This window comes from Leiobunum rupestre, chromosome 3 (assembly GCF_980474605.1).
Source record: "Leiobunum rupestre chromosome 3, qqLeiRupe1.1.hap1, whole genome shotgun sequence".
Classification (NCBI taxonomy): Eukaryota; Metazoa; Arthropoda; class Arachnida; order Opiliones; family Sclerosomatidae; genus Leiobunum; species Leiobunum rupestre.
In genome coordinates this window covers 37,471,145-37,543,233 of record NC_143386.1, presented here as the reverse complement: position 1 = coordinate 37,543,233, position 72,089 = coordinate 37,471,145, and the positions used below count along the sequence as shown (strand labels likewise).

General features: G+C 35.3%; 1 protein-coding gene across 1 annotated transcript; it reads left to right on the top strand.

The window, feature by feature from the left end:
* The first annotated feature begins 16,439 nt into the window (after positions 1-16,439).
* Positions 16,440-20,318, top strand: LOC149951643 (uncharacterized). The gene is made up of 3 exons (XM_090169632.1): positions 16,440-16,830; positions 17,696-17,958; positions 19,055-20,318. Exons 1-3 carry the CDS (start codon positions 16,440-16,442, stop codon positions 19,958-19,960), a joined length of 1,560 nt encoding a protein of 519 aa, XP_090025758.1. The 3' UTR covers positions 19,961-20,318.
* The last annotated feature ends 51,771 nt before the right edge of the window (positions 20,319-72,089 follow it).

The window sequence follows — 72,089 nt, the reverse complement described above, 5'->3', positions numbered from 1 at the left end:
GTTATGATAAACGCCTTTGCACGCCTCCTTACATGTGAGTATATTTTAAGGACGCGACGACCTGTTTCTTTTCTTCGGATTCAAAAAAATAGCTTCATTTTTTCCACTGAGACGAAACAACAATTTATATTAAAGGGGAACAGTCAAGCTTAAACCAGTTAGATAGCCCTATAGCCCATTAAAAACTAAAATTTATGGCGAAAACCGCGTCAAAAAATATTGACTGGTTAATTTTTAATAAAATAAAGAAATTTCGGGAAATCGAAAAGCGCATGTCTGCAGCGACACCTGGTGAGAAGTCGGAGAGAATAGAAAAAAACGTAAAAGCGCGTGCTGCTGAAGACGCAAAAAATTTGTTTTGTACGCGCGGCGCGTTCCAGTCATAGAGATAGAAAAGAAATAGATGCACTATTGTATCTGGCGAAGTTGACCGCGAGTGCCGACCCAATGTAGGAAGCCATGAGATGGGCAGATTACGTGGCGCCATCGACGCGCGGTGAAATGAAATACATTATGCCTTTTGGAAAATCAACTGTCATTTGATGTAAACAAAGGAAGGATAGATGGCGTTGCAAATTCTGCCCATATCCGCTTTCATACATGCGTGGGGGGGGGGGTTGAATTTTGCCGGTCAAAAACAGGGGTGCCTTAACGCGGTAATCTTCCCTCTATTTCTTTTCTATCTCTATGGTTCCAGTTATAAGAGACTTAAGCCTAAATTGCGCGATTTTAAAAGTTAGGATAGTTCGCAAATCGCTCATACGGGGTTAAGGGCGCTGGCGGCAATATTCAAACCCAAACATCTGGCGTTATTTTTCGTTTCAACCTTTTGGGCCAAGAGCTATTTTTTCAAGACAATAAAAGGTACATGTTAGTATATTAAACGTCTTGTTAATCTTTTGATACGGAGATAAGGCCATATTTGGAAAAGCTTGGCCCCTTTAAAGCCATTTATATTGATGAAATGTGTGTCCTCAATGTTCTTTTCCATACATTCCAGGCATTAAACTGCTTTAATGAAGTTAAAACGAAAAGTAAATAAAACCCAAATTTGTTATAATGCAACAGTTAGCACTTTGCGACGCCATATATCTTTGTGGGTCCTGACTCTTGAAAGTGGAAACTTTGCTGTTGCCTGGGCAACGAGGTCCAGGTTATGGAGCCTTTCCTAAAACAGCAAAGTAAAACTAAAACTAAAACTGTACACGTCATATTATTTGGAAATCACAATAATATTTTGTATTTCATCAGTTAACTACCACTTTTTGTTCATTTAAAAATATTCAACCAAACTATTTCTGTATTTAACGTGGCTATAAAACAAATATTTGATATTCTAATTATTCAATCAAAATTTTTTTGCAGTCTATATTACAATTTCAGTTATTTAATTACATTAATTATTAGATTGTAAAATACATCTCTTACGACAAAAGTATTCAGCTTTATATCCTGCTAATTTTTTCCGCTTGAAACATATAACTTCGCGATATTTTTCCAAATACTTTATGACATAATAATAGCATTATCAAATTATTGCATCGGAAAATACGGTTTTTATAAAGAAATTAACAGCCTAATTTTTACATTCTGTGCCGTTATACACGGCAAATTTTGAGTTGTTTAGCGGCGTAAAAATTATCTTACAGCTTGCGAAAGGTACACGTTTAAATCTAATGACCTAGAAAAACTCTTATCGCGTAAGATAATTTTTTATAAATTTTAATAATAATAAATTTTTATTGAAAAAAATGCCAAATAGCCGAACGTTTTTAGGTTGAACGCTGTTAAAAAAGTTACCGAAGATAATTTACTGATACCTTTCAAAAAAGTGTTTGAATATCGAAGTTATTTATAAAGGCCCTTTTATTATTAAATTGAGCGAAGTAAAAGAGGAATAATATTGCTCGTTTATGGTAATGTGTGGCTTTTATCTATAAACGGGTATTCTACGAGAACGTTACAATTTAGTTTTCGTAGCCTCGTTCGATGGAAGTGATCTGGAAAAGGTTAACGCTTTAGTGCTTATACTAAAGCACCAAATATAGTTCCGAGAGCCGTAGACATTAAATAATAATAGATCGCCGTGGACCGTTATCTAACGATCCTCCTAAAATGGTACTTTAACAAGTTTAAGCATTAATTAAAACGGTAACGATCAATAGTTTCACGAAACCTAAACTGTAGGATCTGCTTGAAGAAGTGTCGATTCAGGTGTTGAAGGTGAACATGGTCCTACCTAGGCATATGAATGACCTACGAATGTAGCGCCATCTTACGGCATGCAGTATTACTAGATTAACATATAAGCGTGTACATATAATTTCGTCTGTTAGATGTTCGAAGTAGTAAGTAGTAACGGGTTTTTGTTTGGTTTAGTCGTGGAAACTGATTTTAATTAGGGGAGGAAGCTAGATGTTTGGTTTTAGTTGCAAAATATCGTAATATCTAATTAAACAATATACATTTACCATTATTTGTCTCTTTTTTAAACTTTTGGAAAAAACCATGTAGTTGTGTTCTTATAAAATGAAATCGAACCCTTTTCCATGTTTCATTGTAAAAATTATAAAAAAACGTTACGTGCCATTAACTAGCCGACGAAAATATTTTCTTAAGTTCAAACTATTTCCGCTAGATGTCTATATTGTATTTAGTTCATGGTCTAACGTTGTCAAGCCTACTTAAACCGTTCTACTACAAAATTTCCTCTCCATATAGTGGTGGTAAGTCTTCTGTCACTGATTCCACAGTTGATATGATGGTTTATTTTATTTAACTGGTGACGTTTTATCTCCAGAAATAGTCATTCTCCAACATGTTGTCAGAATTTATAGCCCGGTGTACCGGTAAGAAAGGAACCACACCAATACTATTTTATTTTTAAATCTCATAAAATAGTAAAAGGTCAAATGAGGGCATTTTAATAATTTTGTTAAATAATTATATCATTGATAAGTAAAGGGTCCATTCAAATTGCGCTGCCGCATGATAACACTGCTAAAGGTAGCCTCATGTTAATTTCTAGTGTGGGTGCTATCAAACTGAAGTATACACTCTAGATTTCCCGGGGCCTGAATTTATTATAACGTTATATCGTTACTTATTATAATAATTTACTTTTAATTTTTGAGATAGTATGCTTATGTTAAAATAATTCACAGTTTAATAGAAGGAGAGGGGGGGGGGGGATAGACAGTCAATTTTTCATCATATCCAAATTATATTCTGAAGCTTTCTTACCTTAGTTATTCTATTATCATGAATTGAAGCCTCCCCCATCGAGGAACCTTACCTCAATTTAGGGCAAGTTTTTACAATCAAATACTTCGCCTACTTCTTATTAAGACCTCTAGCTATAAGGATTCAAGATAATAGACTAAACTAATCATTTAGCTAAATAAAAGCAATTTGTTTTGAATGCAAAATATAGGTAACCTAATGATTTATTTAATTCAAATCTAGATCTTAGAACGCCCATAAGCAAAAGAGATAAAGGGAGAATTAACATTCTTATTAATACTATTACCTGACCTAAGCCCTATTTAAATTCTAAATTTAACTCAATCTATCTGACAAAGTAATTAAAAAAACTTATACTAACAGTCCGTATAAAAACCCAAAATACCCTAAAACCAAAGGCAAAATACCCCTCCAAGCTAACATCATTAGTTTATCATAACGGTAACGGGGGAAAGAACCCCGCACTCACAAAAAGAAAAATATAACCACAAATAAAACTAAAAAAAGTCTATATTAAAAAACAAATAACAACTAAGCAAACTTATGAAAATAATATTACCATACTCTGCAATAAAAATTAAAGGAAAGCCCCCAGAGCCATACTCCACATTAAACCCCGATCAGAATGCCCTACGCCAGCGTCCACAAGCCCGGACAGGTGACAAAACCAGCATGGGTAGCAGAACCCCACTACTGATAGTCGCACCCTTGACGCAAGCCGCTCAACCCAGCAGAAGGTGCAACAATGGGACGACCAAGTCATTCTCCAACAGTAAAAATTATTTTTATCATATTTGTAAAGTAGTTTTCCCGACGACGATGTGCTAATGTCCAAACACCCAAACACGCATTTCATCGCCGTTTTCCTTTCTTTACGGAAACCAATATTAGACTGCTTTTTTTAATGAATAAATTATCTGCTGTTTCAATTTTAAACGACTAGATCGCGGTGTTGAGGGGACAGAAAAATCTGTGTGGGCGTGGATCCATTTTTATGGGTTGCTAAAAGCGGTCTATTTTACGGAGAGCTCGCCGAGAGAAATAATATCGCCATCTAGTGAGTCGCTGTAAAAGCTAAGTGAGACGGGACGTGTAACGGTGATGAAGTTCGTTTTTTTCCATATTTAAATATGAGGAGATTTTCAAGGAAATTTCCAGATTTTTAATAATAAAACAAACAATTTTTATTAACTTTCCCAGTATGAATCCTTTTCTGCTTTCCATGATATGACGATTAACTCATCCGATTTAATTATTTTTAAGTTGATTTCAAAAGGCCTTTCCATGAAATATTTCTACGTGCTATCACTGTTTTTTTTCTACGTCACCCACCACCAATTTCGCTAAGACTAAACAAAAAGTTGGCTGTACTTTTGCATTTCCCGGTAAGATTTCCTCAAACATTTTACTCGGAGCTCGGGTTAGGCTTAGTGACTTTGGAGTTCAAACTGATTTTAATTTATTTTCGATACTAATTAAATGAATTATTATGGCAATACGCATATCAAGTCTGTGAAAGTATTTTTATTTGTTAATTCTTAGATATTTATTATCTAGTATTTTATGATAAACAACAATCTTTACCGGATACACATCATACACTTCTGTGACTGTCAATGAAATGTTAAGCCTTAGCTATAAACTGTTAAACATCATCGAAACCGTACTATATTTTTCGGTATTTTAAATATTTAAATCATCTCCTTTTATGACTAGTTAAGTAAACGAAATACGTTTATACTTTAAACATTTGATGTAACAAATTTAACAATATCACTTGGATTAATTCTAATCCGCCGTGTTGTACGACCTCATGTTTTGTAAATACTTACACTCGGTAGCAGACGACATACAGAGCTCAAGAGTCAAGCGAGGGTAAAAACAAGGAGTAATATATTTAACGTTGATCTAAATCATCGTTGCAAAAACAGCTTTCTTTACCCCTCTTACCGTAACGAACATTTTATGGAAAGGTCTATTTTCAATATATCTTAGGTCATTTTTATGCACAGGATAGTTCAGCCATTGTCCGACAATTAGCACTGATTATAGTTGGTCATTTTGGAAAATCTCTCCCATGTTCCTACAGGGAATCCTTTTAAAAAAATACCAAACAAAGAATTTATATATTTATACTCAGGTAGAAAAACCTTGGGCGACTAATTACTGGACCCGAAACCAAATGGCTCTAGATCTTGGTGCTTTTACCAAAGAGTATAAAAACTACGTAACCTAGAGATATAATGACGGTCGAAAGCAGTAAAGGAAGTTGTACCAACCGGGGGGGAAGGCACTCAGTGAATTTGCTCTTCAAATTTCGGTACCGCAGCGCCACTACGGCAGTTTTTAGTACAATAAATAATAATACCGGAGAAAAATGGCAGTTACGGTGTTGCGGAGGTGCTAAAATTGGCATTTTGGATATTTAATTGTCTAATATCTGTCAATTCAAAAAAGTGACAGTATTTGATTACTGTTTCGTGATTTTTTTAGTTAGAATTTGTGGATTCGTTGTTTCGGTGTTTATTTTCAAAAAGTGAAGAATAAGGCGTTTGTTCTTTAACGTTGCCAAGCCCTAAAGCTAGCCAAGTCCTTAAGGAATTTTCAAGTATGTTGAACTAAATCAAAATGATTGCCACTTAAAACTGTCGTAGTGGCGCTGCGGTACCGAAATTTGAAGTGCAAATTCACTGAGTGCCTCCCCCCCCCCCCCCCCCGGTTGCTACAACTTCCTTTACTGCTTTCGACCGTCATTATATCTCTAGGTTACGTAGTTTTTATACTCTTTGCTTTTACGGTAGGGCTGCTTGTAGCGCCGTAGTCTCAAGTATTGGAAAGATTTCAATCCAAATACTAAACACGTGCCCAATTATCCCCAATATTAGCGGACGACGTTAGACCTGGCGTTCTTTGCTCGTCACTGTCGTCAAAGCTTATACTTTTACTTCCATTTTGACTATTCCTTTTTAAATTTATAATCTATTTACACCTTCACACAAACTATAGATGTAAAAACCTTAAAGCGAACCTTCTATTTAAATTAATTAAAATCAACACCCTTTCATTTTTATTCCAATACAATCATTACTGAATAATCTAAACCCCATTTTAATCCCAAAAGCCTAACTTCGATTAAAAACAGAAGAGCAGACGACGGAATGCAATTTATCTGACATTTTTACGCACGTTTTTTGTATTTGGATATAAATATTTCGCAATTATCTCGGTAGGAGCGCTGACGGGCGTCACAAATTGCGGAACGGAGATTTTGCTTATGTTGATAAAATTGGTTTGGTTCTGGCTCTAACTAATCGCCAAGAATATTTTCTATTATTAACAAACAAAGGTGATGGAAGTGTTGTCTTGGTTTATCGAAAATATCGTCTCCCACATATTGACTGGAAACCAAGTCAATGTTACAAACTTAGGATAATCGATTAAAATATATTTCAACGCGAAAGCTCACCATCGCGAATATTTGAAATCGGTAACTCCTGATAACGTTATACTAGTCCATTTTGGATTTATCCTTTCTGATTTATAAGCGTAACTGATTATAACGATAATTTTGGCTCAATCCGGGTAAAAACGCCTAACCCAAATGGCCAGAAAATCAATTCGTCGGTTGCAAAGAATCTGATAATGACGCGGATGAAGCAATCTATAAATCGAGGATACGGGGGAGGCTTTTAGCGTAATGCCTCCTCATTAAGCATCGTAGAGCTATTAGCCGAAATAGCGGCTAAATAAGCGGCCTAAGACACAATACAGGAGCCATATTAGGCCCAGGCAGCTATAGGGTAAGTCTCAACGGGACAAAAAACGTTGCGAAAAAGAGGCTCGGGGATTTAGAGCTCCTTCTTTTTTCGAACCTCTCTGCCTTCGCGTGTCTCGTGACCCGTTCTTTATGGGTTAGTGAAAAAGAGAAGTTAAGGACAGCGACAACTGGAAAGCCCCTTCTTTTTCCTTCCTCGGACACACAGCGCCAAACCAAGACCTCAAATCCTGGCCAAGTAATTGAAGGAGTTGCGGAGAGCAAACTACCCCGAACTTCCTAAATGGATCGCCCTGATCGGCAGCTTTCGCGGCGATCCTTTCGGGGAAAAGAAAAGCGACCGGGAAGAAGAGGAGAGTCAGCCAGAGACGCGTAGACACCTCCCTCCCTACAGTCCCTACAGGCTATACGCGAGCTAGCGGCTGTTATACGTAAGAGAGCTCCGACGGGGGAGAACTCAGTCGGAGTCGAGCAGTCGAAGAGAGCGGACCCCGACCCGGTACATCTCGACGACTTTGGCAGGATGTCATCTATTAGATCCGCGCGCCGTTATTGGACAGCTACGCTCGGAGTCTCGCGCTTATGGGAAAAATGATTTCTTTTATGGTGCGAAATGTGGAATACGGGTTTTGACAGAATAATCTCTTTAAAGGTATCCATGTGAAGATATAATATATATTGGTAAGTTTATATCTCTCTTCTCCCAACGTTTTCATTTTTTATTCCCGCAGATCGAAAGCAATTTCCCTTATGGTTTTTATACCCTTCGTCTTTTTTTTCTGTTTCGCGCTACTCGTCCAGAAGTTTCTTTATATTTTTATAGCTCTCCACTCTAACGTAAAATAAATATCAGATTGAGACGATCACGAAAACGATATAAAAGAGAAAATAGGAACGCGCGCACGAAAAAAAGGACGTCTTTCTCGAGAAATAATATCGAGTTTCTTCGAAAAGTTTTCGTTTACTTTTATTTTTGAATATTTGAATTCTTGTCTCAGATGGCTACTTTCGGATAAGTACGCTCGGTAATAAAAAATGTATGTTCTAGAGTCAGCTACAATTACATCCGCAATCCTTATTTTACCAGGGTTATATAAATATTTCGTTGATTGAAGATGATAAGAAAATAGTTTGACTTCGAAATGTAACTCGATCCAATTTTCTAAAAATTGGACATCGGATGTCTATTTATTCCGGGCCTCGGTAGTTAAAAAACTGCGTGGAAACGGTTTTTTTTGGCAATTTATCACAGTTAACGCGGGAATCAGATTAATGTTTTATTTTCGGTTATGGAATGAATGGAAAAGGGCTTTTGAGTTCGCGAATGGAATGGAATGGTCGTAATACTTCGAATTGGGAACGGATATTGCAAAATGAATGGGAATAGTTGGTAGACAATAATTTAAAAATTAATATTATGGGACTGGGTATTGTTTCAACGGGAATGGGCGGGAATGGTAGCGTTTCGGCTTCAAAAGCGGTATTCCAATGGTAGAGGCATAAGCATGAATTCCGAAAGACTGTAGGCTCAATTCCTACCAAAAATTTTATTAATTTTTTAACGTCTGGTATACAACAAATGTAATTTTATTGTTATTGTATTACTTATTTATATATTTCTTTGTTGTAATAATGTTGAAATCTGTTTTAATACTACCGTTATGATTAGAACAGCCTTGAATAATTTCTAAAAGCTACACCAGTTATCTGTTTTAAACTGATATACAATCATTGATTAATGCGACGTGTTATTTTCCATGGATAAAATAAGTTCGGCGATATTTAAATAATATTTATTTAAACAACCAATATTTGAATAATAATTGTAAAATGTTTAAAAAATCGGAAGTGGATAAGCCTATTATTTAAACAAAACAAACAATTATTTAAATAAATACCATTTTCATTCAAATAAATGCTTGGTTGCGTAAAAAACATAATTAAGTAAGTTAAAATTATATTCTTTTTACCAACTTTTGTTAAATAAATCGAAAATTTTGTGGATAATGAATAAACAATTCCGAGCACTAAACAGACTTCTGATTTCTTAGAGTATTAAATAGTGTTGTAACGCGGAAAATTTTCCGGAAAATGACCGAGGCCTTTTTTCCGGAACATTTTCCGTATTTTTCCGAAAAAAATAAAAAAAAGTTTTCATTCCATGATTAGTCTAATATATTGTTTGCAAATTTATATAAAGCGGCATTTTCGCCTCATTTTTTTTACATCGATAAGAAGGTAAAAACATTAAAAACCCTTAAAAAGTAATTTATGTTTAAATTTTTTATTTTTCCGATTTGCGGAAAATTTTCCCGCAATTCGGAAAATTTCCGGGAAATTTTCTGGAAATGTTTCCGAATTTTATTTTTCCGGAAAATTAACAACACTAGTATTAAATATCTGATATTCACAAATTGGAAAAATTGGAAATATTACGTACAAAGCTCGAATATAAGCGCTTTATAAATTAAATTCCAATTAAAATTTAGATACTACATTAAAAGACTTAATTTTCTTTTCTTTTTTGGTTTTCCTTCATTTCGGCAATGTGGTTAAGCACATTTTGCAACGAATTGTGTTCTTGTACATAACGTCTGGCATTACTGGTTCGTTTCAAGTGACAAAGTTGCTTCTTAAATTATTTCGCCTGGAGGAAATTTGTACCGAGTTGAAACTCGCGAATATAACGTTTTTCCTAAAGTTTGAAGACGAAAGTAAAGTGCGCGTTATTTAATTTGATGAAGATGTTCCAAACATTTCAAAAACCCAAATTAGATTTATAATTTTCTTTATTAAATTCAATGAGCGTACCTTATGACATCAAAAGATACTTATTATATTATATAGACAATTATTGAGTTTGTGTGATTTCGGAGGAGTTTATTGAAAAAATTACTTCCTAAAATACCCTCTTAAAATTTAATTTTTCTAAGAGTATATAATATTAATTGATTTACGATATTGAGCTTTTTATACAGATAAGAAGCACACAGTTTTAAATTCAAAGTCATTCATTTACAGGGCTGATACTGGGTTACTTTTTTAACTAAAAGTTACTTTTTTTTAATTAGTTACTAAAAGTTAATATTTGTCTAATTTGGTTCCTTAAAGTTTCTATTTTGAAATTTGTTAGGTTATCTCTACGAAAAAATATTTTACCATATTTAATTTTAGTACTGCCCATAGAAATCAGAAACGCCATCTTATAACAATATCCTTTAATCGTAAAGAAGGTAGGCTTTTTTAGTTACAAAACTAGCGGGAGATAAAATAAAAGTAAAAATTTACGTAAAAAAGTAAAGTAAAGTTCCTAATTAGCAAATACTTAATGTATTGCAATTTGTTTAAGCAATGATCTGTGATTTTTACTCTAAATTCCTGTTTTTAAGGTATTTCTTAGTTACTTTTAGGTTACTATTTTGGAAGAGGCTAGTTACTATTTCCACTAATATTAGTTATGAATTTGAGTATCAGCCCTGTTCATTTACAATTATTTTTGGAAACTTAACAAAAATACAAAATTTATAGTTAAATATGGTTTGAAATAGTAATAATTTTTATTTTTATTAAATGAATGTTATAACCAACGCGTATCTTCGACTACCAAAAATTTTAGGGGAAATTGAAAATTTAGATTTACAGTAGACACCTAGGGGAAACGTTTAGTACTGTTCACGAAGCTTTATTTCGCGTAGACTGTTTATCTTATACGTTCCTCCTACTCGATATATAGTATCTATTATTGATGACTATTTCAGCTATTGATAAGGCCATGTATTTTTAAAGGCGAAACAAATCCAAAACTATATTATCTTAAATAAAAGGCTTAAAAATATTATTCAGTTCAGTGGCAGTATTTTGTTTTATTCAAGCAAAATCCCAGCCGAGGTATAGCTCTCTTTAGTCCCCCAAAAAATATTACTTTTCTACCTCATTTGTTCGTGTGTTTACTTATCTGCTAAGTTCCACTTTTCTGTTTACCAGAATTTGATACGCTTCGCTAAATACGGAATTTATTTCGGAAACAAGTAGAAAAATAAATACTTTATTCAACCATTACACCAAACTGGAAAAACAAGCTTTGCTTGTTGATTATTTATATTAAAGAGTTTTCTTTACCTCAGCATGTCGATATAAATTGATAAACTCATGTCATATACGCTTTTTCGTTAATACTGCATATTTACCGAAGAGGTTCTATAAGCGTCAAAATGGTGAAAATTTGCATGCCCCAACTTGATTTCGCCCTAAATGCACGAATAAATTAAGTGGCACCCTTTGTAAACGTTGAGGCTTCGGTCACTATCTTACCTTGAGGGAAATCCATTCCGCATATCCGGTCATATTCTACAGCTTCGTGATAGCGTGCATTCGTGCGCGGTAAATTTGATTCGAATTTGCACTTTCAGAAGCTCTGTTTTTGTCGAAAGACAAATCAATTCCTCAATTATTTTATTGCCCTGCAATAATGGAACCACTATAAAATAATAATAAATATAAAGTACTATCTTTGCCAACCAGTGCGATACTATTTACAGGTGTACCAAATATCCCCTTTTCATTAAACCTTTTTGAAGTTAACGGTAATTGCGAGTGCAGGGGGCTATTGGCTCGCGTGGAATGAAGTCTTTGCCACCACCCTCCAACGCATTGTAACACGGCCATCTGAAATAAAGTCATAAAAGGTCGCTAGCTGACTTGGACCTAAGGTAGTGCCAAGGGTATTAGTCTAGCTGATAAATTAATTTAATTATTAATTTCGTGTACAACTTAAAGGTACACGGTTTCGTTTGAAAAATTCGGGCTGAATTTCAAGTGGCTCCTCCCTTTCCGGAACGTGACTCAAACTTACTTTGAGCTCCACCCTCAAATCATTCAAGCGATTGTGTGGCCCTTTAAATATTAATATATATAAATAAACATATACATATACAGCCATATATACATTTATATATATACATATACACACATATACATATACATTTATATACATAACATATATAAACCTATATATACATATACATTTATATATATAACATATATATACCTATATATACATATACATTTATATACATAACATATATATACCTATATATACATATACATTTATATACATAACATATATATAACTATATATACATATACAGACATATATATATGTACTAAAACCGATATTTTCAAGATTATTTATAGGGAAGCGACTGCAAGGTTTTGAAGTAAACTAATAAAACATACGGTTCGGAAATTAACTAATACTATTAATTATTTAAGTGTTTATTAGTTTACTTCGAAACCTTGCAGTCGCTTCCCTATATTTAATCTTGAAAATATCGGTTTAAGCGGGAGAATAACAGTTTTTACAATGACAGCATTAATAACAGTGACATTGCAATGTAATTTGAACAATTAACGGATTAGTAAATCCATACGTAATTATCCGTTTCAACGCTGTTCGTTTCGAGGTTCGAGCAAAATCGTAAATTTGAAAGGAACCGGCCTGACAATAAATCGTGGAAGGAATTTTAGTTGATGCGCTATTTGGTCGTATCATACGCTGGAGTGGCGAGTGGCGGCGATTTAGTGAACGATGCCAGAGAGGCTTATTGATCACGTTCTGTTTGCTGGTATGCTTGTGGAATCTCCAAAAGTCGTCGGCCTGAATTTCGATTCAATATGTACCTGGTATTGAAAACGCTGAACTATTAATGGAATAGTTTTGGTACACACTTTTCGTAATCTTTTCGACCGTTAGGGCCAAATATGTCCTATAGTCTGGGAACGAAATCGTTGAACTGGTTAAATTCCACAGGAAAGTCTGTTTGTTAAGAATGGAAAGTACAATATAAATTAGACTAATTGTATTTGATATTTCGGATAGAAAGTAAATACTAAATTAAATTTATATTTTGATTTGTGAGGAACTCCAAGTGTATATAATAAATGTACTTCCAGAAGCTGATAAAAAAAAGCTTTTCAGTAAAAATATGTAACTCACTATAAACGTGTCTTGATTCTATAGAGACCTCCAGCTCAATTTTTCACCGAGAGCGAGATGCGTAGGAAACGTAGTCTGCTAAAAACCGTATTTAAAAATCGAATAATTAAATATTCAAAGTATATCCAAAACTTAAATATCTAAATATATTTAATTTGTAAATGATGTACTGACGGTGTGTGCACCCAGAGCAAATTTATGATTGCTACCTCATGTTTTTGTAAATGTCACAAGCGCGTGCTTCCATCGCGTTGGAAGTCTTCAATTTTAGGAAACCAATGAGATACTGTGCTAATTTAATTGAGAGTACTGAAGTCTTGCTGATAAATTGCGTTAATGTTAATAATTCTAAAATAATTTTTGGTCATACTATTAAATTGAAAATCAATCTTCAATACGAAAACTAAGACTGTGTAGCTCATTTTCGAAAACGGAGTTTTTTGCTTTATTTTATATACGGTCGCTGAATTTGAAAAATAAAACAATCCAATTTCTATAACAAAGTAACTTCCGTTACGACTGATAAATTCCGAATTTGTTTCTGCTAAAATACTTTATTTGCCTAATGACAAAACAGTTTGCACGTTCATTTTTGTACAAAAGTTCATCGATTTCGGCAATGGAATACGTAAAAGCGACTCCAAAATTAGACTGAAAGTGGTGGTCTTTTTTATGCAAATTATTATCTTGCTTGGGGAATTGTTTTGAAACAAAAACATTATCCGCTTCGGCCATTGTCCGGGACTTTAGCCACTTTTGGTTGACGCCAAACGCGAACGCTTGAAAGTCTCTTTAATTTCGCTCCTAAAAATCGTTAGAGAGTACCCTTTGTGTCCGAGTCAGTCTAGAGAAAGTAAATTAAGGCAGTCTAAAGTAGAACGCTCAATGACGAATCAACGAGTCTCGCGTTTTCCCCGTTATTAGGCTGATATCTCTTTAGAAATCTCTATTTCACTGCTTTATTTTTTATCAAATATTCCGCTAAACAATTCAGTGCTTGGTAAAATCTTTTATCACACTATATCAATTTGATCTAGTCTTTGGTAGTGATAAAGTTCTATATTTGAGCAAATGTGTTGATTTCAAATATAACTCAAATTAAACTATTCCCAACTCAATAATTTTATGAATTTCGGGCTCTAGTCGTGTCGGGTTCGGGGTTTAGACTTTAATTATCGGGTTAGGCTAGGGTTAGACCCATTTCCGGTAGGGTCGGGTTTGGGTTACTTGACTAACCCAACGACAAGAGCGAAGTGCATTCGAAGAACGTTTTATGGAAATTATGATATCAACGCTGTTTTCAATAACTACTTTGCCGATTTGCATGAAATTTGTTCATGAAGGTCAATTTCCTAAGATTTGTGAGAAAGCTCAATTTTTAATATTTGACATGTAGCCTGATATATTTGTTATCATTTCACGCGGTGACGAAACTTTAGCCATTCCAAAGCAATTTTACTCCTTAAGTCCGAATTTAGTATCGTCATAAAATATTTTGAATTTGTGGAAAAGACGTACAATATTTTAAATGAAAGAGCACCCAATATTTGAGTCTGTTGAAAATATTCTGAAATAACAATTCTTCGTGCCAGAATGTAGCTTGCTTGTGCGAAGAAATAAAATATATATATATATATAAACAGGGTTTCAACTTAGCCACTCTTATGAGGAATTTCCTAACATAGTGCAACCGCTGCGAAGTTCACGATTAGAAATACTTTAAAAAGGGGTGTAAAAGGTTTTGTTAATTGTAAGGGCACTAATTGAATTGGAAATCACCATTGCAGATGAACAGAATTGTCTTGGAACAAAGCATTTTGCATAAGGTGGTAGGAATATAGGCTACTACAGACTGTTAACCCTAAAAGTAAATCAACGGCAGTCCTAAGGATCAAAACAAGAAATTCATTGATCCACCATCAAACTTCCTTTCATAGAGATTAACAACAAACAGAAAGCGATCTAGCTCCCTTAGTAAAAAGGCCAAACAATCCGGAGTGTCGCTGAGCTCAGCTTCGAGAACTGCCTCGGTGCGTGATGGGCAAAGGCGATAAAACCCGCGAAGCGCTAACTTCAAATGAGAGTCGGAATTACCCGAGTACCTGTTTGGAATGTGTTTGCTTCTAGGCCGCGCTAGGAGCTATCCGTTTAGCGAGGCGCGCTGTACTTTAAAATTTTCGCTCACTTATAGTGAGTAATCGATACCTGTCTGACGACGCGAAAGGAATTTTCCTAAAAAGGAACGCGCGTCAGGGCTAAACAAGGGCGCGCTAGAACTGTCTCGATCTACTCCGGCCAGAAGGTATCTCGCGCGCTGGATTTCCTGACACGACTGAAATAAATTCTGAAAGCTCATTAAACGAAATCCCTCTCAGGGAACGGAATGCCCCTTTCGGACCCGGTAAGCCGCTCTCAACTTAAACAGAGTAAAAACGCTAAAGAAAGTGCGGCAGGTATCATTTGTTAGCGAGAAACGCTTAAGCCCGCCAAACAATCGACTCGATCCAGCTCTCCACTTCTGTTTCCAGAGGTCTTCAATTTCCCTGATGTATAGGCCCACTCCGTCTCCTAAAAATGTTTGTTAGCCGCGCTCCACTTCTAGACGAAATTAATTTCAATTTTGCTCTATATTTTAAATTTATTTTTCTAAGATGTTTATCTTTAAAATCGTCTCGTTGGTCCTAGTTGCGTCACTGTCAACCTCATCTTCTGCTTATCTTTTGACCTAAAAAGCAACGTCAATATCCTAAATTATTTCAAAATAGTTAATTTTAAAGGCGATAGGTGGCAATGCGAATATTGAAATCCGAATATTACCGTGTTTAATTTCTACCTGCGAAATGAAATTGTTAAGAAAGCAACAACTACATCAATAATGCATGAATTTCCTCCGCGTTTTAACTATGGATTTATTTGGTTTCAAGGAATACCATATTAAATTTTCGTTTTATCAGTAGCGGACCCGGCTATCCCGAAAGTTTTAGAGGACGTCTTACAAAATATCTGATATCTTTCTCGGTATCTCCGTGCTACCAACTCCTTGCCTTGTCCCAACTATGGTCCAGGCTATCACGAACGATTTACGGGCAATCGTGGAAATTATCTGATATCTTTTAATTTAATGATTTAGTTATTAAAACTTAACCGGAAGTAACTTGAAATATTCGGGGTCGAATGTTTTAAGATAACCGTTACTCTTAGGGCCGTGCAGACACATTTCAGGTCCCGGAGGCAAACTATGTCACAGTGGGCCAACCTAACTTAACTTTTTTCTGGTGATGGGTCAATAAAGTAGCTGGCCCCTAAAAAGCATGCTTGTGGACCCTTGTTCCCCTCTCCCCAGTGATTTTGGCGTCCCCTTCTGCTAATCATAAAAACTAATATAGCAATAATAATTTAAAATTTAAATGGTTTATTTTCAGAATGATGCCTGGGCTCGCGATACGGTCGTCCTTGGTACTGGTAGTGACGGACCTGTATTGCTCTCTGCTCCTGTATTCGGTTCATTTGTGCAGTGGCCTTTGTCCCTTGAAATGCATCTGCAACGAGAACAAACTGGCGGTGTGGTGTAACGGCGCCGGACTGGGCATCGTGCCCATCACCCTCAACCCGCAACTGGAGGAACTCTTTCTGACCAACAACCACATCAAGAATATCCTGGGCGCTTTCAGCGTTTACCGGAATTTAAAGTATTTGGACATGTCCAATAATCAGGTGTCATCCGTCGGCGAGGACAACTTCTTAATGCAAAAGAACCTGGAAGTGTTGCACTTGAGCAGAAATATGATTTCGACTATAAACAATCGATCATTCTCGGGTAAAGCTTTTCGAGGAGCTATCATTTTAACAAAAAATATTATTTTCAGTTGTTCATCGACATTGTATATTGTCGCCTCAAAGCAAAAACCTAGTAACATTCATAGCTAGCATTGTTAAGAAAATATTGATTGAAATATTTCTGAGAGTAGGGTTTAGTTAAGACATGTGCGTTAATGAAAACAATATATCTAAGCTAATAATTGTGATAGAAGACTGTTGATATCCGAATTCTTCATAGAATTTAAACATTTGAAAAGCAAAACCACGTTATTCATGTTACATGGTTTTTTCATTCAGCCGATGATAAACTCTGCATATACACTATTATCTTTACTATATTTTTTGGATTGATCGATTTCAAAATTACGTGAAATTACTTCTACCATAAGTCTATAAAATTGTTCCATAAGTTTGTCACTTTGGGGAATATTTTACTGAGAGCCAGTAACGGAGTAACGTCATCACCAGAAGGAAATCTCCCCCTAGCAAGGCGCTGGCAAAGGCTACGTATGACGAGTTCGCAAGCGGACACAAAACGGCGACGAAACCCATAATGCAGTCTGTCTTGTGAATAGCACTCAGTAAAACTTAATAGGAAGTGTCACACTTATGGAACAATGCTTCTACATAATAATGTCTAATCAGCTTAAGGATTCGCTTTGTTACCCTATATCAAATCCAATGTATTTTTCTCTACGAACCTTGTATCAAAGCGACATATTTTTACGCTCAAAATAAATTCGGGTTTCGTCACTACTTAACAAATCATTTTTTTTTTAATTTTAACTGAAATCGATTCGTGTTTAGTGTCCTAGTTAATTTGACCGGCCTTATCGCCTGTAAAATTGATTTTTAACTTTCAGGTTTGAACATGGTCCGGATTTTAACAATCAAAGAAAACTTTCTGAAGGAAATCCACGCTGGCGTTCTCGGCCCTCTGGAGAATTTGGAGGAGTTGGATTTATCAAAGAACCGAATCGAGCGAATTTCAGATCACGCTTATTCTGGTTTGGATAATTTGAAGAAACTGAGCCTTAGAGACAATTTGCTGAAACATCTCCCAATTAAATCGTTCAACGACATCTCTCAGTTGACGAGTCTTGACCTCGGACTTAATGGCCTCAAAGTAAGATTTCGCTTATTCATTATCATATTGAGATAATTCAGATCAAAAAAGAGTTAAAAGGAACCACCTATAGACTGCATTGTAAAGGATGAAAAAAATGGCGAATAAGTAGATAAGTCCATAATGAAAAGGGATAATAAAGCTAAACCCTAAACAAATTTGAAGAAATTTAAAAACTTACTAATAGCTCGTACCGATAGGTCTTCGAGCAAACAAAAACGCGAAACTCGGACCAAATAGATCTTCGAGTGAATAATTAAATTATATTAAATAAAATAGCCAGAAAATCCAACGGTAGACCGGTTTCGTCCTATTTGGGACTCGTCAGTACCGTGCGGGAAATCTGGCTTACGACTATAACACGGAATAGAGAAACTAAGCCTAAATATTTAAAATTACAATTTCGAGACTCATTAAATTTTAAAATTTCCAGTAATATTTGGTCGTATCAGAAATCTATAGAAGTAACTAAGAGCTATGAAAATATGAAAAGCTGGTACCATGAAGTTAAACTTTTCAAACTCGGAGAATTTACTGGTACCCTCAAGTGCCTACTTTTTCATATAGTCGTGGAAATGGAGTCTATAAATTATAATTTGTTATTATTATTTATTTTTATTATTTTGGTAATTATAAATTATATATATAAATAAATTAATTAAAGAAATCTTCACACTATTGAATTTTCAGTCAAAGCGGGGTAAAATATCCAACTTTTGGATTTTAGAGATGGCGCTGTAGACAGATTTTTAGGGCGTTTTTATTCTGAGAAGTATAACATCTTGTCAGAATAGGGAAATATTATCGTAAACAGGTCATAGTTACTTCTATGCGTTCTTGGTCGTTTAAATAACATAATTTGGGATAGGATTTTAAACAAAAACATTTCTTTAATGAGTGTTAAGCGGAGACAAAATAATGTTTTCCTTCATAACTATAGGTGTTAACCAAAAGTTATTTTATTAACTAATAATTTTACTATGAACCGAATTAGAATAGTTAGCTGGTTCAATTACGGACTAATTGAATATACTAAGCTGATATTATCCTTAAGAATGACTTAATATCGTTTTGCGTCTCCGTTTGAATTCAACAGGTGATAACGGGGCATTCTTTCGTTCACCTTCCCGAACTGGAAGAATTGCTTCTCGATGGCTGCGAAATTGACGCAATCCGAAGAGGAGCTTTTAAAAACCTAATTCAACTGAAGACGCTTCATTTGAACAATAACGATCTGGGCGAAATTCCTTCCGTGGCGCTGCACACTCTCTCCAATCTGGAGCACTTAAGAATCGGCGAAAACAAAATTCAGTCAATTCAAGTTTTATCATTGCGGGGTCTCTATTCTCTGAAGACGTTATCCTTGGACGGCGCGCCGGCGTTGTCTTCGATTCGAAGAGGAGCTTTCGCGGACAACTCTCAATTAGAGAGCGTCTCTCTTAATTACAACAAAGTGCTTTCGTTTCTGGACGTCGGCGTGTTCGACGGACTAAGTAACCTCAGAGAAGTTCATCTGCGCGGGAACAAAATGGTCACGGTGTCGTACGCGCTGCTCGAATGGAACCGCGTCGAATTGTTCGACGTCCGCGACAATCCTTTAGAGTGTAATTGCAGCCTTCTCTGGTTGAGGGACTACTTGAGGGTAGCCAACCAGAGTAGCTACTCCGACGAGTACGTGGACTTCAAAAAGGTCGTTTGTTTCGAGCCGGGTTTTCTCAAGGACGTGTTCTTAGTGGACTCCACCGAAGACGAACTCGGCTGCAACCGAATGTTCTACATTCAAATCTGGGCCATTTCGGCGGTTGGGGCCGGCCTATTCGTCGTCTCCTTCGTCATCGTGGTCACGTGGTACAGGGCCAAAATGATCTCGACCCTCAAAGCCAAGTACCACGCTGACGAGAAGGTCCATCGAAGTGCCATAAGCCCCGAATACCCGGATGAAAAAGTGGTACCGTCGGTTCTAAGCGGCACGTCCAAAATGAGAACAGCTACGATGCTCTGAAGTCACTTTCTATAATCTTGGTTTTACGAAGCGCGAGAATTCAATTTAAGAAACAAAGGATATTGTATAAATTTACGCGCACGTTTCATTTTATGGCACTACTTTTACATTTTACAATTCGCTTCCTATAGAGAAAGAACGTTGTCACGTCTATATCACGATATATCAAGGTATAAAAAATATTCTTGTAGATACAGTTCTATAAACTATTTCTGTCATAAATATATATATATCACGAAGACTCGGTATTATATGATTGCCAAACCATCGTTAACCGCGTCATGTAGAACATTTTCGAAGTCAATCATTCATTTCTGCGATAGATAAAGTCTGGTTCGCAATGGGGCTAACCAGACTTCGAGGTAAGAAAAAAATGTAAAAAGATTGAATAATGAAAACAAAGAATACCAGACCAAGTTAAGTTAGAAGAAACCACCTATGGACTGTGAGAAGGATGATAAAATACGCGAAAAAGTAGATAAGTCCATAATTAAAAGGGATAATATAGCTAAATCCTAATCAAATTTGAAGAAATTTAAAAACTTACTAATAACTCGTACCGATAGGTCTTCGAGCAACGCGAAACTCGGATCAAATAGATCTTCGAGTAATAAACTAAATTAAAAATAAATAAAATAGCCAGAAATTCCAACGGTAGACCGGTTTCGTTCTATTTGATCCGAGTTTCGCGTTGCTCGAAGACCTATCGGTACGAGTTATTAGTAAGTTTTTAAATTTCTTCAAATTTGTTTAGGATTTAGCTATATTATCCCTTTTAATTATGGACTTATCTACTTTTTCGCGTATTTTATCATACCAGACCAAGACATCCACAATTTTTGTTATGGACGAATATTTCGGGGAAGATTCTAATCATAGATAATTAAACCCTCTCATATTTGTTTACGTCCGTTTAATAAATAATTAATATTTCATATATTTATTAATGATTTTTGACTATTTCCCATTTGATTATTTAAATCTGAATAATATATTATATTCCTTACGAGGAAAGTAATTATCTCTACATACCACTAATTTTAATCGCTTGGAACATGATTTTTGTTTCGATACTTCTCTGATAAGAGATTTATTTTCAACTTCTTAGCTTAAACCATCTTTTTCTCAGAAAAAAAGCTATTATAGTGTCAATCAACCTTTATGTAATAGTTATTACAGCCTTCCCTGGCGTTTCGTCCACACAATTTAATAATCACATAATATATTCACTCAATTTAAACTATTGCTATATGACATATACTGAGAGTTTATACAATCACTTTAATCTGATGGATCAGTTTCATTAATTGAGTTTCACTGTAAGAGTGTTCAATTAGTTGGTACAAACCGTAAAAATCATTTTAATGTTTGAAGGGATTAATTTGCGCTACCAAAGACCTATTCACCCACACCAACATATTTGCCAAACGTTTTTTGATCCACTGAATTTTCGTAATGCTAAAAGTGAATTAACATTGACTAAGAATATGAAGCCAGCACACGGTTCACTTGGTGGACTACCGAAGAAAGATAGCTAAGGGGAAAGACAGCTTAGGGGAAAGACAGCTAAGGGGAAAGACAGCTAAGGGGGAAGACAGCTAAGGGCAGCAGACAGCTCAGGGGAAAGACAGCTAAGGGCAGAAGACAGCTCAGGGGAAAGACAGCTAAGGGGGACAAAGCTCAGGGGGAGACAGTTAACGGGAAAGACCGCTAAGGGGGGAGACAGATAAGGGGGAAGACAGCTAAGGGGGAAGACAGCTAAGGGGGAAAACTGCTAAGAAGGAAGACAGCTAAGAAGGAAGACAGCTAAGGGGGAAAACTGCTAAGAAGGAAGACAGCTAAGGGGGAAAGACAGCTAAGGGGGAGACAGCTCAGGGGAAAGACAGCTAAGGGGGACAAAGCTCAGGGGGACAAAGCTCAGGGGGAGACAGTTAACGGGAAAGACCGCTAAGGGGGGAGACAGATAAGGGGGAAGACAGCTAAGGGGGAAGACAGCTAAGGGGGAAAACTGCTAAGAAGGAAGACAGCTAAGGGGGAAAACTGCTAAGAAGGAAGACAGCTAAGGGGGAAAGACAGCTAAGGGGGAGACAGCTAAGGGCGAAGACAGCTAAGGGGGAAACAGCTAAGGTTGAAGACAGCTAAGGGTGAAGACAGCTAAGGGGGGAAACAGCTAAGGGGGAAACATCTAAGGGGAAAGACATCTAAGGGGTTAGACAGCTAAGGGGAAAGACAGCTAAGGGGGTTAGACAGCTAAGGGGAAAGACAGCTAAGGGGGTTAGATAGCTAAGGGGGAAGACAGGTAAAGGTCTCGATCTTCCTGAAGGTGGAGAATATCGTCCTAAAATTCTCGAAACACACTATGAGATTTCGTACCTTAACCAGCGAAGTCAATTGGTCGCAATTCTTACAAAGATACCTCTAATAGCACAAACGATTCCTATTCACATTAATAAAAGTGTGTAATTAGAAGTGTGTAATATTTATAGTTAATTTTATTTTATTTTGTTTGTAAAAAATGTAATGTATTAAAATTATTAGCTTTCAATTTATCTAGCTGGGTCTTTGTCATAAAATAAAAACGACCCATATTGACCAACAACAATTTGTGAAAATGTTGACTTGCGTGAATAGGTCTTAAAGTGGAAATGGTTAGCGCAAATGTTGCCCCAAGAATATTCGGTTGGCTTTGGTCAGGATTGTCTTACCTTCCTCCTGAAGGCCCTCTCCCCTGCCCTCTGATCATCTTTGACATCAGGTTTGGCACTTTCGCGGGTGGTAGTGCCATATCAAGTTATTATTTTTTATTTAATTGCAATAATTTGTGGGATGATTATATTAGAAGGGCAATTCAGCTTCCCTTAGTACAACAATGACCGGAGTAATGTATGGTATTCACTATACCCATTTGTAGACCAAATGTATATGCACGAGCGTTGTGATTATGGCCGTTTGCAATAAGTATTTGGAGTAAGGTTCATTTCCCCGATGCAAGTACTTTATCCTCGTGACCAATGAAGTACTGAATTTGAATGGAGCTATTAATGAGCGTAACTTACTGGCGATAAAATAATTACTTTATTTATAATTAAAAAAATATATTAATGTTATACTATCGTTACGAACGTTTACCAAATTTAACCATATCAACGTTTCTATTACTTCACCGCGATGTTTTTATCAGGATTACTATAACTTTTTGACTAACCATGACATGGCGCATGACCTTGAGATTTTATAATTTATTTTTAATCTGTTGAGAGTCAATACTATTACCCCTTTGGCACAAAAAACCGAGTAGCTGATAATTTAGAGATTGCCTGTACAGCTATTACGCTTAATACGCTGAGATTACGTGAAGAGTACGCTAAGTGGTCAGCCCTGGCAAAAACTCGTTTACTTATTTTCAATTCTCAAATTCTTTTTATTTGCGTTGTTTATTTCGATATTTTTCTTGTAACCTTTAATTCTATAAATTCAACTAAATCTAAAACCATAATTAATATTTCATAAACAATAGCTTATTTTGGTTCATTTTGAACAAATTTTTATCACCGTATTTACACGAACCACATTGTCGTAATATTGTTAAGAAACGTTCGTCTCTTTATTAAAAGTCTATTTGGAAATCATTTGTCTCATAGGCGGCGCTATTTTTAAAGTTTTCTAAATATAAAAATTGGGTTTAGAAACCAAACGTCTTAAAGCAGTCACAAGAATTTCGCGGTTACACCGATTATTTATTATTAATTATAATTAAACTCTCCTAATGTGTGTCCATCTGTAAACAGTGTCGGACTTAGAGGGCTGGAACGTTTGTACCGTGGAAGTGAGGGGGTTGCAGACCGCCCCTTTTTTAAAATCGGTATCCGCCACTGTTTCTAAATATAGCCGTCCCTCAAATTGGTTAATAATTTACGAAACGTGAAATGTAAATGGTTATGTACGAGCTATCGGTGATTTTACAGACTCTAGAGTAGTTCTTGAAATTTTAAAATCACAATTGTAAATAGACCAAAATGAATCATTCTAGAATAGCTAACATAATAAGAAGTGTGATGTATTGTGAAATTGCAATCGGAAAGGGTAGTTTAAATGTGCCAAATTCTGTTCTCCTTAACGACGCCTTTGATTTGTCGCTTCTTCCTTCGTTTTGAAATCATCCATATCGAATAATAATCAATTGAAATATTTAATGATAATTATGCAATATTGACTGTGATATAGTCGTGTTATCGTTTTAGTTTTAGGATTTTCGAAATGGTTATTTTGTATATTTTATACTATATTAAAACTGTGTAGAACTCTGGATAAAGAGTATGTGGTAGTCATCTATTTTGAATAAAGCTTCAAAACATGCGCTCTTCTCGACTTTTTTCACTCCAAATATTAAAATAAATTACGTAAAAATAAGTTTAAAACGTCGGTGCCGGTGATGTTAGTTCTATTGGCGATCAACAAACTACAAAGGTAAGCGGCAATTCTAATTCTACATTATTTGTCTCGAAACCTTTCCTAAATTTAGCCCAATTGGAGGCCGGCACGAACATCCGATGATAATAATAATAATAATAATAATAATCAGCTAGGCTAATACCCAAGGCACCACCTTTGGCCTAAGTCATCGAGCGACTTTTAAAGCCTTTAATTCAGGGGACCGGGTTACAATGCGTAGGAGGGTGGTGGCATCATACCACGCTAGCCAACAGCTCCCTACACTAACTACTACCGTTAACCTCAACAAGTTTTTAAAAGTTTAATAAAAGCAACAGATATCAGATGACCTTTCACGAGGGGTCGGACATTTACCAAAATCCCGTACACTTTGTCTAAAATCGCAAAATCTTTCAACTCTCTCGATGGTAACTTAACATTGAAATCCCAAAATCACTTCAAAAAGTAATGATAAAATCGCCAAAATCTCTACGAAATCCCGAAATCCCGTACAAAATAATGGCAAGTGTATGACCCATCGACCTTTCACGTTTTGAAAGGAATCTGCAAGAGACCGAACGTTTAGCAGGAACCAAGTACCAAATTTTAGTTTTCAAAAATAATAAAATGTTTTCAGTTACTTTTCTTATACAAAAATTAGGCATATTTCAGCCTTTATCGGCAACTTCATCCCAGTACTGGTCTCGTACCCCATTGTCTCAACAGTGAATTGTATATTCTTGGAGCCGTGGGATATAATCTAAAGTAACTTTGATAAATTTTTGAGTATGCTAGAAATAATATACTGGCTACTACTGACTGACGTATAACAAACAAAATGTTGGTGGTAGACTGCGAAATTTTGTTTGCTTGGCTAATACCCATGTTATATCATAGGCCCCAGTTAGCTAGCTACCTTAAATTGCGTAGAACGGTGGTGGAACTATTCAGGGAGGCGTTTAAAACGAAAAATTGTATCGACCTTGAACCACGTCTTCAAGGTTATTCAAAATTTGTCTCGAGAACCCTTAGAGATACAAAGTTGGTTTCAATTAGAAAAGTGTTCCCCGTCAAATTTTAGGTCTAAATAGCTTTCATCATACAAATTTAAGACAAAACAAAAAGGTTGTGATAAAAATAATGTACCAGAGGCCAATTTGAAGGGCTAATAACTCTTGCTAGAGTATCAAAATTTGCTAGAAATTAACATCTGGTAGGGATTTTTAGAAGTTACAAACTCGGATGACCTTCAACTCAAGGTTCAAGGTTATTCAAATGTTTCTAATTTAAAAAGGATGTAACTTAAAATTTTAAGTCTAAATGTCTTTAACCCGATGCAAACCAGCACGATGAAAACTTTTCTCGATTTTATTATAAATAAAAGAATTTTAAACACGAAGTATCCGTCATTGTATTAATTTTTTACTAATTATACTTCCTTGGGTTAAAAACTAATTTTGGAAAAGATCGCCGGATGCGACTAGCTGCCAGAGCAACGCCACCAGTCGGTGACTGAGGTAACTAAATAACGCTGAATTCGATAATGTACCGAACTCGCTCATTTAATTGAACTAAAAAACACCCTTAAATTTTGTAAAGTCTATTTTTACAGAGTCCAAGGGATTTGTGTGTATTGGTTTCACGTACAATGTAGCCGTTGCCGCCGTGTCGTACATAACTCTTTACCAGTTAGGGTTAAAAACTTCATAGATATCTAGATCGACTCTACATTTACTGGCTTCCCAATAAAAAACTTTTAAATTCGAGCCGAAGATTTGGGCGTTTGCCCAATTTACCGTTTTTCATCTTTTCGCTTTGTGCATCAGATATTTTATTCGAAATTAAGTCCGATAATAGATTTTTGGTTAGGTCAGGATCATTTTTACTTATAGCTTCAGTTATATCGGTAAATATTAATTTTAAGTAAAGTTTTAGGGGTATCTTATGCGACCCCCATTTTCATGATTTTCCATTTTCTTGTAAAACTCTACATAACATTCCTTAAATTAAGTCCAATTTTCTTGAAATTTCCATTTTTGAATAGCTGAGGCTAAATTTAACCTAGATTTGGAATTACGTAACTTAATTTTTATAATAATAATAATTATCAGCTAGGCAAATACCGAAATCACCACCTTAGGTCTAATTCATCGAGCGACTTAGGAGTAAGGTTTTTTGGATAGCGTATACGAACCCCCGCATATAAATTGAGTGTTTCCATGGCATATAAATTGAATGCTTCCATAGCATATAAATTGAGTGTTACCATAAGTAACGTAATGCGATAAGTATGATCATTGGTGAAATAGGATTTTGTTAAAAATGGTCAAATTAAGTGAAATCATAAGTAACTTAATAAAAGTCGCCAAAATATGGTCAAATTAATTGTTATTATAAGTAACGTAATAAAAATTATGTTCATTGGTGAGACCAATTGATACACGCGCCATCTAACTCAAAAACAAATCGTTCGCGTTTCTCTAAAAATGTATTTAAATTAAATTGTTCGCGTTTCGTTACTTTATTTCCAAAACCAGGTAACTCGAAAATTTCGGTTTCTCTAAAAATTTATTTAAATTAAAGCGTTCGCGTTTCGTTACTTTATTTTCAAAACCAGGTAACTCGAACATTTCAGTTTGTCTAAAAATGTATTTAAATTACAGCTCATTATTATCTTTCAATTATTTTGTACTCAAAGCTTGGGATAATTCTTGATCTATTTTAAATGGTAAAAAAACTCAATTCACCCCTTAGATTTTACTGAACCTAAGACGTTTCCATTCAACACTGTTAACAATCAGCTATAGGCTAATACCCAAGGCACCAATTTAGGCCTTTTATTCAGGTGGCTTGGTATCAATGCGTAGGTGGGTGGTGACAAGCCCTTCGTGCCTCCCTACACTCACTATTGCCGTTATCCATAACAAGTGTTTATGGATATTGTAAACTGAAGAACTGGGGGAAAAAAACCTTTAACCAATGGGAAAAGAACTAACAAACTCAACGCAGAAGTTGTGCTTAAACAATATTCTGGATCAAATAATTCAAATTATCTCTACTCACGTTTAGCGAAATATACTGATACATCACAGTGTCGCGGTTAACTAAGGCTTTCTATAAATAATCAGAAACGAAGTCACGCGTGCCAGCGAAAATGAAGTTCACCGTTCTATTTTAGGCCATATAATCATTCAACCTCGCCCTAATATAGATGATTATAGCGGCAACTTCATACCGGACCTGGGAGTTGGCTATTTGGTAGCGGCCACTGCAGCAGACGCTCCAGAAATACGTCCGATTAACGGAGAAAATCGTCGAAAAGCTTTTACAATGTATCAGAGCCCCGATAAAAAAGAAAGGAAGCTCGGGTATGTCACGCGGAGTTTCCGAAAAGCGATACGCTTCAAGGATCATTCGATAACTGTGGAACATGAAACATTATCTGTGTCACGCCTCTACCGGTACTTCCGAGCCCACTAATAGGTTATACAATTAAGGATCGCTAAAGGAAAAGTCGCGGTACGTCGCTCGTTTGCGGGGCTACTTCGACAGCGCTGATTTTGATTGAAAGGGGCGTTGCAGCCATACACGACAAAAGACCTAGCCGATTGTACGAAGTCCGGTAATTGAATTATTTTCGTTTCGGACCTTTGGCTCTTATTATAAATAAAAATCACATTTTTTAAACTACATCAAGGTGTTTTGAGTCGTGTTTCGGCTAGACATTGCATTTCATATTTTCAGATGTTTTTGGTATCGGAGGATAATCCTTTCCGATCTTATCTGTACTTTGTGAATTTTGATCAAGCTCACTTCATACTTATAGAGAAACTAGGTATCTGCAAATACTAGGAGTTTTGAGCCGTGTTTCAGCTAAACACACGCATTGCATTTCATATTTTCAGATGTTTTTGGTATCGGAGGATAATCCTTTCGGAGCATATCTGTAAATTGTGAATTTTGATCAAGCTCACTTCATACTTATAGGGAAACTAGGTAAAATAATAATAATAATAATAATAATAATATTCGCAAGTACTATTTTTGCACATCGAATCGAATATAAATTACGCATTGAAACCCGGCCCCCTTATTCAAAGGCATTAAAAGTCGCTCGATGACTTGGGCCTAAGGTGGTGCCTGTGGTATTAGCCTAGCTGATTATAATAATAATTATTATTATTATTAGTAGTGGGGTGGCGGAGTGGTTAGCACTTTCGCCTCGCAGCAAGAAGAGCCGGGTTCGATCCCAGCTTGTGGCACTGGGTGAAAACTCGGACCAACTCCTTCTGCGTTGAGTTTGCAAGTTCTCTCCCCAATGGTTTAAGGGGTTTTCTCCCGAGCTCTTCGGTTTCCCCTCCCATAAAAACTTGTTGAGGTTAACGGTAATAGTTAGTGTAGGGAGCTGTTGGCTCGATCGCGTGGCATGCAGGGCTTGCCACCACCCTCCTACGCATTGTAACCCGGCCACCTGAATTAATGGCTTCAAAGTTCAAAAGTCGCTCGATGACTTAGGCCTAAGGTGGTGCCTTGGGTATTAGCCTAGCTGATTATTATAATAATAACAACTCCGTTAACAATAACATTACATATCAGGGCTAAGTCATTATCGTACTTCAGCTTAAAGCCCTCGTATTGTATTTACAAACTTTATGAATGACAAAAATTGTATAAATTGTAAAAACTTTTACAGGGTGTCCGGAATTGCTCTGGATGGGCATTTTCCCAAAAAACTACAAAAGTTAGTGTTTAAAAATTTATATTTTTGTGGGAAAGTGCTAGAAGAATATATTTCATAAGAAAGCTGTAATATAAAAAATGTACAATAAAGTGAGTTTCATTGAAAAGGACGAATTTTTCACGGAGATACGAGATGCACAAAATTTGCAAGTGAGGTTCATGATTCCTCCGTTAGACACGATACAATTTTCGGCACGATGGGTCATCTCTCGAAAAGAGCCTGCAATCATATCAGGAGTGAGAAGTCCGAAGACTGCAATGATATGTTGTCGTTAATCTTCCATGCTCGCAACAAGAGTCCCGTAATCTCGTTCTTCGATGAAACCGCACTCGAAAAAGTCCATCGGCGTTACGTCTGGAGACCTCGGAGGCCATTGAATGGGACCGTTTCGACCAATCAAACGCTGATGATAAAAGTGGTGGTTGCGAAGAGTGTCCCACACGTAGTACCTTGACAAACGAAGATAATCTTTTGCGACTCTAACGCTTGCTTGACGATACACAGTAAAGTCAGCCAGAACGATCTCTTCCATGTTGAGGTTTTGACGCCTCCGTTTTTGTTGAAGTCTCGAACAGCTCAAAGGACGGTGTTGTGGCTTGGTCTCCTGTCAGGAAAGTGAACACTAAACAAATCAATAACTCTATGAGCATAACGATCTGCATCGCCGTAATACAACTCTATCATAAAAGCGCGCTGGAGAATAAAGTTTCATAATTGATTAGACTCAAAATCGTTACACAATCGTTTTTAAACTGAAATATTTCGCTTTAAACACTAATTAAAATACCGGCTTTTTTACAAAAGAAAATGTTTCATTACCAGACCTAGTAATTAAAAAAATAATTGAGACCCCAACTAGTAGGCCTCAAATAGTTTTTGAATAAATAAAAATATCCTGGCTGGCGACTGCCAGATTTCCCGCACGGTACTGATGAGTTCAAAATAGAACGAAACCGGTCTACCGTTGGAATTTCTGGCTATTTTATTTTATTTATTTTTAATTTAGATTATTTGATCCGAGTTTCGCGTTTTTTGCTCGAAGACCTATTGGCACAGTTTTTAGTAAGTTTTTTTTTAATTTCTTCAAATTTGTTTAGGATTTAGCTATATTATCCCTTTTAATTATGGACTAATCTACTTTTTCGCGTATTTTATCCTCCTTCTCACAGTCCATATGCGGTTTCTTCTAACTTAACTTTTTCCATAAAACCAACTTTATTACACATTGTCGGTAATTCTCTACAACTAAGCCTAAGAGGTAAAGTTCTATCTCATCTCAACTACCAAAATATTTAAAACGTTTAGATGGCTCATAAAATGAAGAAACCTTATACCTTTCACTTACAAAGGAGACTACCCGCGGTGGCTATCACCGATTTCGTTGAAACTCGGGGGTTAGGTAGACCTTATGGTTGTATGAAAATTTCCAAAGATAAAAATTGCAATGGGCTTTAGTTTTCCCATGGCAACCGAAAATGTTTTTGATCTCTCTCAGCCAAGGTGGTTTATTTAAAAGATAAGTTTCAAACTCGTATTCAGTATTCAATTTGAGATGAGCTCGTGCATCCTTGTTTCTGAGGGGAAATTTGCAAACTCTTCTCTGTAAAAGAAATGAAACCCCTTCAGCCCTTTTGAAATGTCAACGGCCACGGATATAAAATCCACTCTGCTGGGACTTCTCGTTATCAGCGTCAGTTCCATGCTCGCAACAAGAGTCTCGTAATCTCGTTCTTCGATGAAACCGCACTCGAAAAAGTCCATCGGCGTTACGTCTGGAGACCTCGGAGGCCATTGAACGGGACCGTTTCATAAATTATTCTAAGTCTACAATCTAGATCCTTGGGTGTTGACTATATTTAAAATAAAATATTGGTCAATAAAATAAACATTGTGACAACTCACGAAAATAAATTTTCCTAAATTTGAATAAGAGAGACTTTTTGGGTATTGCGCGTAGTCTCATTTTAGTATAAAATATTTTTGAATAAAAGTTAATTCGGTTAAGTTTCAATACTAGATTATTTTTGGATAAATTTTGAAATAAATGGTTCGCCAATAAAAATTAATTCGCTTAAAATTTCAATTGTAGATCCTACGCTAAGCCTGTTTTGAAATAAAATATTTTGAGAAGAAAATAAAAGTTTCCACAACTCAACAAAAACTAATTCGTTTAAATTTCAATTCTAGATCCTACGCTTAGCCTGTTTCGAAATAAAAACAATTTCGAATAAAATAAACGTTTTAGCAACTGAACAAAAACTAATCCGTTTAATTTCAATTCGAGATTCTTTTTGGAGAGAGCGCGGAGACTAATTTTGTACTAAAATGTTTGCGAAGAAAATAAACGTTTTTCCCTTCAACTGCCGAGAATTAATCCGCTTAAAGGGCTTTTTCCAAAAACAAATAAAAATTCGGAGAAAAAGCGACGACCAATAGCTCCGCCCCTCTACATCGACGCCCCCCCCCCCCGTCTCCGTTTAAAAATCAATTCTGTAGTTTTCGAAGGCAAAGTTCCTCTTTTGTAAAATAATTGGTTAGTTGTTGTTGTTCCTTCGTTCTTTAACGAATGGCTTTTCGTTTCGGGAGATAGCGTGGCTTTGGTGGTTGGTTTGCTTTTATAACTGCTCCCTGGTGAGCAACTCTCGTACTACTACGAAACGGGGCGAGCTGGATGGGGACGCGTTTTTGACCTTTTTTCCAAAAACTATAATACTGTTGAAAGAGATAAGAAGTTTTATTCCGGTGGGAAACTAACAACAGCCGGGCATTTTGCTTTCACGCTGTAATACATCGCGAAAGGCTTTTAGCTCCGGCACCCGCTTATTTAGGGCCCTGTCTGACGCTTTAGGGAAATATTTCCTCATTATAACGAGTTTTATTCTTATTAATTTCGAAACTTTTCTAGGTTCGTAACAAGGACGAGTACTTCAACTTGTACAAATTTTACAGTCGCAGCGTTGAGTTCTATAAAAGGATTTATACGTAATAAATTATGCATTTTGTTCGGTTAATGTGCCTTCAAAATTAAATTTGTAAGAACTATTTGTTGAAACACAGAACGACGCTATATCCTAAATTTGATTTCAAGATTCAGGAGGACAGTTTGTAAAGCTAAACAATAACCATTGTTTAAAAATTGCTAAAACTTAACACTGTTTCAAAATTTCTAAAACTTAACACTGTTTCAAAATTTCTAAAACTAAAACATTTTTTCAAAATTGATAAAATTGAAACATTGTTTCAAAATTGGTAAAATTTAAACATTGTTTCAAAATTGATAAAATTGAAACATTGTTTCAAAGTTGGTAAAATTAAAACATTGTTTCAATATTGTTAAAATTAAAACATTGTTTCAAAATTGATAAAATTGAAACATTGTTTCAAAGTTGGTAATATTAAAACATTGTTTCAATATTGTTAAAATTAAAACATTGTTTCAAAATTGATAAAATTGAAACATTGTTTCAAAATTGGTAAAATTTAAAAAGTTTCAAAATTGGTAAAATTTAAACATTGTTTCAAAATTGGTAAAATTTAAACATTAATTTGTTTCAAAATTGGTAAAATTTAAACATTGTTTCAAAATTGGTAAAATTGAAACATTGTTTCAAAATTGGTAAAATTGAAACATTGTTTCAAAATTGTTAATATTAAAACCTGGTTTGTAAATTTTTAAAATTAAAACACTATTTCAAAATTGCTATAATTAAAACATTGTTTCAAAATTACAAAGATTTTAATATTTCTTGCTAATAATAATAATCTTCTAGGCTAATAACCAAGGCACAACCTCAGGCCCAAGTCAGCTAGCATATGAAATCTGAATATTTATTTATTTAAGTACAAGGGCAGTATCCTTAAGGGGAAACTACCCTTCTCAACCTTTTAAAACTTTGAGTTTAAAACTGCCAAAGCTTTGACATATCCCCGAAGGGATAGTCAATCGTAGAATCTCTGTAAACCTGATTTCTGATTTGTTTTAAACATTCAGTGATTTTCACAATTTATCGGTGATTTCTTAAGGATATTTCCCGAGGGGTCGGACATTTACCAAAATCCCGTACACTTTGACTAAAATCGCAAATTCTTTAAACTCTTTATATGGTAAATTAACATTGAAATCCCAAAATCACTTCAAAAAGTAATGATAAAATCGCCAAAATCTCTACGAAATCCCGAAATCCCGTACAAAATAATGGCAAGTGTCCGACCCCTCGATATTTCCTTTGATTATAGGTTCCGAACAACGGAAATCTTCACCAGCATCTCGAGTTGGTGAGCGTAAATTTCACCCCTAAATAAAACACTCGTCATTACTCGCCTGATTAGAACAAATCAAATTCCTCAATACCTCAGGTTACCCCATTTGTCCGAAATCAAAGTTACTCACTGGTTCCATAAATCTGCATCTAAATGTCCCGATCTGAATCTGAATGAAAACTGCCTATAATGCTTGTTTATAAGCACCATTCATTTACAAGTCTCAAATCCTAATTATAATTCGTAAGTTTATGTAAGTAAAGAACGAATAAAAGAGACGTGAAAATCGCTTTTGAAATGTGTAAAAAATGAGCGCGGGGCTAATCAATAATCCTTTGAAAAACGAGAGGTCTCCCGACGAAGCCATTACCGGTTCACGAGGACCTCTCTGCCATCCCCAGAACGCGAGAAGAGAAAATGTGCTAAATGGAAAAAGCCCTCGAAGGCTACAAATTTCGATCCGAAAAAATTAGAACTGGCGCATTCCGGGAAGATAGAACCCTACGCCTCAGAAGGTGCGCCGTGTCGGATACGTCTCCCTTTTTTCTTGGCCTCGGGAAATAGTGTCGTCCGGAAAAGCTTTTATGTCACCGTCTTGAGAAGCCGTGTCTGTCGCTTCTTCCGGATTCTTTCATTTCTTTGGTCTACTTAGTACTCAAATTCCTCGAAAAATCAATAGCAGTAGCTCTTTCTTCGAAAAACTTTAAAACCACTTCCGGACCTCGGATTCTTTTCTATCCTTCGGAAATGTTTCGAAGTAAAGTTTGTTTAGAACTTTTTATTCCTTGATACGGATCTTACAGTCATCTTCTTAGCCAATTTCCAAATTTATTAATTTATTTAGTAAAGCCACTTTGAAATTTTATCCAAAAAACACGGTATTCGGAAAGATCTTCCACGACATACAACATTTTTATTTAATTTAAGAGAACCAAAAGCAACTTTTGAATTTTAACATCTATTTAGTGTAATACGAGTGTCTCTACCCTTAATATTGTTATTGAAGTGGTGATTGAGGAACCAATAGGCGCTAGTATAAATTATTTATGTCTTGTTTAACTTGTTAAAATGTTCCACGCGCTCTTTAATATTTTAGCGTAAAAGGCTCGCGCATTTTTTTTATTTCAGAGAGCACGCGCGAAATCGCTCGAGCCCGTTTACGCTAAAATATCAAGACGCGCGTGGAACTTTTTAACAAGTTGAATAAGACATAAATAGAGTTTATGCTAGCGTCTATTCCCAGTCGTAGTGATGACTCATTTCAAATTAGTTGAACATTATGGTACTAAATGGGTGGAATGTTATCGAAAGCAATAGGCTAGGTATATTGGGTCAAATTTCTTTCGGGAAACATTTGAGTGCCATCCAACGGTAGAAATCTTTAAAAATAGTCACGTGGTTATAAAATTGTTTTAAAGTTTTACCGTTAACAGCGAGGTTAACAGCGACTTCTAGCTTCATTAAATAAATCTTTAAAAGTTTAGGTTTTAGAGAAAGCCATGCTTAAAATTTGGTGGTAAGTTATGTTTTTAAATATGTATACTATTTTAAAAGGGAAAAAATTGTTCAACTTAATTTAACGACGGCTCGGACATTAGTATTTTTATTGTGATAGTGATGTTAAGTCTCTGACGAGAACACGTTTTTAACCTATGCTTAGTGAAGCAGCCCCTAAGTTTTGACCACGGCCAACCCCGATCGCAGAAGGGCGTTATAGTAGTTGGCAGTGCTATGACGAATATTCGGGAACATTTTAACAAGTTAGCTAAGATGAAAAAAATGTATGCTATTGCTTATTGGCAGAGATTTAGAAACGTTATCAGAAGATTATAATTGATCAACTTTTGTAAGAAGTATTTAACTCCCTAATAACAATTAAATATGTGTAACATATTTTTCTGCAAACACAGAAAAAACACTACATAACTGAGTATTAATGGTTTGATTTAGAACTATTTTCCTGGATTATTTGATAAATGGAAATTTATTGAGCCTTCGTGTTTGAGTGCTTTATGGTCGATTCAAATGTGCAACCGCCAAAAGGATATTACAACTTGGGAAAAGTGTAATTGCATAACCCCTTCGCTTCGATGTGGTTTAGTAGAAACCTCTGTTATTGTTATGAGTGGCATTTCATCCAGTAGTAAAATTTACAATGGGAAGTTTCCGACTTAGCTACAGTGCATCAGTTTGTCATGGTTAAATGGATATCGCGAAACCAGAATTTGAGCATGATTTTTCCGAATCTTTTAGAAGAATGAACACGAAATATTTTCAGCACCATATTGTGCAAACACTTCAACGAACACAACTGTACTGAAAATCAAGTGTACGACCCTAAAGGTAGATACTGCCACTGCTTACCTCACTAAACTAACAAGTAAGTATGTTAATACTGTAACTTATTTTTGTAATTATTGTTTCATACTGGTTAAGTGGAATCTTAAATTCTGTATGAAATCTCAAACACGGCAGATGAACTAAAGGTTGGCATTTGAAAATTAGGTGGATTTCTTACTTTAAATTGCTATTGACATAGGATCCTTTGGTAGCATATTTTAAAATATAGGTCCTGAATGTTTTAAGTTTTTTCTATCACACTTACGCCATTGTTATTGATTCTTTTTACACCCAATAATTTTTAACATTGAAAAGTTACTTACTTTGCGTCGGAGATATGAATTTAATTAGAGTCGATTTTTTTAAGCTTTGATTCTACTAATTCGTACATTAATAGCACAGTCATAAAATATATTTATCGATGCCAATTAACATAGTGTGATACTAAATACGTAATATGTGACCAAACCTGTTACTAAAGACGCATTTGGTTTAAAAAAAAGAAATTAACATAAAACAATTATCCTTTGGGATATAACTTAAATTAACGTAACTGATTATCCTTAAAATGGATGATCTCAAGAGAAAATAGTTTTTATCTTGTAGACTAATATATTACCGTTAATTAATCCACGGGAATACTTTCAGTCTCACTGACATTTTTTTTCAATTTATGATGAAGGAGATAACTTGGTCGCTCCTTTGACAAAATGTGGAATTAATCTTAGCCGTGATAGGACCACAGGGAAATGCTTTCTACCTTTTAACGATTAAAATCGATACTATGAGCTTTATTTTAAAGTGTCGACATTAATTTTCGTCAAACAGACTTCTATTGTATCTACACTATACATGTATGTAAAGCATAATAAAGACTTTTTTAACTAGTGTTTCCAATCGATTCTCACATAACAATTGCGTTATTTAATTAGATCAGATATCAGATTAGATATTTTATATTATCAGATCAGTTGGTATGGGTCAAAATGCAAACCAGATCGTTTAAAACCGAACCTAATCTGAATTCATTGCAAACCGATAGAAGTCGGTGAGTAGATTTGAGATGCCCCAATAAATTACTTTCGAAATTTTAGTTACTGTTAATATTGATGGACTTCATGCAAAGAATGATAAATTACGCAAAAGATAGAAATGTCCATAATGAAAAGGGGCTGAAAAAGCTAAACCCTAACAAATTTAATGTATATATATATATATATATATATATATATATATATATATATATATATATATATATCTTCGACTCAAAACAGTTTTAAAAATTAAGAATACGCTAATCTAACTAACGGTTTTTTTAAGATATCTGATAATTACGAAATGTATAACTTGATCGGTTAGCGGTTTCACGCGTTACATTTAACTCGCTTTCGTCAATATAACGTTTCAACCCGGCAACTAGTAAACCTTTCGACTATTAATATATTTCTATAGAGAAGATTGAAAGAACGAATCGTTTACTCGTCTGTTATTTGTTGTATTCGAGCTGCAGAATGAACGCTTTTTACCGAAACGTCAAAGAAAACAGCCCGAGAAGAAGTAATTTTGGGTAAAAGTCTCGAAAAAGGGGGCCTGGCTGAGATTGCAAGCCGTCGACTTCAAAAGAACGATGATATTTCCGAAAAGCAATACAGCAGCGGCGGCGGCACCTCGGAGAGCCACTCACTAGAAAGAGAACGACCCAGGATTCATTTTGATTCTTTATGAAACCTCCGTTTTTTCTTCGTATGATCTACCCGTATACTTTTGCGAAGAGATTTGGCCCTCTTAAATCTGTTTCCAGATGTACCTGACAGCTTATCAACACTAAAGAGTGAAAAACAAACTGTTTCCGCCTCTAGGTCCGTTTTTCTCCCCTCTCTCCTCATATTTTAGTGTTGTTACCAATTTTTCATTCAAGAAAACGGTCGTAATATCCAAGCAGTTTCGATACAATAATTGTATACGTTATTTTTTTCTTTATTTGGGGGCAAAGTCGAAACCACTCTCATTTATCTTTGCCAAAACATTCGACCTTCATTATTAGAACGGTCTTATTGACAACCGATATTTAATTTTTTTCAACATTAGGTGGTTTCTTTTCGCCTGTTCCACGAATGAAATTTACTCTGTCCTATAAATAATTTATTTGTTCCGGAGTAATAGCGTTACAATCCTCCCCAAAAGCGAGAGTAAGGCAATGTAACTGATAAAATCGTCTGCTTATTCAGAATTTGTCGGCTAAAATGGCCCCAGGCAACCATTAGGGAAAACATTTTTACTCCTACTTGAGCTATCCCTCACATATAATCAGCGGTAAAACGATGACATGGTGTTACTCTTTTTACCCTAGTCATATCATATTATCATTTATTTTTATGAAATCAAAATCGTTATATGTAATTATTTTGAGCTGATCATCGGTCATAGAAACTGATTGTTCTTTAAATCTTGACGAATCAATTAGATTACGATGCCAACACGTTGTTGAAATGTTTTCTCCATTCGCTCGAAGCAATTTTGTTGGCGACTAGTGTTACCTAAATAAATATATTTAAGTATTTTGAGCTAACCATCAATCCATTCTTCAAAACTTGACAAACACTAGCTTTGGCGTGATAGTGAACACATTGTTTGGAATGTTAACTTCCATTCACACGAAGCAACTCGGTTGGTTCCTCGTATTGGTGAGCATTGTTTTGTAAAACGTCAGTTTGTTCCTCGTATTGGTGAGCATTGTTTTGTAAAACGTCAGTTTGTTCCTCGTATTGGTGAGCATTGTTTTGTAAAACGTCAGTTTGTTCCTCGTATTGGTGAGCATTGTTTTGTAAAACGTCAGTTTGTTCATCGTATTGGTGAGCATTGTTTTGTAAAACGTCAGTTTGTTCATCGTATTGGTGAGCATTGTTTTGTAAAACGTCAGTTTGTTCCTCGTATTGGTGAGCATTGTTTTGTAAAACGTCAGTTTGTTCCTCGTATTGGTGAGCATTGTTTTGTAAAACGCCAGTTTGTTCCTCGTATTGGTGAGCATTGTTTTGTAAAACGTCAGTTTGTTCCTCGTATTGGTGAGCATTGTTTTGTAAAACGTCAGTTTGTTCCTCGTATTGGTGAGCATTGTTTTGTAAAACGTCAGTTTGTTCCTCGTATTGGTGAGCATTGTTTTGTAAAACGTCAGTTTGTTCCTCGTATTGGTGAGCATTGTTTTGTAAAACGTCAGCTTGTTCATCGTATTGGTGAGCATTGTTTTGTAAAACGTCAGTTTGTTCCTCGTATTGGTGAGCATTGTTTTGTAAAACGTCAGTTTGTTCCTCGTATTGGTGAGCATTGTTTTGTAAAACGTCAGTTTGTTCCTCGTATTGGTGAGCATTGTTTTGTAAAACGTCAGTTTGTTCCTCGTATTGGTGAGCATTGTTTTGTAAAACGTCAGTTTGTTCCTCGTATTGGTGAGCATTGTTTTGTAAAACGTCAGTTTGTTCCTCGTATTGGTGAGCATTGTTTTGTAAAACGTCAGTTTGTTCCTCGTATTGGTGAGCATTGTTTTGTAAAACGTCAGTTTGTTCCTCGTATTGGTGAGCATTGTTTTGTAAAACGTCAGTTTGTTCCTCGTATTGGTGAGCATTGTTTTGTAAAACGTCAGTTTGTTCCTCGTATTGGTGAGCATTGTTTTGTAAAACGTCAGTTTGTTCCTCGTATTGGTGAGCATTGTTTTGTAAAACGTCAGTTTGTTCCTCGTATTGGTGAGCATTGTTTTGTAAAACGTCAGTTTGTTCCTCGTATTGGTGAGCATTGTTTTGTAAAACGTCAGTTTGTTCATCGTATTGGTGAGCATTGTTTTGTAAAACGTCAGTTTGTTCCTCGTATTGGTGAGCATTGTTTTGTAAAACGTCAGTTTGTTCCTCGTATTGGTGAGCATTGTTTTGTAAAACGTCAGTTTGTTCCTCGTATTGGTGAGCATTGTTTTGTAAAACGTCAGTTTGTTCCTCGTATTGGTGAGCATTGTTTTGTAAAACGTCAGTTTGTTCCTCGTATTGGTGAGCATTGTTTTGTAAAACGTCAGTTTGTTCCTCGTATTGGTGAGCATTGTTTTGTAAAACGTCAGTTTGTTCCTCGTATTGGTGAGCATTGTTTTGTAAAACGTCAGTTTGTTCCTCGTATTGGTGAGCATTGTTTTGTAAAACGTCAGTTTGTTCCTCGTATTGGTGAGCATTGTTTTGTAAAACGTCAGTTTGTTCCTCGTATTGGTGAGCATTGTTTTGTAAAACGTCAGTTTGTTCCTCGTATTGGTGAGCATTGTTTTGTAAAACGTCAGTTTGTTCATCGTATTGGTGAGCATTGTTTTGTAAAACGTCAGTTTGTTCCTCGTATTGGTGAGCATTGTTTTGTAAAACGTCAGTTTGTTCCTCGTATTGGTGAGCATTGTTTTGTAAAACGTCAGTTTGTTCCTCGTATTGGTGAGCATTGTTTTGTAAAACGTCAGTTTGTTCCTCGTATTGGTGAGCATTGTTTTGTAAAACGTCAGTTTGTTCCTCGTATTGGTGAGCATTGTTTTGTAAAACGTCAGTTTGTTCATCGTATTGGTGAGCATTGTTTTGTAAAACGTCAGTTTGTTCCTCGTATTGGTGAGCATTGTTTTGTAAAACGTCAGTTTGTTCATCGTATTGGTGAGCATTGTTTTGTAAAACGTCGGTTTGTTCATCGTATTGGTGAGCATTGTTTTGTAAAACGTCGGTTTGTTCATCGTATTGGTGAGCATTGTTTTGTAAAACGTCGGTTTGTTCATCGTATTGGTGAGCATTGTTTTGTAAAACGTCGGTTTTTTTGAAAAGTTGGTAGAACTATTAATAGGCAGGTTAGCAGATCAATTATAATTCGAAAATTGTGGATACATAGATATAAGGAAGTGTCTCCCCATACCAAAATAGGAGTCTTGTTTAAGAATGAAATAAGGATGCATTTGGATTACGTCTTATTTAACAAATAAATAAGTCGGCAAAAAATATCGTAACCAAATTTTATTTGTTACATTTAAATATAACTTAATCAAGACTTATGTTAACCTAATAAATTTAATGTTTATGGGAGTAAATTTCACACTCAAATAAGACTTATTTGACAGCATCAATTTCGTTCAGATGAAATTGAAAAACAATTGTTGATTTAAGTCTACAATAAACGTAATTTTAAGGATAAATACAGCTTTAAAATTAAAAACATGAAGACTCTTCAATTATGTTTAATACTGCAGCCTTATTAATGACTAAAAAATAAAACAAATACTGGGTATAATATTATTATTGTAAATATAAAAAAGTTTTAAAATAGCATTGACAATACAAAGTTTTCATAACTAAATTTGCGGCTCAAATAACACTAACTGAACTCTTATATTTGTTTGATTTTTCCAGTTAAAATTCTGTATCAATGAAGTCTTAATAAGTTTTAAATTAAGTCTGTAATAAAAGTAAATTCAATATATATATATATATATATATATATATATATATATATATATATATATCTGAAACATTAAGTTTAAAAAAACTTTAATCAGTGGTGGCGCCAGGACGTTTTTAGGGGTAGGTTAATAATTTTTGTCAATTATGGGGCCCCTTTTATGTTTTAAAGGCAATAATATAATCCCCAACAAATTTATAAATTTGATCCTCAATCAACCACTAAAGTTAAATGTCCAGATCGAGGATGTAATAATAATAAAGTGTCATTACCAATTTCGGATTCGGGGTCCCTAAAGTCGATTTGTGGGCCCCTAGTGAAATTAAAATAAGTTATAGCCTGCCGAACCTACCCACTGCGCAGCCACTGCCTTTAATTCTATTGAATAAAGGTGTAAATACCCTAGACAAAACCTAAAATGTGCAGTGTAAGTTATCCTTATTTAGAATAAAATTTGATGTTCAAATAAGACCATTTCATTCTTAAATAAGCCCGATTTTTAAGAAACATTCGCTTTTACTCAAGTCCTAAATAACATTTAAAATAATACTGTCATAAAAGTATATTCAGTATTAAATAAATCAGAAAAGCTTAGCTTAAAAAAAGTCTTAAATTAGATTTAAAATAGTCTAAATACCCTATATGAAAACTAAAATATGCAGTGTAAATTTTTCCTTATTTGAACCCTAAAATAGTTTTGCAATACAGCGTTTCTATTATTTAATTTAAGGCTCAAATAAGACTTGTTTTATTCATAAATGTGTCTGACGTTTAAGAGCACATTCGGTTTTACTCAAGTCTTAAGATTGAAAATAGTGCTGTAGTAAAAGCCCATTCAGTATAAAATAAATCTGAAAAGTTAAGCTTAAAACGAGTCTTGAATTAGGTTAAAAAGGTTTACTTACCCTAGATGAAAACTAAAATACGCGGTGTAACTTATTCTTATTTTAACCTTAGTACAGTCTCAATTTACGATATACGATAAAATATAAAATAAATTGGTCTTAAACGATATTAATACTGTTGGTTGTTAGAATCGAACATTGCATATTTATCACACACTAATGAGCTCTTTTCTAAAGATACAATTATGGCTATAAAACTATTGTATAATTATTTGACGACCCTATTCCTTTATAATGACTATCACGGTGCTAAACAAATTGTTGTTGAAAATGAAAAAAGAGTCAAAACAAGATTTACGGATATATTTTAACTACCCCTATGTAAAACCACTAAAAAAAATGTCGCTAATGTATAGTGGTGTTAAGTTATTAAACATTACTGTACACAATATTAGTATTAGTATGAAAGAACCAGTGTTTAAAAGAAACTAAAAGTTCTAATTTTCAATAATGAATTATAATTATGTACTTTCATTTAAAAATGTTATTTTCTTTTCTCTTGTATATTTTTTTCTCTTTTACCTAAGTTATAAAAATATCAGGGCTTCCAAGTCACAGAGTTGACTTAGCCCTTAGCTCCATGTACTACGTCTAATTGTAATAATAAAATTTGAATTTGAATATTTAAATACTTCGTCAAAACCATCTTTTATTAACTTTAATTCCCTTCGATAATGTTGCAAGGTTCCGCTTACCAGAACAGGAGACTTCTTTTAGGCTGTAATAATGATCAATTGGGATATAATCTTATTTAAGAAATAATTTTTGTAATATTTAAATATAAGTTAAATTAGGTTTATTTAAGTCTTCAACAAGTTATATTTTTAAATACCAATTTTGACACTCAAAAAGATTTTATTAGCTCTTTAATACGACTGTTGTTTTCAGCTAAAAGTCGTTTAAATCAAGTGTAAAATAAGACTTGTATAACACTGTAAGATGAGTATTTTAGGAAAACATAAATCTTAAAAATGAACACCAAAACAAATCTTGAATTCGTTTTAAAAGTAAACTTAGGAATCTAGATGAAATAAATATATACAGTCTAAAATATCCTTATTTTAAACTTAAAGTAGTCTTAAAATAAGATTGGCATTACAGCGTTTTTAAAAATAAATTTAACACTCAAATAAGACTTAAATAGCTATTAACTACGACTGTTTTTAGAATATTTCCCATTTAGATCAAATGTAAAATAAGACTGTAACATAAATCCCAAAAGATAAGATATGAAAGAGTCTTGAATTAGATTTAAAAATACAGCCTTAATAACATAAATGAAATAAAAATATGACGTGTAAAATATCCTCATTTAAACTTTGAAATATTATTTATATAAGATTGGCAGTACATTATTAATAAAACTAACTTTGACGCTCAATTAATGAATTTAACAAAATGTTTCTCTTGGCACTTTCAACAAAATTTGTTAGTTCCAGCAATTGTTCTTCATTTTGTGCCTTAAAATTTCCGTTAAGCGTACCTTAACTTAATATTCATCCCCTTCTCGACACCTCTGAGCCTTTACATTTATTGCAATTGCGTAAACCGTTTTGTGGGTAAATTCAAACCATTTATGATTTATTATTTAAACGCAAAAATTGTAAAACCGAAACGGTTTTTGAATAACCTATAAAAAATTTCATAATGGACTTAACAATTTCTTATTGGTATAAATTAGCTTTAAATCGCGTAACTTACAAATTGTTAGTTCCTTCCTAGAAAACCAATTAATTTCAAGAAATTATTATTTGAATGTTCATTCATATAAACGGCGGCCCATACAAAATTTGTTATAAAATCCAATTTGTTTTTATTTTATACTTAGGAATTCGAAACCAAAATATTAGTATCGTTTCCTTTAGTTTTCTCGACAAATAAGAAGATTAACGTCTTGAACAAAGTGGTCTTGTTGGCTCTAAATCCACTGTATTTTTTTCTAAAAGAGTACCTAATTTTGTAGGAAATAAATGTGTTACAAGCTGTCAATACACACATTTATAGATTTGAAGCTAATATCTAGAAAGATATTAATTAAAATTAATGTTTAAATGAAGCCAGATTTTCTGTCATTTTTGCAGTGTTATTTGAGACTGAAATATGCATTAGTTTAGCAGTTAAATTTGAGATTACAATGTGCATTATTTTTGCAGTTTAAATGGACGCTAACACATGCATTATTTTTGCAGTTTAAGTTGAGACTATCATATGCATAATTTTTGCAGTTTAAGTTGAAACTAAAATATGCATTATTTTGCATAAAATTGAGAATAAAATAAATATTAAATTTGCAGCTAGTAATAAGTTTAAAATAGCCCTAGTAATATACGCTTAAATTTAATCTAAAAAAAGCCTTCTTTTTCATCTTAAACCAGACTAAATTTAGGGGAGGAATATCAGACTTAAATTAAACTGAAATTAACCGTTTTTAGGAGTCTTAAATAAGACTCTCCCAGAGCTGAAATAAATCTTAAATAAGGTTATATGTGGCAGTTTCAAAAAAGTCTTAGACAAGTTTTATTTTTGCTAACTTGTTTGAAACTTAAACAAACCAAAATATAGCAATCTTAAATTAAACTCGATTTTTACTTCCATTAAGAATGAATTAACTCTGAAGACAGGATGTATTTGGGACTGTGGCAGTCATTTTTACAGTTTTAATTTCTACCTGCACTGTTATACTTTTCGTCATCGTTGACGTTAAGTAAATTTTGACGTGAACGTTGATTGGTCGCTTGTATCGTATAACTCTATGCAATTACCAATTCAAATTGCAACATAAGAAAATCCCATATTGCAAGTTAGGTAAAAGATTACTCATTAGTTGGTGGGATAATTATACCGATACTCTGTAGTTGGCCTTCCTAACGTTATGGATATTGAATAATTTATGCTCCTGCACACTTTGTACCCAAAAAGTAAATCAACAGCGCTTCTAGCGGCCAAGACGTCAGAGCCGTACCTAGACCAAATGGCGACTTTGCAAAACATCAAAATGGCGCCCTCATAACCTTAGGTAGAAATATTTTACGAAAAACTAATACTCAGAGAAAAATATTTATTTTAAAATAACATGAATTTTTACAATTTTTAATTTTTATTTTTCTGGCCTTTATTGCCGCAAGCTTGTCGATAACCATATCGAAATTAGTTTTTTTTGACATTTCGTATTCTATCGATAAAATTGAGAAATTTGTAGAAAATTCGAATGGCAATTGTTATATTTGGATATACATTTGTAAGCGAATGTTCCAATATGGTATTTAATAAATCTAAATAATTTGCGCTTTCAAGATTGTCCATTAAATTGATATTTAAAACTTTCAATTTCTGCGGATATTTCTATTAGATCTATGTGACCCGGATATTTTTCGCCTTATTTGACTGCTCGGTTTATTAAATCAACTGGAAAGGTACAGTCCCGATCAAACGTTTCTGGCCGTTTTCTCTCGGCAGACATTTTGTTTCTATTTTAGGTAGAGAGCCGAATGAGGGCTTCTATGAAATAAAACCCTCACGAAAATAATATAGTTGAAAATTAATGCCCTACCACCATTAGGGCGCGAGCAAAGCCGGAAATAGCCAACCCCTCCAAAATGACGTCATGGAAAAATAAATAAAATATATCGTGTCTAAGCTTGATCAAGCGTCATAATATTCGTAAACATAATCTGGTTTCATTTTTCAAATCGGATTAGTGGTTGTAAAGTTATTGAAGAAATAGTTATGACGGAAAACATGAAAATTAACCTTAATTTAATTTTTAAGTGAAACAAAGCAAGCGTGAAAGTAGTATTTAAAATAATATCGCTCGAGATATTTTTTGCTTCACAATATTTTATGAAAACTATAGGAGTCCAGTTTTTCTTTTAATCAAAAGGTTTATAGTAGCATATATTAATATGAAACATCTCTACTTGGTCGTTATGGAGCGAGGGGTCGGACATTTGGACAAAATCCCGTACACTTCTCAAGAAATGTCCACCGAAATCGCGAAATCCCTGACGAAATCGCAAAATATCTGAGCAAATTTTAAAATCTCTGACGAAATCGCAAAATCTCTGACGAAGTCGCGAAATCTTATGAAATCGCGAAATCTTAGACGAAATCGCAAAATCTCCGATGAAATCGCAAAATCTCTGATGAAGTCGCGAAATCTGATGAAATCGCAAAATCTCTGATGATATCGCGAAATCTCTGACGAAATCGCGCAATCTTTGACGAAATCGCGAAATCTGATGAAAACGCAAAATCTCTGATGAAATCGCTAAATCTCCTACGAAATCGTGCAATCTTTGACGAAATCGCGAAATCTGATGAAATCGCAAAATCTCTGATGAAATCGCGAAATCTCCGACGAAATCGTAAAATCTTTGACGAAATCGCGAAATCTGATGAAATCGCCAAATATCTGATGAAATCGCGAAACCTCCGATGAAATCGCGAAATCTTTGACGAAATCGCGAAATCACACAGATTACGAAATCCCGTACGCTTTTTTTGGGAATGTCCGACCCCTCGTTATGGAGATATGACGCGAAATTACGCAACCAACTTGTACGTTTTATCGGTTTTTCCCTTGTGAATAATTAACAAATAATAATTACCTAATTATTAATTAATTTATGAAAGTAGTATTTAAAATAATATCGCTCGAGATATTTTTTGCTTCACAATATTTTATGAAAACTATAGGAGTCCAGTTTTTCTTTTAATCAAAAGGTTTATAGTAGCATATATTAATATGAAACATCTCTACTTGGTCGTTATGGAGCGAGGGGTCGGACATTTGGACAAAATCCCGTACACTTCTCAAGAAATGTCCACCGAAATCGCGAAATCCCTGACGAAATCGCAAAATATCTGAGCAAATTTTAAAATCTCTGACGAAATCGCAAAATCTCTGACGAAGTCGCGAAATCTTATGAAATCGCGAAATCTTAGACGAAATCGCAAAATCTCCGATGAAATCGCAAAATCTCTGATGAAGTCGCGAAATCTGATGAAATCGCAAAATCTCTGATGATATCGCGAAATCTCTGACGAAATCGCGCAATCTTTGACGAAATCGCGAAATCTGATGAAAACGCAAAATCTCTGATGAAATCGCTAAATCTCCTACGAAATCGTGCAATCTTTGACGAAATCGCGAAATCTGATGAAATCGCAAAATCTCTGATGAAATCGCGAAATCTCCGACGAAATCGTAAAATCTTTGACGAAATCGCGAAATCTGATGAAATCGCCAAATATCTGATGAAATCGCGAAACCTCCGATGAAATCGCGAAATCTTTGACGAAATCGCGAAATCACACAGATTACGAAATCCCGTACGCTTTTTTTGGGAATGTCCGACCCCTCGTTATGGAGATATGACGCGAAATTACGCAACCAACTTGTACGTTTTATCGGTTTTTCCCTTGTGAATAATTAACAAATAATAATTACCTAATTATTAATTAATTTATGAATAATTAATTAATAATTTCACAATTTTTGCATTATTCAAGTTTTAATTTGATCCATTTTCGTCAGATTTAGTAATACTTAAATATGTTTACAGTTAATTTATTACTACGTAGTTAATTTAACATTTTTCGTTATTCAAGCTTTGATTTTATCATTTTCTTTGGTTTTTTTTAGCTAGTTTGGGTATAAAACCATTTAAATGGTTGAAACTGGCGTCATCTATGAAAGTTAAACGAGCCTTAGTAGAGTCTATCATTTCGATAAGGTTTTTTTGAGTTTCGTGAGTTCTACTGTATCCCAAAAATATATTTTGCAAAATCTTTTTCGGCGAATTGACGGTAGTGTAGCCGCCGGACTAAGGCAAGCAAAATTCGTATTTGGACAATTCTAATACAGATATATTTATATTTCATTATTTTCGAGTTTTAATGAAATATTTTCAATTTATTTTTAATAAAATTTTTAATTTTTCAATATCTAATTTATATAAAAATCTTCAATTTTGCGCCCCTACAATTTTTGCGCCATGGGCCGCTGCCCCGCTCGCCCTACCCAAGGGACGGTGCTGCAAGACGTAATATTGTTGATCCACCATCGAATGACCTATTTTATTCTTACGTTAACGGAGATTGACGTACTTCTCGTGACTGCGTAAATTAAAGTTAAATCCAAATTATAAATAGCAGCAAATTAAGAAATCTTGGTGCTATTTTTGCGAATATTATTGCAAAATGTGACTGTATCATCCAGAAGCTAGGACCTGTACACTATACCGCGTAAATGTCGCGTGTGGGCCGTACCCTTGGAGAATGTACCGCCGTGTTTTAAAAACGTTGCGACAGCTTTGCTTTTCCAGAGTATACTTCAATAACAACAGCTTCAAAGCATTTTGATAGCTTTACGAAACGGGGATAAGCAGCGCAAATATCGATTTCATCGAGGGCAAATTTTAGTTATTTTATGAACTACTATGGAAAACAACGCAGAAAACATTGAATTAGAGCAAGTTGACGAATCAAAGATAAATCCGCTAAAAAAAGGAAAAGTAGGTCTAGTTCATCCGAGTTTGATATCCTTTGTTTGCGTTCTAGCGGGAGCTGCACTTTGTACTTTAGCCACGCTTCAGTTTCGACTGTACCCTTGGCTTCCACCCGCACAAGTGATTATACTTAATGAAGGAGCAACATTTTGTTTCAATTTACCGCAATGGATACGTCTCTCCCGATTCAGCAAAGAAAGACAAACGGAAACGAAGGACAGAAAAATTTACTTGTACTTGATTTTACATTGCGTAATCATCATATCAACGGGACTCTTATACAACCAGGCATTGAAGTTAGTTTCATCGAACGTAGTTTTCATTATTACCAGCTTTGGACCGTTCATAGCGTTGGTTTTGAGTAGAATCATATTTTCGGAAAATATCACTGGGCTCAAATTGATAGCGTTGCTCGTTACCGTTGTCAGCGTTGTGTTGACGAGTTTAAGTGGGGATTCTCTGTCCGCCATCGGAAACGCATCCAAGTTTTACACAGGAATAGCATTCTCGATTGGATTTTGTCTCGTGGCATCGCTAATGTTTATTTCGTGGAAGAAAATGTCTACGTTGAACGTGAATTTTGTGTGTGTGGTACAAGGTGCTTCCGTCTCTCTGTTGGCTGTGACCATCCTTTTAACCAGTGACACTTTCGTAGTCCCCCAGTGCGGTCTGCCTGGAGTCATATTGCTATTTAGTGGCTTAGCTAACGGCACCTATTCAATTTTGATGTACAACGCCTGTAAATTCGGCGAGGCTGGGAAGGTGTCAGCTATGATGACAGCTATGACTATCGTTCTTTCATTGGTGTGGGAAGTGTTGTTCTTCGGTGCAAATCCCCAACCACTTCAGTACACTTCGGCTGTTCTGGCCATAACTGGCACCATATTAAACGGGTTCGATAAATATATTACTTATCCTAAAATACTTAACAAGCCTTTGTAACGTACTTTTAGATTTGGTTGGTTCTTGGTTATATTTATCAAAATTATAAATTTCACTGCGTGAATTCGTTAAATATTTTAATGGCAAGTTACGATAACCTCAAGTGAATAATCGTTGAGACACTTCTGACATTTTGAGAATAATGGACCACGTCTAATTCTAAGTTTTCAAAATTCATAATGCACAATGTTTATAAGACGGTGATTTTATCGCTATTCATTTTCAACTATAAAATTTTAACTTTAATGGCTTGAACATTTTTATTACGTATCCTAAATCAAAAATGTCCCTAACAGAAAAAGTCTAAGCAGTAAAATAAATTCAATTTGTGGATGTTTTACTGACCGTCTCGTTTCAAAGAGGTCTTTTTTTGCCGGCTGTTTACCAAGGAAGATTAAGATTTTGAAGTCGGCATTTGCAACCCTAATTTTTATATTACGAGACGTCGGCTCAAGCAACCATCTACCGACCTCAAGTGAATCGGTCTTAGGTCGGTGAAATTAACTGACATACCGCTAGGCAGTGTACGACTGATCTTGTGGACGTTTTAACCGACCTTCCTGTTTTTTTTTGTTTCGGATTACCATTTTAAAGTCATCATTAACGACCTTAACTTTGATATACGAAATGTCGGGTTAAACAACTATCTGCCGACGTACAAATAATGTACCTCAAATTTTGTTTATCAACTGATTTGCAGAGAGTCGACTCAATCTATTGACGTTTCTACCGACTCAGAAATAAGTTTCTTACTGTATGCGAGTGGCTAAAATAAGATAGAGGATATGTTATTTGCGTAAGCGTCAACGACATTTTGCCACCCATATAATTAGACACGCTTACGTAGTTGGCTTTACCGACAGGTCAGATATCTATTATTTTTTATTTAAAAATAGCGCTAGATTTTCTCATTTAAGTGACATCTATATTTAAAAATTAAAATTCATTAAAACAATCTAATTAAATTAGTTAAAATAATAATTTATTGTGATTAATTTGATTGATATTCATCAACTTTTAGTTTTAGATATATTTTAATTTATGAGTGAACAGTTATAGCCTGCCACCTGATAGCGTCAATTTCACACGGTGAAAAAAGTTCGTTAGCCTTCTACCATACAAATTCCTTTCCGTCGCGTACCAAGTGTTTAGCCTAGTTCTCACTTGGCGAATAAAGCAGTTTATGCGCTGTAAAAATACACGCATGAATAAAATTTGCGAACATTTTCAAATCGCGTCTCCGCGTTTCGAAGCGAGCGTTTTATATTTTTCGCTGGCGTCTCAGCGAAATAACATTTCAGCGAATCATAGATAAAACATTTCAGCCAATCAGAGAAGGTCTCTGACGACACATCACGAAACTTAAGAGCCGCTTCGTTTGCAGAAATAGCTTTTCGAAATCTGGTATTTTTCTTCTCACTAGAATTAGAAATACATCGTATTATTCTGGACTCATTCGAAAGAACCTTTTTTTTTCGCTACGCGGAAAATTATTTCTTCGAAAGAAAATTTGCGGTTAAATTTATATCTCTATGGTAATGACAGTTTCGATACTTTTTGAATTTGAAATTTAAGAAGTTGAAAGATAGCAGTGAGTTATTATCTTTTTTAAAGAGCTATTATTTATTTGAAAATAAGACAAAAATCATAAACTTACCTGTGACTGGTAAATTTAATAATATAATAATAATAATAATAATAATAATGATAATAATAATCAGATAGGCTAATATCCAAGGCACCACCTTAGCCTTTGCTGTAGCTACATGTATTAATACGTTCACTAGCTTTATCACCAATGCTTTTGTAAAATAGTTAAGCGAAATAATCATAATTATTCAGGTTTGTAGTCAGTTTTCCTTCTCTAGGCCCCTGGGTACTCTATCACATTTATCTACCAAATATTTACTCAAAAAATTAATTTTTTTAGATGGAAATAGTGCTGTCGTTGCTTACTTGCAATTGATATAAGATAAGTTTCAACTGAAAGTTTAAATTTATTTTAAAAGTATGTGAACTGTCCTGGAATATCATAATTTTATTATTCTTAAGAATTTTAAATTCATTTTAGGTTTTCTTAAATTTATTGAATTGTTTTTGACGCATTTTTTTAAAAAGGTGTATTTTATTTTCTTCTGAATATTCCTGATTTTTAAGTTTTCAAAACAAGCTACCACTTTTTTTAAACTCAATGATTTAGCTCGTAGAAAAAAACAACCGAAACTCTCGGATGTTTTTGATTATTTGTGCTATATTGTGAGTTGTGAATTGTTCAAACTTTCGTTGAAAAAATTATATTCAAAATAAGCTAAATAAAATTTCAAAATAAACTAATTTTTCATGTGATAAAATGTTCTTATTATGAAAACCAGTTCTGTAATAAATTTATTTGCATACAAATCAAGAAGTTATAAATTTTATAACAAAATCGTTTCTTAGCGCAGCTGAATGGTAGAATAGTAGTTTCTACCTGGATATATCACTTGGAAAAAATCTGAAAAGCAAATGACTTTTGCGACAGCAGCACCGCTTCGGCGAAGTTAACGGAGAATTTCCGAAACTCCCGTAACACGTAGCCTTCTACAAAGCAGAACCCGTAACAAGCACTTAGGAAATGCACGCGGAACGCTAGAATGATATATCCAGGTAGGAACTACTATTATTAATCCAAGGTGGCGCTACATAACAGGAGGAGATTTATCCTATAACTTAAAATCTTGAGACCAGTGTGAGAAATAAGGCAATATCGCAGGCCAAACTGGCCAATCACTAGTTTAAATATTAGCTGGGCCAGTTTAAAAATTAAATCATCGCGGTGTTAGATAGTGGTCCTGGAGACCACTTAATTAATGCAAAGTTTTTCCTTCAAGATTTTAGTTCTTTCATAAAAATATATTAATCCCTAAAATTGTTTGGTCTTTGCTTCTATGCTGTGTGCTTGCCAAGCACTATGCACTAACCTACTAAGCCTATGCCCTAGCGCATATTGTCGAGAATAGATAATTTTACCATAAATTATGAAAGCCTGATTTTGAAGGTTAAAAATGGTAAGTGGCCAGCGGCCAGTTTTTTACTTAAACTACCTCGGCTCTACTGGCCACAGGTCCAGTTTAAAAAAAATTCCTTATTTCTCAGCCTGCTTGAGACCCACTTGTAAGTGGTGACACGCGTTCGTAGCTCACCTATATTCGATAGGGAGCTAACATCTGAGGGGGGGGGGGGGGGAAGCGATGACGTAGTTCTTTATAAATTATTGGGTTGATGGTGTGGCCATCTACTCAATGTTATTGTAATTACTAAATCATAAGGGGAGTCGGTCATCTTGGTTGGAAGCTCCTCTCGACCTTGCTGTGTTTGTTGCTCCTATTTGCTAGTATCAGAAGAAAATAGGGGAAGAGGAGCACTTTAGCTTTGAGCCATGCAAGTCTGAGGGTCGTCTGCTACAGTTTGGATGTTAAGTTTTTCGAACAAGTTGGGAGACAGACTCTAAAAACGCGAAACTTGCAGAGTTTTTAAACGATTAAGCTAAAAACCCAGAAACTAGCAATGGAAACCGCTTTGGTCCACTTTGGTCCACGCGTGACCAAAGTCCTAAAACGTCACCGCGAAACAAAATTACAGATCGCTTGGCAGGTAAATTTGGCTGGTTTAAAAATTAATTTCTCGTCATTAAAAAAAGATTCAATTTTACGACTGATATTTTTCAGTTTATTTAAACATGATCTTTCAAATACACCCAAGTTTTACCCAACCTGGACTTTTCCTATAATTTTTAAAAGACAAAATCGGTGAACAATTGCCTTAATGCTGAATATGTTCTTCGGTATATTTGACGATGTGCGGGAGAACTATTTGATGTAGTAGGCCCATATTTCCCAAGCAATGTGCCTTTCACTCACGAATTGCTCACAGCCATAACTCAAAGGGTCATATTCTCATTTCAATCTGTTGGATTTATGCTGTCTGCGAGCGTCTCCAACCTCACTTTGATAAAAAATAGTCACAGTGTTTCAGGTCAATACGAATTCAAGCGAAGAGAGGATGGAACTTTCGACTTTTCTGTCTCACCAAAGTTCGGTAACCCTTTACTACCTGATAGGTGGATTCATTACGTGGTCTGCCCTACTCACCAAATGAAGAATTTGATAAATGGTTTGAGCCATTCCAAGGAAGGTGGAACAAGGAACTTTAAAAAAATGGACACTGTTTCGATTGGAAACAAATAGAAGAAGTTGAAGCCATAGAGATACAACTTTAGCGAGATAGTAAGGAATTACCACAAGTAAAGGGGCTACGCCATTCATATATTGTCAGAGATGCTTGGACGAAATTAAACGCAACACCTCGCCGGCTAAAATACTTCAACCATTACCATTTCTTAGTGAACTCTACAATTATACCCATCCACTCTCAGGTGACCCACCGAAGGATAGACAAGAAGTTACAGCTTGTTATGACTTTTTGTACGCGTGGCACCTAATAATCGAAAAAGGCCTATTATCCCATAAGAAAGTGTTTTCGAGAGTAAGTGAACCAATAAAAAATATTCTGGAAGGTTTTACTTACTTCGAAGATTGTGCTAAAGAGACAATCCAGCTGGACAAACCATCAAAAGGGTGGGAAGGCCAATTCTTCTTAGCCTGACAAACGAGGGACTTACTGCGAATATCAGTGTATGGGTTTATAGGGCTTGTAGATGATTATCATGAAAGGTATCGAAATTTTTATATTTACTCAGTTAAAGTAAACGGCAGTGTAGTAGAAACCATGTTTAGCCAATTACGCTTCATAACAGCAGGGGAATTACCAGGTTCTAATTTCCAACCTACTAAAAGATCTTTCCTTATTAATTCCGAAATTAAAATTGAAGTAAAAACAGATGAAAGATTTTATCGGGTAGCTAATATTAACATTCCATCTATTTTGGATTCAAAAATAAACATTGGAAATAAATATTAAATCTCATTGATTGAATAAATTTTTGGTTGTATTTTTGTAGGTACCTTTGGCTTTTGGGGACAAATTGGTTGGCTGACTGTATTGGTTAGAGATTCTGAACTACAGTGATTGGCTAAGTCTAGAGTTTCGTTTGTAACTTGCTGAATTTTGACTTTTGGTATTAGGGGTTTCACCACCAACAGTGTTTGTTGTCTCCTGGCTTTTCTGCTTTTTCCTTTTTCTTCCTCGACCCCGAAGAAGCTGCCCACCTTGTCCCCGTGAATTATCCTTCATATTTTTCTGTTCACTCTTCCCAAAAATTAAGTTATTTAAGAACGTATGCCCCATATTTCTCAAATACATAGAGGGGAATTTTTCAAAATGTTGACGAGAGAATTGTGGTATTATCTGCAATGCAGTGTAAAATAGTTTCTTAAAAGTTTCATCTGGGAGCAAAAGGGCCATAATTTTTTTTTATCAAATTGGCTCCATCTGTTTGTCCGAATCTCTGCTAAGATAGACCAACACAAACAGAAACATTCCTCACGGTGGGAATTAGCTTCTCGTGAAGGAAGTGTAGTCCTCCTCTATCACGTTTTTTTAAAGCTTCTGGGATGGATTTCACGTTCTTTTCTGTACCTCTCAGCGAAAGACTAATTTGTAGCATAGAGTTGGATTCGTTCTTTTGGGTCAAGGATAAATTTGTATTCGCTAATCTACGCCGATTCACATTTATAATTTCCCCTAATGAACCACTTCCTAAACAATACGCCGAGTACTGTTGGTCAGATTCTTTAAGGGGTAATGACCTTACAACTACTTGCTATTCGTCACAGCTTTTTGCAACTCTATTTCACACTTATTATGACAATCCAATATGGAATGTCCAAAGTGTAGTACTACAACGATATCCTCAATTACACCATCAGACTTTGAATTTCGATCTTTTTTAATTATAGCAGAGTATATCAAATCTACGTGTGGTGATGCTGCATAAAAGCCCAGCGTTGCCAGATTCCGGAAGCCCGGTTATCGTACAGAGCTACGATATGGATCGTATTTTCAAAATTGGGATCTTCCGGCTCCTCAACCCCCTCTATTCATGAAAACTCCCCGAAAATAGGCGCAAATGTTTTGTGACCAGGAATTTTTCTTTTAAATTTATATAAAAAGATTTAAAAATAAATAAATTTTACGATGTACGGTGTAAGGAAACGTATGTGAATTATAGACCAATGGTTTATTAGTTTTATCATATGTAACATAATCACTCATAAGTATGCCATAAAAGCATTTTCTTTAATGAAACCTTCTTCACGGGGTATGACGTAAATTACGTCACTTAGAACTCCGTGATGAAATACGCGTCGTCATCAACTTTACTGATGGGAAACGGAAGTTAGTGAGAATTCCTCTCGCGTTTCTGGCTTTGCCCATGTCAAGTTTAGCTCGTGAGTCGCGATCACACTATTTCATTTCCATGGTAATAGCGCAAGGATTATAAGCATTTTTGCATTTTTGGGTCCCCTCAATGTATGTTTCGCGTGAAACAAGGTCTCATTGAATTTTTTCAATGGAAATATTATACAGAGGCATACTTACGAGTAATTTTGTTACATATGGTTTTATTATAGACCAATGGCTTTATTAGTTTTGTCAGAAAACTATATAGGTATACACCATAGAAATCAGAAAGTAGAACGATTTTTGCCTGCAACTTCAATTAGTATTTCCATCGCTTTCGCTGCAATGCTTGTAATCCAGTTTTGCCAAGTATTTAGAAAACATACACATTCACTTGGTTTTCTTTTTCTTTTAATTAGTTGAATTTCATAGTCATGCTTTTAAACACTAATTCAATATCTCCAGTTTCTTTAAGCCTTTGCAACAATTCACCCCTTCTTGGATATAACTCTTCCATTTAGTGCTTCGAAACGTCTGACAAGTCCATTTTTAAGCTAGAAATACCAAATTAATTATTAGAAAATAAAAATTAATCATAATTTAAGGAAAATGATACTTTATATTGATCTACTTACTCTTTTTCTCTGCCACTGCCAGTGAGTAGTCTGCTTTAACCTCCTAGCAGACGAAACGGCGTAGCACCCGCTTAGAGTACGGCAATCGTGTATTAATGCGCGTTAAAATCCCCAGCGTCTGCCAACCCCCGGGGGTAGTAAAATGGCGCGAAAAATTCGTTTAATGGCGCCTCGCTATCTGGCGCAAGTGCTCATCTTCCCCTATTTTCTTCTGCTAGTATCAAGTCATGAGTATTTCGCGTCCAACTAAGAAGGATAAGATATAATTTCCAAATGAATATTTTATCAATTATCTAGTCATGTAAAAAAAGGTACACCGGAAAGATAGAAAATATTAATAATGTAGATCCATATACACTCGATATGTTGTTTCGTTTAAAATTTTATTCCAAGCGGGATAGAACCGGAATTACGGTTTTAGTAAATAACTTTGAATTGCGCAGATCTATCTTTAAGGGTCATCTCGAGAAATTAATACCACTAGGGACAATTCTTCCGAGGAGAGGTATATTTTGGCTTGCCAACTTGTTGTGATTTCGTAACGTTTTCTAAAACGCTTTTATTTCCAAAACCACATCTCTTATTTTTTACCATTATCTATAACTATAGATCTTAAAGTTTGTCCTTATATTTATTTATTTATTTGTATGTCATGTTCCTAAAAACTCGAGAACGGTTAGCTCTAGAGCTTTGAAATTGTAAATCAATGTTCAGGGCCTGATTTCCAACTAAACGCGCCTAATTCGAAATACCTGACATGGTTATTAATCTTATTCAATTTTATTTTGGAACCGTCCCGACATTTAAACATTTTTAACGGGTTAGTGTGAAATTCGTAGAAGGGGAGTTAGTGTCAAAGAAAGGGACTTCGTAGAAGGGGAAGTTTCGTTGGGATTTTTAAGTAGTTCCGGACTTTATTCTACGTGTGTTGCGTTTTGGCTACCGTTTTTGCTACGCGTGTTGCGTTTTTGCTACAGCGTTTACTTTTCTTACGTACAAATCAGATCTAATTAATTAAAACTAAGACCCCGGTTGAAGCCGGGTATTAAAGCTAGTTAATTAATAATTCAAAACGTTTTCGTAATTTTAATTTATTTATATTTCATACCGTAAGTATGAAACATAAGTATGACACTTCCTATTCACCCAAACCAATTTTTTTAATAATAGTCAGTTTCGCCAATGCCAACGTAAACCATTACTTACCGACGGACTGACAACTCTCCGGGAACTGCTCCTAGTATTTGGAGGAAGCCCAGAAAATCGCCGCCGGCAGCCTTTTCGACGGACCCACCAAGGCCTATTGAAAAGTGTAAATAACGCTCACTTTTGGAAAATAATGAATCGGAAGATAAAAATAACCATTTAAAACACTGTCTCCATTTCAGAAGTTAGTTATTTTCGAATTTCAAACATAAACGTGTGAACGCTCGAATTTTTCAAACTAACCAATTATTTTGCCAACGGAAAAAGTAGGAACGGACGAATTTCCTGTTCGGAAACTTCCTATTTCACAATTACTTCACGACAGACTATCATCGGTGCCTACGTTATTATAAAGGCCTGTGCACGCGACGATATTTTAATTTATTTTCGATTTTTTTAGTTCGCCGTTATTTTCCGCTAGGGTCGCTCTTCCTTGTCGGTGATTTTAAATTTCGGAAATTTTCGCGCGGTATCAGAGAGATTATAAATTCTCTCTGCCGGTATTTAGCAGTCCTACGGATCAGTGAGGAGGTTGTGGTGCGATTTGACCCTGCTGGTATTTTATAAAGAAAAAGCTTATTAAAAAGGTAAGATTTTAATTTATTAAATACATCTTTGAAATTAGAAAACCTTTTCCTATTTAATCAAAAATATAAACGTATATACTGATACAACTAAAGAGATTTAAATAATTATTTACGTGACAATTAAGCCTAGGTTTATTTAGTTTATCTTTTTTTAACGTAGATAATAACATGGTAATCTGCCTGGTTCCATCGTGTAATGGAAGTAATAGAGCTCGCAAAGGACAGATAAGGGCCACAGCTGAAAACCAACAATCCTTAACTTTTCATGCTGTACCAAAACAAAGTGATATACGACGAAAATGGATATGTGCAATATTTAATAGAAATATAAAAGATGATATTAGTGATTTAGAATCTTTGGTTAATAGTAAAAACGAACCCAAAGTGTGCAGTAAACATTTTAACACTAAGGATTACAGTATTTCATGCACGAATGTGAAACGTTTGTTGCCCGGAGCTGTACCATTTGTACCTGAAGATAAATGTGATAATTTACAATCAAATCCTAGTAAGAAAATCAAAATAAAAGATACCGTAGAGTCAAGGTTATCACTCTCTCCAATTACCAACACCGTCTTAAATAATGCTAGACGCCACTTTACTAACTCTTTAGCCCTTGTTAAAAAATCTTTGTTTGAGGTATCGTCAGGGGAAAAAAGGCTTACGATGCAAGTTCAAATTATCAAGGTACTGATCGTGACCTGAATTCAACTGGAAGTTTTCTACCTTCAGTTGAGACTATTTGCAATGAAACACCTATGAAACTGTCTGTTATTGATGAAGATGAACCCTTGAAAACAAGATCATTTATTTTCTCAAATGGAGTAAATAGAACTCTATTTGCAGCCCACACCTCTACTAGTGAAATTACTGATCTGAACTCTACTGACTTGCTAAGTGATACTATGTCATTAGAATTCAATAAAACAAATTCTAGTCAAATTGAAGTGCCAATTGTTACATCAACTCCTAAACTTCTAGCTTTTCCTTCAAGCGACAAATCCTCCGAATCAACAGCCATGAAAGATGCATCAACACAAGCCAGTCCTTGCGTTAGGAAAAGAACTACCAAATACAGCTACGCCACTAATCGAAAATTAGGAAAGGACATGTATCAGCTTAAGAAGAAAATTGAAAGACTTCAAACGAAAGTTGCATGCCAACAAACTTTAATGAAAGGTTACCAAAACCAATTGAAGAGGAAAGAAATAGTACAACTAAATAAGATACTTGATGCCTGCGCAACTACTGATAGCAAACCAAATTTCCTGATAGAACAAGTAATGGCATTTGGTAAAAAAAGCCGTCCCTATCAAGAAGCAACTATTAAATGGTGCTGCATGATTTTCAAAAAATCGCCAAGTGCATATTGTTTTATGCAAGAAATGGAAATTCTCCACTTGCCACATAGGACAACGTTAAAAAGGTACTTAGGAGGGGCATGTGGTGAAGATGGCGTAACCCAATTAATCAGACAAAGACTAATCGCTGAAGCCTCCAATCTAAAGAATGACCACGAGAGACTTGGTTCATTAATACCAGATGAGATGGCTATCAAAGCCAAGTATCAATATGACCGGAACATGGATAGGCTCTTCGGCGATACAACACTGTCTGCTAGAGAAGATGAGCATGTACTAGGAGATAAATTAGCAACTCATCTGCTTTGCTTCGTGTTTCAAGGACTGTCGACTAATATTCGGCTGCCAGTAGCCTATTTTTTCACGGCAAAACTGGATGCGGACCAACTTTATAAAATTATTTTGGAAGTAATGAAAGCGGTTGAGGAGTGTGGATTCAAAGTAGTTAGAATAGTTGCAGACAACGCCAAAACCAACACTGGGGCTTTTAAGAAAATAGCGGGTGGATCTTTGTCTCATGAAATTCCACATCCTCTTGATTCCAACAGAATTCTTTTTCTCGCATTCGACCAAAGCCACTTAATTAAAAATGTAAGAAATATTTTTCTATCAAGATGGCTTATATACATTGGCCTTTGTATAGACTCCAATTTCATCATAAAACTATATGATCTGCAAAAACACTGTCTTATCAAGCCTGTCCGAAATTTAACAAGAAAAGTTCTCTTTCCCTCAAATTTCGAGAAGATGAATGTATTACGTGCAGTGTCATTGTTTTCGAGTGCTGTTACTGCGGCTCTCAGAACAATCCTTACCTTGCATATGTGTGATCACAATGACAGAGAAAATTTGGAATGCACCATATATTTTATGGAAATGGTACGCACATGGTGGGAGATTCACGATATATGCAATACTACCCATGGATATTACTCAAGAAACGAAAACAAGCTGCCATTTTATGAGATTAATGATGCTAGACTTGACTGGCTCTTACAAGAATTTCTACCTTTCCTAGAAGTCATTCAAAGTAATGCCACACTTAAGGATGAACAATTCACGGCAGAAACTTTCGAAGCCATAAACCTCACAACTAAGTCGACCGTTGGCCTCGTAAAATACTTATTGGGTAATGGTTACCACTATGTTCTAACAAGAAAATTATCTAGTGATGCAGTTGAGGAGGCATTTTCTCATTTGAGAGGCTCATCTGGATATAACGATACTTTAGACGCACGGTCTTGTATCCTTAGCTTGGAACATACTCTAAAATTAGGAATTATGAAAGCCTCTGGAGATTCCAATGCCAATAGAGGAAAGAAATCTGAAGTTCTGGGTAAGGTGTAGGTACATTTTCCGTTTGTTTTAGTGGTCTAATTATGCTCTAATTTTATAGGTATTGTAGACGATGACCACCAACAACGAAAGAAAATTACACCTGTTACAAAGCCTGAGAAAAGTCAGCCAAAGACGGTGAAATTAACCCCATATCTACAGAACTTGCTTTGCGAAATGGAAAAACTCACTCAAAATGGTACTGCTTAAAATTGGTCACTAAAATATCATAGGTCATACTGTAATGTGTCGTTTCGATATTTAGACAACTGCCACGCGTCTATTAAAAATTGCAGCATAGCGCAGGTTGGCGGATACATAGTTAGAGTTTCAGAGGAGCGAACAAAATGCGAAAGTTGCCTGGAGAAATTGTCCGTGCCGCAATCGCAGTCACCTTTACATATCCTAATAGCAGCACAAGACAATGGAGGGTTGAGATACCCAAGCAGATTTCTTATATGTTTACTTAGTTTAGTACATGACTTTGTAAAGGCATCGTTACATTTGTTTCCTAGAAACCAGGTTCTCCAATCTTATGTAAAGGCAATTTTGCCGTATTTTTCAAAACCACTTTCATGTGAATGTGCTCAAAACAATCTCCCAAAGGTTTTGTTAGAAAAGTTCCTAAGGCCAATTTTAGGCAATCATGCTATTGATGCGACAGATAGGAATGAATTGAGAAAGAAATTGAATGTCAAACCTTTGTCGAGAAAAGTATTAAAAGTTAACTAATTTACAAAGTGATAAAATGGAGGAAAAGACAGATCTAGTGATATATCATGGATTAATTCATCCATATGATCTCAATATTAATAAAAGTTGTTATTTTAGAAGTGGTTTTGTTTCATTTTTATCATAATAGTATTAAAATAATTATTAAAATATTATAATAATAATTATTATTATTATATAACATATAAAAATAAAACTAAATGAATAGTTATCTTAAATTTATAAAATTTTTATGTTGTAAAAACCTAAAACTAGAATGTAAAATAGTTAAGAAACTAAGCTCGAGCCAAACAATTAAAATTTTGGCGCGAATCACCAAATATTTGAAAAGGTAAAGACAAGGAAGAACGCCACCTATCGGTCTTTCCCGCGTAAGCCGAAAGCTGCTGTCACCACCTAGATGATGAGCGTGCACAGGCCTTTATAATAACGTAGGCACCGCTATCATTAACCGAATTCGTTCTGTGCCATACTTATGTTACTTATGTTCATACGTATAGCAGAGGGATATTGCGTCAAAGAAAAGAGCGCAAGATTCTTTGTCAATTGTTTCGTCCCGCACGTTTTCTTATTCTTAGAAGAGCTCGTGAAACTTGTCTGACAAAAACCATTTGTCATTCCGAATTACTCTAAGGGGTAACATATCATAATGTTGTCATAAAGAGAAAGGAAGTAGCTTTCAAACGCGTCGCGCAACGTCAATTTTTTATAGGTTCCGGGGGCAATTTCGGAGCACTTACTAGTTTGCACGTTACGCGCGGGAGAAAGATCAGTCCCAGAAATTGATTATGGTTTTTCTAGATGCTATTTCAACGTGTCGCTTCACGTTCGATCTTTCCTTTGCTTTCATATCGAGAAGTGTTTGATATCGACAAAGTAGTTCCGCTTCAACATAAAACCGTGCCTTCAACCGCCGCAGCATATACACGAGATCTCTTATATTTGCTTTCTCTAATTCCGGAAGATATACGTTTTCGAAAAAGGGTACTGAGATACGTGGGTTTCCGTATCATATCCTACAGATCCGGTATAATATTGTTCGTGTATCCTATATTTATTTATAGTGGCAACCAGAAAGAACAATATTATACTGGATCTGTTGGACATTTCATCTTTCTTTAGTGGCCATTAGGTTTTTAATATTTGACCCAGAGCTCAAATAATGAAAGGAGATTTAGAGATAAGAAAAATTACAAGATTATTGTTGTTGAAATGGCTTGAGGATAAATACCGTTAGATTTTTATTATTAACGTTTGAAAAAGAGCGGTAGTTGACAACCCAAGAATGTAATTATTTCGAGGATCCGACTTTTGCAAATTTAGCGTACCGTATTTTCAAAAAGCTATTTCAGAAATCAGAAACTGATTTAGACCTTTCAGAATACGAGTTTCATTCTTTGTTACTTCCTAAACAAATTTTTGTATTGCTCATCTTTTCTAATCTATTAGTGAGTTGTTCAAGAGTCCAGATTTTGTGCGGAAAATTCCTCAATATATTTTCATCTGTCAACACTCTACCATTAACTTGGTATTCTGGTTGAAAGTTCTGATTTATTGTTCCTTCTACGAGCACTACTCCGGAACCTTCATTTACTTTTTCTGTTTTAATAGAATTTTCATATACTGTCATCGCCCAGCTCAAGGGAGGTGTGAACTTTTCAAAGGTTCCGTTACATTCATAGAATGTAATTGCATTAACATAGTTGTATTGTTTACTTCCCCTGTGTCAGAAATTAAAGGCTCCAACATCTATAAAACAAATTATTTTAAACTGACAGAATTCTATTTTAAGAACCTGTAAATAGTAATTTCAAAATTTATTTTACCATTTAATACCACAATTTGCAAACAGTACTTACAATATATTTGGAATGTATTGTAGAATTAGCAAGTCGTCCATTTTGTCTATTTTTGATTTAACATTTGACTGACGTTTCTTGAAACAAGCGACTTAACTCTCTGATTAGTGGCACCCGTATTGATGTTTAGAGGCTCAGTTTCGGATATTACGATATTCGGAATATTATTGCCTTAGAAAGTAATGGGAGTTTTCAAAATTGAAACATATTCCTGAAAATTTATATTTATTACTTCACCATTAAATCGTACTTAATCAACTGAAGGATACTGATGTGTATATAAAATTTCTTACGTTTTGGTTGTGAATTGGTTCGGGAAGCTTGTCAGTAGGGCCATTTACACCCACAAAATGTTTGGAGCACAAATATGTGTTCTATGTTACCCTTGAAACGGAAAGTCCTCTCTTCGTAACCATTCGTTGACATTTCTCATAATTTCGTTTTGGTTTCGGAAATGGAATGAAAAAAACCTTTTTCGTGTAATCTTTGTGTGCATAGCGTGAATCGCTCCTGCAACTACTATAAACACAATGCTTAATCCTCATTTTATGGGAAAATGAGGATTCCAAAAATAACACGAACAAAGCAATCAACAGTAAGCCTTTGCCAAATTAATATTTAAACGTTCCTCACAAAAGCTGCAATTGTATGATGCAATTACTCTCTTAATCTTCATTCATCATTAAATAAACTTGATGCATAACTTGCTAAAAACCAAATAGTTTTCGTGATTTTCTGGATGATTTAATAAAACGTGGTTGATGTTCGATATATTCCGAAAATTAATCCATGGTGAAGATATTCAATCCGAGACACGCGGGAAAAATTCAAAACTTGTATCCGGTTGTATCCGGTATAAAAAGGTGATTTACGCATGCGCGGCTAAAATGATTTCGGAACAGTGGCTTACTCTCGCTTTGGCGAGTTTTCTACGGCGGTGTAACATCCCTTAGTTAATTAATCCATTGTTAGTTCTATACGTTCTTGTTAAAATCATTCAAATTGGTTCGTTATCTCGATGGTTTTCCCAAACCAAAGTCTCCGACGAGATAGAAACATCACTTCGAAAACTAGACCATGTTGCCCTATGCCTGAGCATCGTCACAGCACGGTCATTTTCTTCTTTAATATGTTTAATGATATTTTCAGCAGGTAAGCAATAGTAAACGAGGGAGGTATGATAGCATTGTGACACCGTCAGAAAATCTCAATCCACTTTGACGGTCAAATTAAGTACGCCGACTGGAAAACGGTCACTTAAAGGCAAATAAATTCAAGTAAAATTAAATCCATGAGACATACTAACAGAACAATACTTTTAATCAATCTGATAATATAAATTTAGCAAAGACTGAGTTGAATTGTAAAGAACCAATTACAAGATAGGTGAGCATCGGTTGTTAGCTCGTGACTTTTCACAATTCTAACAAAATTAAACCCCTACAGTGATACCTCAAGGTGCAAATTATGGTACTTTATTAAAGATTGAGTAGAAATTTATACCTAAGAAATAAAATTACAAAAGGAAATCAAAATGAACTAGTAAAATTAAGGTTATTTAGAGGCTTACGGCGAAAAGTATAAATTATCAATCAAATGAAAGAAGATATTACAAAAATTTGTTTAGTATTTTGGGGGTGGTAATATATTTATCGAACACGTTTAATCCGGTGCCTGTTATGGCCAGAACCGCCGAAGTGTACTGAAGCAGTTGGGGATTTGCACCGAAGAACAGCACTACCCAGACCAACGAAAGAACGATGTTCATGGCCTGCAACATGGCTGATACTTTCCCAGCTTCCCCGAATTTACAGGCGTAGTACAGAAAGATAGAATTGACGGCGTTAGTCAAACCACAAAGTAGCAAAATCACAGCAGTCACACCACACTGGGGTACTACGAAAGTCTCACTGGTTAAAAGGATAATCACAGCCAAAATAGATGCGGCACCACCTTGTACCACGCATATGCAATTCACGTTTAATGAAGACAACCTTTTCCACGAAATAAAAACTGACGATCGCACGAGACAAGTTCCGATCGAAAACGCTACACCGGTGAAAAACTGGGTTGAGTTTCCAGTGGCGGACAGAGATTTTCCGGTGAAACTGGTGAACACGACGCTGACAAGTGTCACGAGAAACGCGATCAATTTGAGCACCGTGATATTTTCCTTAAAAATAATTATACTCAAAACCAATGAGATGAACGGACCAACGCTGCCAATAATGAAAACAACGCTCGATGAAACCAACTTGAGAGCCTGGTTGTATAAGAATGACGCTGTTATGAAGATAACGCAATGCAAAATCAAGTACAAGTAAACTGTTCTATCCTTCGTTTTACTAAGTCTTTGTTTGCTGAATCGGTTGTGACGAATCCATAAAAGTTAATTGCAACAAAACTTGAAACGCTTGAGCGGTTGGCAGCCAATGGTACAGTCGATACTGAAGCGCGCTTAACGTACAAAATGTGGAGCACACCAGAACACAAGCAAGCGACATCAAATTGGGATGAGCTTGACCTACTTTTACTTTTATTCTTGGTCTTATCTTCGATTCGTCAACTTGATCTAATTCGATGCTTTCTTCGTGGCGTTCATAAAATTACTCAAATTTGCCCTCGCTGAAATCTTTGAAGCTGTTGTTATTGAAATATACCCTGTATAAAAAACCTTCGCAACGTTTTTTAAAACACGGTGGTTCAGGTTATAAATGTACGGTTTGTCGGCACAGGTGTGTCGTCTACCGGCTTATGCTTACAGTTAGAGCATAGCGACGATTTCATTTGAGTTGGCAACGGCGCGGCGATTTTTCAAAATTGCTCGGCGGCGTTGAATTTTTTTGGTGGTGGTGGAAGGGCCAAAAGTTTATCCCCCTTTTGAAAATAAAATTCTGGTTGAAGAGATGATGTTTTAAAAATAAAATGGAGAAGATGTCACGCACACTTAAATAAACACAATGCATTTAAATATTTTGAATATTAAACTTCAATTTTAACTTCAATCATCATGTGCATTAACTTACTAAATGTACTTTATTAACCCAAGATGAATTTGGTCGAAAATGAGAGTTTTCTCAATCACCCTGTATATTACAAACAATACAGTATAGCAATAACCCTGTTGTTTATTATAACCGATCATTAACCATTAGCAACCAAAAAGTTATTTTAACTCAAAGAAAAACACATGAACACGTTTCATAAATCACCCTGTCCTTTAATAATGAACGATACTCCAATCACCCTGTACATCAAATAAATAAGCGCCCTTTAACAACCTAATACAATAACTTTACCACAAAAAAGATTTACAACGCTTTAACAATTACCCTGTTAATTAACTTGATAAAACCTCTATAATACAACCTAAAAGGAAGTTTTATCCAAAGCAGCACTTTCTCAGCAACCTAGTGTATTAACAGCGATAATTCATACAGTGAAGAATCAATTTTACCAATGAACATAATGTTAATTTGAATAATAACAAATTAAAAATAAACTCCGAAAGTAGCCAAAACCTGTATCCAAAATATCCCAACACAGCATAACCTACACCTTATCTAACAATTAAGTCAAGATAGCTTAGTCTAGGATCTGTATAAAAAACGCACGGTGCACCCGATAAAGTCCGCCAAAGTAAAAGACAATGGACACAGTTCGTAGAGGTTTCCGAGGCCGAAGATCAAATATTTGGAGACAGATGGCGCTTTTATTCTGAATCTAGAATTGGTACAAAATTCAAATATGTTTGGGAAAATCGTAATAAAGATATCATCAAAATATTTTTAAATTTTTATCTAAAATTTAATAAGAAGTGTCTTTAAAAATTTTAGTCAAATATAATGTAGAACTCTAGTTAGTGTAGGCAAAGATAATGTAGAAGTCTAGTCAGTGTAGACAAAGATAATGTAGAACTTTAGTTAGTGTAGGCAATGAAAATGTAGAACTCTAGTTAGTGTAGACAATGATAATGTAGAACTCTAGTTAGTGTAGACAATGATAATGTAGAACTCCATACCCTTGATTTGAATTCTGAGAGCTTTCTGATTGCCGGTAGTGTAACGACGCGCTAACCCATTTTCGGCGCCTGACCTCCGAAAAATCGGCCACCATTGGTCGCTGACATAGTCTTATCATGGCGAGCTTTGATGAAGCGCGGTTGCGCGAACAGCACGTCATCAAAGTTGGCCGTGGTCTTATTTATAGTTGGTTACCATGGGAACTATGGAGCTATTTTTTTCGCAGCTTCGGCAGGAAGTTTTTAAACGCTATTGACTACGCGCGAGGCAGTTATTTCAAATCTATAGGGTAAGAGGTTCATATTATCTTTGATGTAGGGAGTTGCTGGCTCACGTGTTATGAAGGGCTGGCCACCACCCTCCTACCCGGCTATCAATACCAAGGCTAGATGACTTAGGCCCGTGTGGTTCCTTTGGTAGTAGTAATAGTAGCTTTAAAACGCCGTTTTAGTAACATTATCTACAAAAGTGGTATCACCAACGAATTTTCAATACAAAAAACTTAAATTAGACCAAATGGCGGCCATTGTTAGATGTGATCATAAAAATTAAGGACCCATGGGATAATACATTCTCTTTTCGAGTTATTATTATTTATTATTAATATTAATTTATTGATGCTTTTTGGGTAATGTCACATACAGATTAAGTTTGAAATACATCATACCCAATGCCACATAAGCAGTGGTTGCTTGTGCGTGGCTGCGTTTAATAAATAGTTAAACATGTAAAAAATAATTGTACACCACCATATAATTTAAAGATATAGGATTTTTTTACTGTACTTGTTCCTAATTCCTTTATCAAAATTGGGTCTCAGAAATCGGAGTCCTAGTCGCGCCTAGTACGCCTAAAATCGACCTTCGAATGAAAAAATCCACGAAAGGTGAACTTAATTGTCCCCAATTTTGCTGGCGCGATAACTGACATAGTCAATTGATCAAAATGTAAAACTAATCTGAATTTATGGCAAACCGGCAGAACTTAAATTATTATTTTTGAGATGCCTCACAGTTATAGATTTTAAAATCTTCCCTGATTAAATTCCATTCGAAAAATTAATTACTGCTTATTTTGAATTATTATACGGAAGATTTAACGCTTAACGAATAAGAAAAATTATTGTTAAGGTAACTGAGTCCGGTTTGATAAGTTATGTGTAGGGAGCTGTTGGCTAGCGTGGCATGAAGGGCTTGGCACGACCCTCTTACTCATTTTAACGCGGCCACCGGTAATTGGCTTTACAAGTCGCTAGTGGACTTAGGCCTATGGTGGTGCCTTGGGTATTAGCTTAGCTGATTATTATATTTTTTTATTATAAGATGAGATCAGATCGGTTACTTGGGAATTTGAGTGAGGTGCAATTTGAGATTAGATAGCAGGTTGAGGGGAATATGAAGATTTACCTCATATCACATACAATGATAGTGGAAGTTATTATGGTAAATACTCTACCAGAAATATCCACCTTAACAAGACCCTAACGTTCAGGATCGTCATATTCTTAAGATATTTTTACAAAAGGGACTAAAAACTGTGAAAAGCTCAGGGACCCCACTAGGCTGGGTTTCGACTTCCTTTCACTCAAACAAGTTGGTCTAGTCCCTAGAGCGAATGATGTGTAATATTCATGAGTATACTCAATTAATCGTCACACGCCACCACTATTTCCGAAAAACCGGAGAGGAACTAAAATAGATCTTACTCCAAAAGAATCAAGCTACCAAACAATTTGAAACTAATAATTTGGGTCCTGTAGCAATACTATTTACAAATTATTTTGCCTTACGCGAACGTAGAACCCTGGTATGCTCAGTGTGGTTAACTATCGGGGCAGGGATGGATGGCTTGGACTTCGCTTTGCTTGTCACAGGGCCTTCACCCTCACGCTGGACGTATGGTTTTAGCTGATCTATATGGTGTGTAACCTTAGAACCATACTATTATTGCAGTCCCGCAAGGGATAAATAATCTTATTTAACTTTTCGTCACCATTATTTGCTGCTGACGATAGGTTGTGAGTCTTTTTCAATACTAAGTCCCGAACTTTAAATTCCCTATCCACGCGCTTCTTATTGTGATTGTCGGCCTGTTTAGCTTGGGCGTCTTCGAGAGTGGCTTAAGTGGTAGTTATTCTAGCCTTAAAACGAGTCAGAAGATCTAGGGCTTGATCGTTGCTAATGTTGGTCTCGATTCAGTAGCGTAACTACGCGGGACAATTGGGTCACGTTGTCCCAAAAGGGCGCCCAATGAAGGGGTGCCATTTCGTTGTAATTTTTCAAATGTTTTTTCTGAAACAGTGGTGGCGTTAGGGGTAGGCGAAATAGGCTATAGTCTATCACTGAGGGGCCCACAAATCAACTTTAAGGGTCCCCTCAAGTCCATTTTAGGGTCCTAAATTAAAATATTTTTAAATAAATTAAAGACTATTTTCGGTTTATACGTAATATTTGCAAACCTTTTTCTTCCGTTAACGGCGATTGACGTACTTCTCATAACTGCGTAAAGTCGTAAAAACTTCTAATTCGCATTTAAAAAAAGATCTTTTAAGAAAAAATGGTTTCTCAAATTATTTCCCAAATTATTTTAAATTTTATTTTGACTGTAGAACAATATATAACAGCCTGAATACCGTTTCAAAGCATTTTGATCGCCTAACGAAATGGGGAATAGTAGCGCAAATATCGATTTCATCGAGGGCAAATTTTAGTTATTTTATGAACTACGATGGAAAGCCACGCAGAAAACATCGAATTAGATCAAATTGACCAATCGGTAATATATTCACGAAAAAAAGGAAAAGTAGGTCTAGTTCACCCGAGTTTGATATCCTTAGTTTGCGTTCTAGCGAGCGCTGCACTTTGTACTTTAGCCGCGCTTCAGTTTCGACTGTACCCTTGGCTTCCACCCGCACAAGTGATTCTACTTAGTCAAGGTACAACATTTTGTTTCAATTTACCGCAATGGATTCGTCTCTCCCGATTGAGCAAAAAAAGACAAACGCAAACGAAGGACAGAAAAATTTACTTGTACTTGATTTTACATTGCGTAATCGTTATATCAGCGGGACTCTTATACAACCAGGCATTAAAGTTAGTTTCATCGAGCGTAGTTTTCAATTTTGATGTACAACGCCTGTAAATTCGGCGAGGCTGGGAAGGTGTCAGCTATGATGACAGCTATGAACATCGTTCTTTCGTTGGTGTGGGGAGTGCTGTTCTTCGGTGAAAATCCTCAACCACTTCAGTACATTTCTTCTGTTCTGGCCATAACAGGCACCATTTTAAACGGGTTCGATAAATATATTACTTATCCCAAAATTCTTACCAAGCCTTTGTAACGTACTTTTAGATTTGGTTGGTTCTTGGTTATATTTATTCTTTCACCAACATTATACATTTCACTGAGCGAATTCGTTAAATATTTGAATGGCAAGTTACGATAACCTCAAGTGAATAATCGTTGAGACACTTCTGACATTTCGAGAATAATGGACCACGTCTAATTCTAAGTTTTCAAAATTCATAATGCACAATGTTTATAAGACGGTTATTTTATCGCTATTCATTTTCAACTATAAAATTTTAACTTTAATGGCTTTTATTGGAAAAATTCCGTTGCTATAACAACAGAAAGATATGTAAATAAAAGAGACTAAAACTGAAATGTAAATCGAAATTGAGAGCGAGCTCTTTCGCTGCGGTTTTTAATATGGGTTCAAGGTTACAATTTTATAGGAACAAAAAGTAAAACTAAACTGGCGTATGCTGCCATCTACAATAATTGTCATTTGGCGCTAAATATAAACTTTGTAATCCAACACCCTCTCTCAAAGTTAATATCACTTAGTTTATAACCTGGAGTCTAATGATTGTTGACAGTTCTTTTGTTTTCTTTCTCTCAAGTGGCTTCGTTAATAAATCTGCTAGCATTAATTCTGTAGGGCAATATTTAAACACGAACACATTTCTTAAGTCTTTTATAAAGTGATGTCTCGTGTCGATGTGTTTGGTTCTTTGCGTGACGTTCTCATTTTCAATCATTTTTAAACAGCTTTGATTGTCTTCTAAAATGTTCGTCTCACGATGATCTTGCTTTAAATCTTTGAGGACCTTTTGCAGCCAAAGAGCTTACCTGCATGTCTCTGAGAGAGAAACGTATTCCGCTTCGGTTGACGACAGCGCAACATTCGGTTGCTTTCTGCAAGCCCAGCTTATGGTGCCTCCGAGCTATTGAAACACGTAGCCGGAGTTTGATTTCCGGTCAAGTCGGTCCCCAGACCAATCTGCGTCGGCGTATCCTGTCAAAATAGTGGAGTCTACCATCTTTTTGTTCCCAAGTTTAAATTTCAAACTTTGAGTACCTTTCAGGTACCTCATAACTCTCTTTACGGCGGTCCAATCCGTTTTGTCAGGATCTGTTATTCTTCTGCTTAATATTGAGACGCTAGCCGCTATATCTGGGCGTGTAC

What these genes read in the sequence shown, in the direction of transcription:
- LOC149951643 (XM_090169632.1), top strand. Translation starts at nt 16,440, where the DNA reads ATGCCTGGGCTCGCGATACGGTCGTCCTTGGTACTGGTAGTGACGGAC. An exon ending in AAACAATCGATCATTCTCGG is followed by an intron (nt 16,831 to 17,695) that starts GTAAAGCTTTTC and finishes TTTAACTTTCAG; the next exon opens with GTTTGAACATGGTCCGGATT. An exon ending in TCGGACTTAATGGCCTCAAA is followed by an intron (nt 17,959 to 19,054) that starts GTAAGATTTCGC and finishes TGAATTCAACAG; the next exon opens with GTGATAACGGGGCATTCTTT.